Genomic DNA, 61,779 nt, shown 5'->3' on the forward strand with positions numbered 1-61,779 from the left:
CCTGGAGATCTGTGAACAAGCTTTACCGAAAAAGAAGAAGAAGAAGAAGAAGAAATCACATTAAGTACACCCTTCTGCTCAGTTTCTTAAAGTTGTACAGATTTTGTTCAGACTGTTTGCGTTCAGTGACCGCTCCTTGGGGAGGGGGTACTGTCAGGAACCACTTTTTTGCTGCCTGAACCATGGCTTTTTCATACCTGTGCCATTCTCATTTGCTACCACTAGTGGCCACCCTCCGCCCTCTGGAGCACTCAGAACTCAGGTGTGCCTTGTTACCTGGGTTGAGCCCTAGTGAATACATCCAGCTGGGCCTTGTTACCTTGATTACCCTGCCTTTATGAACCTGCCCTGCCCTTTACTCAGGGCCTTGACATTGAAGTCAAAGGACTACCTGTTTGATTCCTGCCTTGCTCCAGTACCTGCCTTGCTCCAGTACCTGCCTTGCTCCAGTACCTGCCTTGCTCCAGTACCTGCCTTGCTCCAGTACCTGCCTTGCTCCAGTACCTGCCGTGTTCCTGAGTTGCGTCCAGCGCCCCACTAAGTGGACTCCAAAGCTGAGTATCCCGCAAGGGAGCTTATCTGCCGTGTGCCCCGCAAGAGGGCTTATCTGCCGTGTGCCCCGCAAGAGGGCTTATCTGCCGTGTGCCCCGCAAGAGGGCTTATCTGCCGTGTGCCCCGCAAGAGGGCTTATCTGCCGTGTGCCCCGCAAGAGGGCTTATCTGCCGTGTGCCCCGCAAGAGGGCTTATCTGCCGTGTGCCCCGCAAGGGAGCTTATCTGCCGTGTGCCCCGCAAGGGAGCTTATCTGCCGTGTGCCCCGCAAGGGAGCTTATCTGCCGTGTGCCCCGCAAGGGAGCTTATCTGCCGTGTGCCCCGCAAGGGAGCTTATCTGCCGTGTGCTCCGCAAGGGAGCTTATCTGCCGTGTGCCCCGCAAGGGAGCTTATCTGCCGTGTGCCCCGCAAGAGGGCTTATCTGCCGTGTGCCCCGCAAGAGGGCTTATCTGCCGTGTGCCCCGCAAGAGGGCTTATCTGCCGTGTGCCCCGCAAGAGGGCTTATCTGCCGTGTGCCCCGCAAGAGGGCTTATCTGCCGTGTGCCCCGCAAGTGGGCTTCCTGCCAAGTGACATTCTTTGTTCAATTATTGTTGTACCATCACATGCAATACAGCTTTTAAACCTGATCTTCTGTCTGTGGTTCATTCCTGTGCCTGTCTGTAACAACCCCAGGCCGTCATGCATCGTGGGGTACGGACGGAGCCCCTCGTATCCCCTGCACCTGGGCTCCTACTAGACCTGATCACCCGAGTCCTGACACACAGACAAAAAGTATATTTTATTAAATAAATTATAACATCAATTATAAATCATAACATTTTGAGTATTTTACCTGAAAGTCTATGGAAAATACCATGTTCCTAAGTAAAGCTGGCTTCTAAATGTCTTCTCACTTGCTCCAATTTTGAGCACAAATATGGCCGCCATTACACCAAATGGGGTAACGGTACATTTGGTCATCCACCTGGAATTTCACGCTTCTTCACGTGATCACAGTGTCTGAACACACAGAAACATGGAATGATATGGCAGATATGAACCATGTCTGCATCTCCTCTAATAAAAGGAAACATATTATCTGACTTTGATGCAGCTGTACCTATTTGGGAACACTGTGTAAATTTCCATTTACTTTGTAAATACTTTTGTATAGTGTTGTTAATTTCCATAAAGATTGCTTAATTTCAGCTGCAGTATTACAAAAGCAATGATTGTCTTACTTTGGCATTGGCTTTATCTGGATTTCAATGTGGGCTCATGGAGTTCATGGAGCGGTGCAATGACATGTGGATCATTTCCCAATCCACGTCAAATGTGTTAAAATAGGACATTTTTGGACACCAAGCTTAGTTTTTAAATTTTGTTTTCATTTTTTGAGAGTATCAGCCACCTTCTATCAAGCCATAGGTATATATTATAAATGTCATTTTTTTCCCCAAGTGTTATTTATGTGTATGGTAAATGATCTTAAGAAAAAAGGAGAAAGTACACAGCTGCCCATATTTTCCTATTAGTGAAACTGAGCAAACAGGAAATATCATTTAAAGAATTCGCTCAGCATTCTATAATCCGAGGCTGCACAACTGCCACTTATTGTCTTCTTCAAATCTAATTCCTTTGTTTGGAAACAGATTATGTGTTTCAGAGATGATTCAGCACAATCTGAACAAAAAATACAAGTAGCAGAATTAGTACAAGGTGACTCATCCGAAAAACTAGTTTTGGTATTGCTGTTGAGGCTCCAGATTAAACAGGACAACACCCCGACCATTAAATGTTCTGTCCTGGAATGAACAGTGCATTAAACTCTTACACTAGGCAAAAGAGACCCTATATCCTAAAAATGGTAGAAGATGTTGTAGAAACTTTGACAAGAAACAACTTTCCGCATTGCGTTACATCAGGCATGTCCAAACTTTTTTCGAAGAGTGTCAGATTTGATGAAGTGAACATGTGCGAGGGCCGACCATTTTGCCTGACATTTTCTGAACCATTAAAATTAAATGCAAATTAACTATTTTATGCAAAGTTTATTGAAAACGACATACCACATCTATCCCTTCCTCACTATCTCCCCTCCCTACCCCCCCTTCTCACAATCTCCCCTCTCCCTCGCTACCTCCCTTCTCACAATCTCCCCTCTCCCTCCCTACCCCTTCTCACAATCTCCCCTCTCCCTCCCTACCCCCCTTCTCACAATCTCCCCTCTCCCTCCCTACCCCCCCTTCTCACAATCTCCCCTCTCCCTCCCTACCCCCCCTTCTCACAATCTCCCCTCTTCCTCCCTACCCCTCCTTCTCACAATCTCCCCTCTCCCTCCCTACCCTTCTCACGATCTACCCTCTCCCTCCCTACCCCCCTTCTAACGATCTACCCTCTCCCTCCCTACCCCTCTTCTAACGATCTACCCCCCCCTTCTCACGATCTACCCACTCCCTCCCTACTCCCCTTTGTAGGTCACTTACCGTCAACTCCTGTGTTGGGAGCGTGAGGCGTTTGTCTCGGGTGCCGGCGCTTCACTGCTGAGTGCCGGCATATGACGTCATATGCCGGCGCCCAGCGTGAAGCGCCGGCACCCGAGACAAACGCCTCACGCTTCCAACACTGCACTCTGGGCAGCGCAGAGGCAGGCGGCGGCGGCAGCAGCGAGCAGAGGAGTCCTGGATTTCTGTCAGTCAGGGGGGCCCAAGAGGTGCCGAGCGGTCGTTTACAGCAACCGCTCAGCACCCCTTGGGCCCCCCTGACTGGCAGAACTCCAGGGCCCGGTCGCAGTCGCGACCCCGGTAGTTCCGCCACTGCCTACAATTTCTTCATCAGATGCCCTTGTGGCTGTGTGTGCCGGCGCAGGGAGAAGGAAAGCCCAAATCTAGCGACGTCCGAGATCGCAAGATTTGGGCTTTCCTTCTCCCTGCGCCGGCACACACAGCCACAAGGGCATCTGATGAAGAAATTGTGTAGGGGAGGGTTAGATTTCAACCCTCGTCTACAGTCAAACATGAACCCTGTTTAAAGTTACCGTATATTCCGGCGTATAAGACGACTGGGCGTATAAGACGACCCCCAACTTTTACAGTTCAAATATAGAGTTTGGACTATACTCGCCGTATAAGACTACCCCTCTACCCAGCATACAACAACTAGCCAATCACGGCAAGCAATGTACCTTACCGGTGATTTGCTGACATATACATACATGCACTGCCCTTACACACACACACACACACATATATATAATATATATATATATATATATATATATATGTGTATATATATATATATATATATGTATGTGTGTGTGTGTGTGTATATATATATATATATATATATATATACACACACACACACATATATATATATACATACATACATACACACACCAGCTTACAAATACACTGACCATATCACACCAACATACATACACTGCACTCACACCCCTTTCTCCCCATCTCTTACCTTATCTTCTTTCTTCCATCCAGTTGTGGGAGCGCGAGGTCTGGCACTTCAGACCTCAGCTTCCCTGCTCCCTCATCACTACGCGCCGGCAATTGATGCCGAGCGCCGGGACATGACGTCATCCCTGCGCTCGGCATCAATAGCCGGCGCGTAGTGATTAGAGAGCAGGGAAGCCGAGGTCTGAAGTGCCAGATCCCGAGTTCCATAATGTCGGGCTAGTTAGAGGGAGGTCGTGATCTCCCCAACCAGCCCTGCTGATCAGGGCTAGTTGGGGGAGATCACGATCTTGCACCTACCTCGGCGCGGCCTTGAAGACCGGCCCAGGGGAGGCGGCTTCTTCACTCGCCCCTCCCCTAGAGATTGGTGGCTTCGTGGGAACCTCCGGCTTGTTAAGTACCCGGTGGATGCCCAAATCTCGCGCTTTCCTTCTCCCTGCGCCGGGCTGATGACGCCAAGTCCCGGTGCTCACTTGGGGGGCCGTATCAGTCTGGAACGCGGGCCGCAATTGGCCCGCGGGCCGGACTTTAGACATGCCTGCGTTACATAGACTATATAGAACTGTTGTGTACTGAAGATTTCATAGAAAGTAGGAAATTTACAAGGAATTCATGAAAATGAAAAGTAGCCTAGACTGACACACCTACCTGTCCGGCCGGGGTCCCACGGTGTTCCTCGCGTACTGACGTGCGCTCTACACGCACACGAGGGGGCGTGCGTATAGAGCAGGCACGCCTCCCAGCCACTGACAGCTCTGCTCGGGCTGCCGCAGCATATCAGCAGCGATCGGAGAAACGATCCACGCTACATGCTCGCGGCACCCCGACCAGTACCTCTTCTGCCTGTGTGGCGCTGCATCGTGGCTCGCGGCGGCAACACAGGCAGAGAGGACCTTGTAGTTAAGCCGCCGCAGGCATGCCGGCGGCGATCAAACACATGTCCACGGAGGTTGTTCGCATTACCTCCCCTGTCTGTGTGGCTCTTCCGCGTCTTTCGCGGAGGTAACACAGGCAGGAAGTTATGTTTTGTTGCCATGACGTCATCTTATCTGCTCTCCCGCCATTGGCTCTATTTAAACCTTCCTGGTTCCTTGTTTCCTTGCCCGTTCAACGAGTCCATGTTAATGTTCTCTGGGTGTTCTTGCTTATTGATTGATCTCCACGTGTACCAGACCTCGGCTTTTGTTCTTCTGACCTTGATCCTGCGCTGCCCGTCCCGACCTCGGCTTTTGTTGTTTGACCTTGATCCTGTGCTGCCTGTCCCGACCCCGGCTATTGTATTGACTGCGTTCCTGTGCTGCCTGCCTCGATCCCAGATTGTTTATCGGATATTCTCGCCATTCCTGCATCGTGGGTCCATCACCTGTGGTGCCTGATCCGGCGTAACATAGACTGCCACATTTTAGACATGTATGAGAGAACAGCATGTTTAATGGAACTGTAACTTTACTTGCTGTATATAACATTAAAAAGGACTGGGTGTCGGAACACTATTCAAACTCTTTTTTTTTTTTTTTTTTTTAATCCACTGATAATAACGGATATATACCTAAAATAAAAAAAAAATCTTCCACCATTAGTTAAACGAGATTCCCAAAGGTCAGTTTATATGATTGAGATGTAATTGTAGTTCTAAGACATTATACAAAGAACAAACTGGTAAATTAAAGAAAAAAAATATTCTACAAAAATAGACAAATTGAGGAAGTCCCAAGAGAAACTATTTAGGGATCAAAATCATATAAGTAGAGAAGATATTGAAAATATGCATTTTCTTTTCTTTCCCAATATGACACACACTCCTTTCAAATTGGAAATATTATTAAAAACAATTGGTCTATACTTTTAAAGCACACAGTCATGTACAAGGATCCTTCCAAGAACAGCAAAGAAGTATCACTCTACAAACTTTGCTGAGCGCCTCTTTTGCGTACACTCTGTGCAAGGAGGAGGCCTAATCCACACATAGTCTTAAACGTGGGATTATTTTGAATAGTATTCTAGCTACAGATCGAGAGCTTTAGGGTTTGTACACCAGCCCTATAATTTCTGCTGCCTCTAGGCTCTACTCATGATAGATGGGTGTGACAGATGGAAAGGGTGTTTCCTACAGCCTATGTAATGTGTATTTCTGACAATTCCACAAAAAGAGCTGTTTCCTGAACAATTAGTACTAGGAGGTATTTTCAATTCTTAAGTAGAAAATTAGAATCCATTAGAGACAATTTTAAACTAAATCAGGGTAGATATGTTCCACCATCAACATCAGATGCTTAAATGAGCATCTCAATAATTGTATGTCCACCAGATTTATGGTCAAACTATTAACCACCGTAGGAGTTTCACAGATAAACATTCTGCAGATGATGTGGCAGCTCTAGGGTTAATCAACCACTTTGTGCAACAGAAACCTATGGGTTTGGTCCTTCATGACAGATAGTAATACCAGGGAGTTGAAACAGCAACTCTACTTCCAACTCATGTTTCAGCAAAGAAAAACCTCTCTGATCATTCACAATCACGCATGATAAATGAATGTACAACCACGGCACAAACTGGCATACGGCCATGGACCTGGTCTACAAAAAGGAAGGTGTGGCAATATAGATTTAAAATTTTCCAAAGACTTTAATGTATTTTCATTACCAAAGTAGGACGTTCGTTCTGAACATATAATTGACAGCAATCAGGAAATCCAATATCTGTTTGTGGCCCGCACTACTCTCTGTTCCATGATGCTTATAAATCATTCATTCCTCACCGATTTGCTTGTACTTGTCTTCCTATTTTTTACCGTTCATGTCAATGAAATCCTTGCTTGTGTGTTGGCTTTTCCACAATATTTAGACCTTTCGGCGCCAACCACTTATATGATATGTGGTTGGCAGGTGGAGCCCAGGACAGAACCACGTATCTCATTCGAGGCAGCACTAAAGTGTTGTGAGACTTCTGTAGTGTAGTGGAGGCTACAGTTCATGAGCCCATTGGTAGCCATCTCGCAGTCAACAGAAATCAAAGAGAAAAGCCACACTAAAGGCAGTGCATGGAAGAAAACTTTTATTAGATTAGCCCATTGAGGAGAAAACCCAATATGGCTGCTTGATACCATGGTAACAGGCACTCAGGGGGGTAAAGATACAGTACGCTACCCGCCGATCTATTGTGAGATCAGCTGGCTAGCATGTTGGTAAAAAGACCCTTTCGTCTTCTACACCCCCTTGAGGACTTTCGTTGTCCTCCCTCTCAACTTATGGTGGGGTACACGTGGAAATGCCCCCGACACGGGCACTCCTGGCCGAGTCCCACAAGTGTAGTTCCCGGGTATGACCGCACCGCTGGATGCGGTATTTCTCTAATTTTGTGGTAAATTCATAGTCCTGTACTGCGGGGCTGGATGTGTGTGTCTACCTGCGTCTATCCAATCCCCTACTAATACTGCTGCTGCCTTCTGACCTTCCTTGCTGATGCATCAATTCATCCTTTATGACCCCAGAGGACCACGCAGCTATCATGTGTATTAATAGGCATGTGATGGCAGGAGTGCCCTTTTAACTTCATTGTTTCAGGTGTTGCATTATTATTCCTCCCCTTTATATATCTGGCCCTAGTTGTTTATTTGCTTTATTGTTGTTGATCGGCTCAGACAACCTCTCCTGGGGCGGGATATTGGATCGGATCGCATACTACGTGTAGTTGTATTGTTTGCTTGCTATACAGTGCACAGGGTTGTAGTTCCGTTCTACCAACAAACAATTGAATTTACAGCGTCATCATTTCCTTCTTCTACCGACCGACGTGAGTATTACGTCACGGCGCTATACAGGTTTTGAGCGCACTGTCCGGTCTGCGCAGGAAGCAGTGACAACGTGTATACCGCGCCTTGATAGTAACCCTTGCATAACCACAACGCAACAAGTACCCACTCCGCCCCGGTCTCACAGCAGATGACGCATGCGGCGCGGTGGCGTCATGCGCCGATGCCCACACTTAGGCCACGCCCACCTCTCCTGACAGGCTGGGCTTGATTGATGTCTCGAGCTGTTACCTGAGCGCGTTAACCTCTTCCTGTCTGGCAGACATAGTCCGATGGCAGGCGGGGTTTGCGCGCGCTCCCTCTGGTCGTCCTGTTTGAGGGACAGAGTCGAGTCCTGACGCTGACATACAGGCAGACCGGCGGCCAGCACCGGATAACGGACGTCAGGCTTCGCTCTCCTGACAGACTCTTCCAGCTCCGGCTTCCTGCAGGGGGCTGTCACCCCGCAATGTGAGCTGCGTGTAGTAGTGTACAGAGCGAATGGCCTGTGGCTCTCCGTGACAGTTCGGGACATACCCTGACCGCCTTTCGTTGTTATTCGTTCACAGGCTGGTTCCCTCGGGAAATGGCTCCGTCTAAGTCCGTGCTGAGTTTGGCCACCTTTATTTTCGGGTTGGCCATTGGCTTCATTTGCTGCTACGTGATCTTCAGCATCGTCCTGGAGCAGAGGGGCCAGAGCCAGCCCGAGATCCTTCACAATGACCCCCACTTCAGGCACGCAGAGCACGAAGCCGAGGCTGATGGGCTGGCCGGACAGATGGACTTCAATGCGGACACCAAACAGCATCACGGTAACCCAATGGCCTGTTCCTGGGTCAGGGCCAACATGGGGGGTCTCCCCTTCATAACTATGGGCTATGGAATTGGGCTTGAGGACACTCCTGTAATTCAAGCTATTGGGGACTGTAATTCCCATCATTTTTTTTTTTTTTTTTTATGGAAGCCCGAGGTGCGTGCTCCTTGGTGCCGCATTCTGTGCACAAGGCAGCAGAAGCCAGACTACAATACCGAGTTCCCTCACGGAGAACTCGGACAAATTCCAACCCCCCCCATGGGAGGGTCGGATCTTGAGTCTCACCCCGAAGAGTGAGACTCCTTGCTGGCCTTCTTGAAGAGAGGAAAGGGCCAGAAGGCTCCAATCCTCCTCCAGCAAAGTCCAGGCTTCACTGCCTCTTAAAAAGAAAACAGTGTCCAAAAACGAAGTGACAAAATCGTGTGCCATAGAATTGTGGGGGCCAAGCCGTGAATTTCGAAAACCGTGAATCAAAAGGGAAGTAAATTAATTGGCACTCGTGCAAAACGAAGTGAATTATATAAATAAAGAAAATAATTTAGGGACAAGCCATTTCTGGCCTGCCGGATTCAAAAATAATTCTCAACCCCAAGACCTGATGGTACATGGGGCCGAGTAGTGCTGGAAGGCCGCCAGTGGAAACGTGCGCTCACCGTGTGCAGTGGCGTGCAATACCACACACGGTGACTCCGGCATTTCTGCCAGGGCAATTTCACCTCGGGTTCCATTGCTTTCCCGAACCCTAAGGCCAGAGGATCAGTGTCATCTCCCCCCACCACAAGAGAGACTACACTTGATCTTAGCCAAAAGGCCGAGAAGCGGCCGAGCTGCTATTTCATCCTTAATAGGAGTCATCAGCATGAGATCACTGTAACCAGCCAAATGCCCCTGGGCCACAGTCACTGCAGTTCATCCGGAATCCTGCCCCGGGTTGGTCATTTGTTCACCCCAGGGCATAGCTGTGGGGACTGCCATCCACTAACTCCCTGACCATGAAACCGATACTCTCCCACACCTGGCTCAATACTGAGTGCCAGGGAAATGTAGAAACAGAATATCTGCCATCTAGTCTGGCTATTTTTCTTGATGTAGATACTCAGACCTTAAATAAGTCCCTGGTCTTGTCTTAGAATCAGGATAGCTGTATGCCTTTCCCATGCATATTTCAATTCCCTCGCTGTATTAGCCTCTACCATGTCTTCTGGGAGACTGTTTCATTTACATACCACCCTCCCTGTAAAGTAAAACCTTTATATCTAATCCTGTGATGCTCTGTTTACGACATCTTGTTCTAACCTTTCCCTTCCTTTGGAATAAACGTTCCGGTTTGTTAAATCCCTTTAAGAATTTACATACAAACTGCTGTACGTTGGTGCTGTGGAGCAACGCGAATGAATGAGATTAATTGAGGTCCCTTATGTATGATCATTGACACCAGATTTGGGTAGTGGATGAGTTTATTAGATTTCTCCCTGATGGCTTAAGTTTTGCTTAGAATGTGCGTGACACGGGATGCTGCTTTATCTGTAACTGATAATACAACAGAAGTGACCTTTGGTGCTGGGGAGATGAGACCGTCTAAGACGTGTTACACTCACTTTTTGTACTCAATTAACTTGTAATGAGAGAATTTCTGTTTTAGCTTGATAAGTTATCCGTGTCTAAATCGACGTGGTCATTCAAACGCCTCTACTGACGTAATGTTTTAGAAAGCAAAGTTACTTGGATTGTTGATGCTTTATATGATGTGTTGGATACAGATAGACACGCTTTAGTTTTTGGGTTAACATAAGTCAGATTTCCACTAATAACTTTAACACCTGAAGGTTGTATATTTGACTTGCTCACCAACATTTGGAATCATTTGTTGCCTCTTTATGTTACTAATGATTTGAACAAAAATGTGCGGTGAGTATCGGGGCGATATCAGAAGAGTTGGTGTTTCCAAAGACCGTTTGCGTGTCTCTAGGGGACATCTTGCTCTAAACTTTTGAACTTTTTTTGTACTTTAAAGGGACTTTCCTGCCATCACAGACCATGTGTGGTCTGTTTTTCATTTGCGTGTGTGTGTGGGGGGGGATTTTAAGAATCCTTCTATATGCATTTACCCTGGCCCCCCACCCCACGACCCATTTTTTGAGAGGGGGTATATATTTTAAACACTGGATAAAATGTTTTAATGGAATACGGGAAGTACTACATTTTATTTTTGATGATATTTGACAAACACCCTCTTTAGATTTATTAAAACTATAAAATAATTTTAACCCAGTGTTCTGTTCTTTCTGTTTTGATGAGATTGAAGCATTAGTTTAAGTTACACACACAGAGTACTCTAAAAGAAATGTAAGCTCCTTATAAGTTATAGCAAAGACTAACAAATGCATTTAATATACAACCTTATTAAATACCTATTATTATAAACCATTATTTTCAGATGAGGACACGCATGTAGCTGACGAGCTGTTCAACAAAGTGAGAATACTTTGTTGGGTCATGACTGGGCCTCAGAACCTGGAGAAGAAAACCAAACATGTTAAAGCCACTTGGGCCCAAAGGTGCAATAAGGTGTTATACATGAGTTCAGAAGAGAACAAAGAATTCCCCACGGTGGGGCTGGATACTAAGGAGGGCCGGGACCAGCTCTATTGGAAGACTATTAAAGCCTTTCAGTATGTGCACGAACATCACCTGGACGAAGCCGACTGGTTTATGAAAGCGGATGACGATACTTATGTTGTTCTCGACAATCTTCGATGGCTTTTGTCAAAGTACAGTCCAGAGGATCCGATTTATTTCGGGAGGCGCTTTAAGCCTTATGTGAAACAAGGCTACATGAGTGGAGGTGCTGGTTATGTGCTGAGTAAAGAAGCTTTAAAGAGGTTCGTTACCGCGTTTAAAGAAGAGAAATGTACACACAGTTCTTCGGTGGAAGATCTTGCCTTGGGGAAATGTATGGAGAACATTAATGTTAAGGCTGGGGATTCTAGAGATACCACTGGAAAGGAGACATTCCACCCTTTTGTCCCAGAGCATCATCTTATACAGGGGTACTTGCCAAGGACATTTTGGTACTGGAATTACAACTATTATCCCGCTATTGAGGTAAGTTAAACAATTTAAGATGCTTTCTTCTGACTGCTCTGTGTCTACAAGATGCTTACCTGAGCCTTCCGGCAGCAAAAGGTTCTAGTTGAAGAAATGTAATTGACTGGAACTAATCTGTTTTGGAATATACTCACTGGAAATGCTCAGAAAGTACATCTGTTGGCACTAGTCCTGCGTGTGATTTAGTAGATCACAACTCTAGCTGTTCTGCCAAATTGATTCCAAATGACAGAATGTAATCTATTCCCTGCACCTTCATGTTTATTTGTAAGTAGATAAGAGCCAGTGAAATTGATCATTATAGCCAGGGCCAGACTATCCCACGAGTCAGATAATGTAGTGCTAGTGCTCATGGCTATATCTAGCGCTATGTATATAAACTGAGGATGTGCCTAGGTATTTTATTAGCTTGCAAATTAAGCGTAACAGTAAAAAAAAAAATGGCTAGAGGGAACAAAGATTTGTGTCTTTTAAAAATTGTGACCTAAACTTTGCTCGTAGGACGTGAACTGCAAGTTAATGTTTCCCTTTGGTGGGAAGAAAGTGCCGTATTTAATAGCTTCTTTTAAAAATCTAATTAGAGCTTCAAACGTGAAACTAAAATAACAGGTCTCCTAAGTCTTCGTGGCTTCACATACTAGAAAACGCAACAATTACGTTTCAGACTGGTCAGTCTTGTTCATTCAGCATTAGAATTCTACTTATTGGGAGGATCTGTGAATTACTAGAAATTCCTTCTACTCCTAAGGAAAATCTTATATATTTTAAACTTTTTTTCTTTAGCTCTTGTTACATCGGTCATAAAAGCTGATTTTACACACTGAGCGCAGTATATTCTAACAGCCTCTATGAAAATAATCTCATTAATACATGTCATAGACAACGTTGGCCTCTTATACTAATGATTAGAAGATAAAATGTTTTTAGTTCTTACTTTGTAATTGCTGATTATACATATTAAACTACTACTGAGCCATCCAGGTAACTGCTGCCATAGCTGCTCTGTGGCTTTACGGACCCCCCCCCCAAGGCTGTGATCTGCGTGTATATAAATATTACCATATACTCCATAATAGTAAATACATAACTTTATACCTTGCTGTTCTTTTGTATACACACGACAGCGTCGCCATTTAAACATTTTTACAGCTGTATATCTGGGGATCATTATTTTTAGGTTAGGGTGACCGGACAGGGGAGGGTGTATGAATGAGTATGCGTGATTGAGGGAATGAATATTGTGAATGATTAATATCTGAATGAGTTTGTGTGTGATAGCATGGATGTGTAAGTGTGGGGGGCGTGGCACAGGGAGGCTGTATTGGCTGCTTGTGCATAATAAGGATTGTGATTGCTGTGTTAAATATATGAATGTTACAGCAATCACACTCCTATCATGCCCAGGCATACCAAGATTCCAGCATGTACTGGTTGCCTGGGCATGATACAAGTGTGATTGCTGTTAGCAAATATAATATTATTTTTATATATAGATATATATATCTATATATATATCTATATATATTTAATTTTTTAAAGGTGGGTGCATCTTTTTTGGTTTCTGCCAAGTGAATCCTGAATTTTCTTTTCAGTGCATCCCTAGTGTCAGTGTGGCAGCGCCTTGCCTGGTGTGTGTTTGAGGGTCGCTGTGGCAGAGCCTGTCCTGGAGTGTGTTTGGTTATCGGTTTCCTGGTACTTTATTTACTGTAAGAATAAACAGAACTATTTAATTTTTACTTATCCAGATATAAAATGCACTCCTGAATTTGTAGTCACTTCAGAAGACAAAACTTTCTAGGCCCAAAAATCAGTGAGAGGAAAAGTAAAGGTTTTGTGTTATTTACTCTATTCCAATCTGTATATCTTATTAAAAAGGATTAGTGGCAGTAAATTGTGGCTTCAGGCTTCCCGTGTATGATGACTTTTTCAGTGTACTGATTACTCCCAATCCCATCACATAAGATTCTATCCTATATTATCTGCCGAGCACTGATGTTCTCTTTATCCAGTACACATGAATGCAGAGTTTAGATTTGGTCTATTTGATTTATTTGCATGAAAAGGCCCAAAATCCTCTCCATCTGGCCAAAATTATTTTTTTTTATCTCATGAACAAAATGTGAGAAAAAAACGTATATATCATACAATCACTTCATAAACGCATACCGAATACACTGTGTGTATATATGTGTGTGTGTGTGTATATAAATGTATGAGAGTGTGTGTGTGTGTGTATATATGTATATTTATATATATATACATACATACATACATACATACTTAAAAATGTTCCCATTTGCCAATTAAAAAAAAACAAAAAGTCCCCGGATTTCATCTTAAAATCCGGTCACCTTATTTTAGGTGTTAGGCAAAATATAGAAGCACATATGTACACGTTGCATATGTACATCAATACTCTCTCCGTGGAGTTGTGGAAGCAGAATAGGTGGGTATGTGGGGTACGTGGCTTAAGTTTCCAACAGAAATTGTCACATTATTTTCTAACAACCTTCCTGGAAGAGAAGCTTATGTTGTGAAAGCATCTGTGCTCTTGTTTTCCTTCTCTTGTGCTTAGAACATACTCACTAGCAACGCCTCTAGGCTTCTCATTTTGAATATATTTATTTTTGTCTAATGACTACTTTTATAAAGAGAGATGTGCTGAATATCCACAGCTGTGTGTTGCGTGGTTTGTGTGATAAAATGTTAAATAGAATCTATGTGGCTTTGGGTATAAAGCGTTGCTTCACTGACATGAAAATTGTTGTGTTGAAAAACCTTAGTGTAATGTGGTGTTTTTTTCTTTCTGTTTTTATTTGTTGTTGATTTACTTATTGACTCTGTCTTTTCCAGGGCCCTGGCTGTTGCTCTGATCTGGCAATTTCCTTTCACTATGTGGACTCTTCGACCATGTACCAGTTGGAGTATCTGGTTCATCACCTCCGTCCTTATGGGTATAATTACAGGTATAACCCCGACTCTCCAAGCCGCCTTGCAGAGCAAAATGTGAAGGAAGCAGCTGACTCTAAGGATATAAAAAACAGTGTGTGAAACTCCTTGCACTTTATCAGAAAAGATCCCATGCACTGATTCTTCATATAAATGCCAGAGAAACACGGGGACCATTTACACTTATCGATTTCTGACTGATGGGGCTTTGTATCCACTGAATTTCCGTACGTGAATCCTTAAGCTGGTCTGTAACTAGACCTGTAATTACGTATTAAATATGCCAAAAAAGATTAAAAAACACATTATTCAGAACAATCGGATCTCATACACACCACTGACCTGTTGTGCACTGCTAAGGGCCAAACCTGCAAGCTGTTAGTGTTATTTTATATAAAACATCCCGTAGCTCTGCACTTAATGCTTCAAATGGATGTTCGTGTTGGTGATCTCTTTGGGGAGGAAAGACTGGATACGCACCTATTTATTCCGGGTTGTATTTATTAGCGCATGGAGACGTTGATATGAGCCGAATGCGGGCATTACAGATATTTTTCTATGAAGGTTTTAGTGGAAGTTGAAAGTTGAGTTCTTTGCAAACTGCGGGGGTTTATTTTTGTTGGCAAAACCCTTTTTTTCTTCTTCTTAGCTTCTCTGCTGCTGACATAGTCAGAACTTCTATTTGTGTGTAACGGTATAAGAGTGCCGATTCAGCTGTGCAGAATTATACTACGGCCGTGAAACCACCGCTACGATTTGGAGGCTTTCCGAAGCCACGACGCCCTAACAAAATACATTTTATTCCTTTAAATGGCTATTTTGGTCTAGAACCCTTCATGTTATTTCTTAAGGGGTCTTGTTATAAAATAAACATCTACTTGTAGATAACATTACATTTTCAGCTCCTGCTGCATGGGACATAAGTTCTCCCCGTGAACACCTGATCTTAGAACAGATTGTAAGAACTCTCCTAAAACTAGCAGCAAAGTGTTCCCGCAACCCAGTTAATCGCAAATTCCTCACAATAGATTAGATATATCCTACAATTTTTCAGTTCTCTTGCTTGGAGGAGAATCTTTAATATTTAATAAACCCCCGGTACATTCACAGTTCTTGGTTTATAATTAAACAATAGCAGTGACCTCATGTTAAACGTGGTGCTCTTGTGTCATATGAATTGAGCTGTAAAATTAACTCTTCGAAGTTGATAAAAGTTAATCATTTTTTAAAAAGGTTATAATTTGGCAGCGAGTCCTTATCAGTAGTAAAATGCTACAGATGCGCCTGCTCGGGATCAAGCTGTAAGTTCCATCTCTAGCTAAACCTTTTTTTTCTCTCTAATCCTTGGCATCATATCTAATTACCCAACTACTGACCATTTAAAAGTGCCATATATTTTTATAGCATTTATTGAACAGATAAATTGAAGGCTAAAAATGGCAGTAATATAATAAAAGAACATTTGTTTTAATTGAGTGTCATAGACGGTAAGCAAGAGGCTGCAAAAAAAAAACAACTTGAAGATGAATGTGTTTTTTGACTTGTGTGATATATATATATATATATATATATATATATATATATATATATATATATATATATATATATATATATAATATACACACTATCCTGTCTATATATACAGCACGGTATTTAATGAATATGTATTGTGCAGAAGAATCTCACCAAGGCTATTCAGAAAACATTGGGAAGTCATGGAGTTAAAACAAACTTTTTTTTGCAAACTTCTTGTTTAGTGAACGCAGGGCCGGCCCAAGACAAAATGCCGCCTGGGGCGAAGTTTAAAATGCCCCCCCCCATTATCTACCCTGGCGCCCCCTATTATCTACCCAGTCCTGCGGCGAGTCTCCCTGCTCGGTCTCGGAGCCGGCTCGCAGCTAGAGGGCTCGCAGAGGAGAGAGAGGGGCCCCGAGCAGGTACTGACAACTTGGTAAGCGAAAACCACTCGGCGCCCCTCTCTCTCTTCCGCTTTAAAAAAAAAAAAAAAAACAGGGCTTGGGGCGCCAAAGTTGCCCCACTCTGCTCCATTGTCGGGCTGGCCCTGAGTGAACAAAGACAGAGATGGTCCAAGTTGTGGCCTAGTAATACCGGATACTTAACGCCTAATGGAGTGTTGTCTCTTTTCTTCTGTGAATTAATACTTGACCTTTGAATTTCAAAGTAGCGGTTCTCGGTACAAAAATAAATAAGCTGTCTTGTTCTGACAACATGTACAATGCGTGTTCATGTTTACTCACCACTTTATTTACAAACCACCATTTTTAATAACTGTTTACAGATCCTAGTGGGTTTTGCCTGGAATTGTAGTGTGCTGCTTATTCATTGTTTAAAAGGGATTAATTTCAATATAGGTGTGGATAGTAAGCTTCTCTTTCAACCACTCTGTATCAATACTTCATCTGCAATGAAATTTATCTTGTGTAGTTTGATTTTTGCCTGATTTTCTGTTTTTTTTCTATTGGCCTTCCTGAATTTTGATTATTTTTGTTGTTGTTGCACATTTTATCCTTTGTCAGATCAAGTTCTGTACCTTTTTAAAATATATTTTTATTACAACAAAAATTGTATGGTGTTTGTACAAATCATCTTGTGTATAGCATTGATATTATGAATTAAACTCTCCATATAAAAAAAAAAAAAGCCATAGGCCTTAATTTATGGTTCGGCAAGGTTTACCCCAACGGATTGTTGAACTATTAGACATGCCATGATGCTCAGCCAGCCAACTAGCAAAGCCGCAACCAGGAAAACAACCGGGTGGCCAAAGACTGCCTTGTCCTATTAGCAGCTAAACAAATCATTACCTGACTTTGATCTTGTGCCTTTTTCAGTTTAACCAGATGCTACACTTTTCCCCCCAAAAACAACTGTTGTGGCTGTGGATATGTATGTGATCACATTGAAATTGAATTGTGTACAGAAACAAATTCTTGTATACACCTTATGTATTTACATACGTATTGCTGAATTCAAGTGCCTTTAATGCTTTGTTAGCAATGACTGTACAAGAATATCTGCAATTTACAATAAAATGTCAGTGTTGAGCTTCTGTCATTGTATTGGTTTGTCTTTTGTTATTCCTAATGCTTTGTGCTAAGGATCCATCGCATGTCTCTGAAGGAGAAGCTATGGTTTTGAATCCTAATAGGAAGAGAGGCTCACTGAGGCTCTTTGGGTATCTGTTACTTCCTACTGCGAAAAAGACCACCAGCACCTATATGAATGTCATAGTTTAGTTCCAAACACATTACTTCTGCAGTAGGAAGTAGCCTGACTTTCCATGTGGACGTATCAATATATAAATGTAACTCTGTAAACATGTAAGAATCTTAGAATGCCCTGTAGGCAGAATTCAAAGTCCACGGCTTAGCTTCTGGTTAACAAAAGGGTGGAACTGCTCGGCGGATTCACATTGATTCAGTAAATCTTGCTCTGGCCGGTTATTAAAAGTTTGGCCCCAGAACTTGCAGGAATCTATCAGTTCCTGGAAGGTCACAAGTTTCTCTAGTTAAAGTAACATAGTAACATAGTTCATAAGGTTGAAAAAAGACCAAAGTCCATCAAGTTCAACCTATATACATATTGTGTCCCTACCGTGTTGATCCAGAGGAAGACAAAAAACCCTTATGAAGCAGATGCCAATTGCCCCATACCAGGGGGAAAATTCCTTCCCGACTCCAAATATGGCAATCAGAATAAATCCCTGGATCAACGTTCTGTCCCTATTAATCTACTATCCATAACTTGTAATATTATTGCTTTCAAGAAACACGTCCAGGCTCCTTTTAAACTCTTTTATTGAGTTTACCATTACCACTTCCTCTGGCAGAGAGTTCCATAGTCTCACCGCTCTTACTGTAAAGAACCCCCGTCTGTGCTGGTGTAGAAACCTTCTTTCCTCCAGCCGTAGAGGATGTCCCCTTGTTTTAGATACAGTCCTGGGTATAAATAGGTCCTGGGAGTGATCTCTGTACTGCCCCCTTATATATTTATACATAGTTATTAAGTCCCCCCTAAGCCGTCTTTTTTCCAAACTAAATAACCCTAATTCTGATAATCTTTCTGAGTACTGTAGTCCTTCCATTCCCTTTATTACTCTGGTTGCCCGTCTTTGAACCCTCTCCAGCTCCACTATATCTTTCTTGTACACTGGTGCCCAGTACTGTACACAGTATTCCATGTGTGGTCTGACTAGTGACTTGTACAATGGTAGAATTATTTCCTTGTCCTGGGCATCCATGCCCCTTTTGATGCACCCCATGATTTTATTTGCCTTAGCAGCAGCTGCCCGACTCTGGTCGCTACAGGTAAATTTACTGTTAACCAAGTCCTTTTCCATGTCAGTCGTCCCCAGTGTTTTCCCATTTAATACATATTCCCAGCCAGGATTTTTCTTCCCCATGTGCATAACCTTACATTTATCTGTGTTGAACCTCATCTGCCACATCCCAGCCCAAGCCTCCAACCTATGCAGATCCATTTGTAATCGTGCACTGTCCTCTATTGTGTTAACCACGTTACAGAGCTTAGTATCGTCTGCAAAGATTGATACTTTACTATACAATCCCTCTACAAGGTCATTAATAAATATATTAAAAAGAATAGGACCCAAAACTGACCCCTGTGGTACCCCACTAGTAACAGTCACCCACTCAGAGTATGTACCATTAATAACCACCCTCTGTTTCCTATCACTGAGCCAATTACTTACCCACATACACACATTCTCCCCCAGCCCAAGCATTCTCATTTTATGTACCAGCCTTTTATGTGGCACCGTATCAAATGCTTTGGAAAAATCAAGATATATGACATCCAGCGATTCACCCCGATCCAGTCTTGAGCTCACCTCCTCATAAAAGCTGATCAGGTTAGTTTGACAGGACCGATCCCTTGTAAACCCATGCTGATATGGAGTCATACATTTATTTTCATTGAGATTCTCCAAAATAGCATCTCTTAGGAAACCCTCGAACAGTTTACATACAACAGAAGTTAAACTAACAGGCCTATAATTCCCCGGGTCACTTTTTGTCCCCTTTTTGAATATTGGCACAACATTTGCTATGCGCCAGTCCTGGGGAACAGACCCGGTCACTATAGAGTCCTTGAATATTAGAAATAGGGGTCTGTCTATTACATTACTTAATTCCTTTAGAATGCGGGGGTGAATGCCATCTGGACCTGGTGATTTGTCTATTTTGATTTTTTTTAGGCGGCACTGCACTTCTTCCTGGGTTAGACAGGCGACATGTACTGGGGCATTTATCTCATCCTGCTGTATATTACCTGGCATTTCATTTTCCTCTGTGAATACAGCAGAGAAGAATATATTTAATAGATTCACTTTTTCCTGATCCCCGTCTATAACGTCTCCCTCATTACTTTTTAAGGGGCCGACGCTTTCATTTTTAACCTTTTTACTATTTATATAGTTAAAGAACATTTTGGGGTTTGTTTTACTCTCTTTGGCAATGAGTCTTTCTGTCGCCACTTTTGCTGCTTTTATCTGAATTTTACATATTTTATTTTTTTCCCGATAGCTTCTTAGTGCTTCCTCACTGCCTTCCTGTTTTAGTAGCTTAAATGCCTTTTTTTGCCATTTATTGCCACCTTTACATTTTTATTTATCCACATTGGTTTTCTCTTGTTCCTGACTCTTTTATTCCCATACGGTATGTACTTTTCACAGTGAGAATTTAAGATATTTTTAAAAATCTCCCATTTAGTATCTGTGCTTTTGTTTTTGAGGACATTTTCCCAATTTACAGTGTTAAGGGCTTCTCTTAGTTGATCAAACTTTGCCTTCCTAAAGTTCATAGTTCTTGTGGCTCCTCTAAGAGTTCCCTTATTGAACGACAAGTTATAATGTATTATATTGTGATCACTATTTCCTAGGTGCCCTCTGACCTGCACATTAGTTACTCTGTCAGGTCTGTTGGTTAATATTAAGTCCAGTAGAGCGCCCCCTCTGGTTGGGTCCTGTACCATTTGGGACAGATAATTATCTTTACTTATAGTCAGAAAGCGGTTTCCTTTATGAGATTCACAGGTCTCGGTTTCCCAGTTTATGTCGGGATAGTTAAAGTCCCCCATAATAACCACCTCATTGTGATTTGCTGCCTTGTTTATTTGCTTTAATAATCGATCTTCTGCTGCTTCAATTATATTTGGTGGCTTATAGCAAACCCCGATCAGTATTTTATTATTTTTCTTTCCATATATTTCTACCCATAATGACTCCACATCATCATTTCCCTCACATATATTCTCCCGCAGTGTGGCCTTTAGGCTGGACTTTACATAAAGGCAAACTCCTCCCCCTTTTCGTTTTTTTCGATCCTTCCTGAATAGACTATAACCCTGTATGTTAACCGCCCAGTCATAGCTATCATCCAACCATGTCTCTGTTATACCCACTATGTCATAATTTTCTGCAGACATTATTAACTCCAGTTCGCCAGTTTTATTGGTCAGACTTCTGGCATTAGTAAGCATACAATTTAGAGGTGTATGGTTTTTTCTCCTACGAAGCCTATCCCTATTAACTATTCTAACCCCTCCTTCCGCTCCACCCCCAGGTACATTTGTAAGCCCCAGCTCTTTAGCTATACTATCTTCCCCTTCTATATTGTAGTTTCCCTCCCCCCCTTTACCTAGTTTAAACACTCATCCACCCTTCTGGCCATCTTCTCCCCGAGCACAGCTGCACCCTCCCCATTGAGGTGCAGCCCGTCCCTACCGTAGAGCCTGTATCCGACAGAGAAGTCGGCCCAGTTCTCCATGAACCCAAACCCCTCCTTCCTACACCAGCTTCTGAGCCACTTGTTTAGCTCCCTAATCTCCCGCTGCCTCTCTGGTGTGGCACGTGGTACAGGTAATATTTCAGAAAATACTACCTTGGAGGTCCTCGCCTTGAGCTTGCTACCTAAGTCCCTGAAATCATTTTTAAGGACACTCCGCCTACCTCTTACTTTGTCATTGGTGCCAATGTGCACCATGACAGCTGGGTCTTCTCCAGCCCCTCCCAGTAATCTGTCAACCCGATCCGCGATGTGCCGAACTCGAGCGCCAGGCAGACAACACACTGTTCGGCGATCCCGGTCTTTGTGACAGATCGCCCTGTCTGTCCCCCTAATAATAGAGTCCCCCACTACCAGCACCTGTCTGGCCTGCCCTGTGCTCGTCCTTCCCTCCTTACTGGAGCAGACACCGCTCTGGAGGTCAGAGGCAGTGACTTGCTGCAGTACTGCTAACTCTGAACTAACATCCCCCTCATCTGCCAACTGGGCAAACTTGTTGGGGTGTGTCAAGGATTGCATACATTGAGCAAGATGTACACCTGACCGCATTGTCAAACATGGAGGACATCTTGGCAATGGGGATAGCTCTAATAACTGGCAAAAACAGACAGTAATTATGCAAAATATATATAAATATATATGGAATAACAAGGATGTATACTTTACCCTCCTTTTTGCTTTTTAACTCCTTCTTTGCTTGTAACTCCTCACTTAGAGATGTCACTTAGGAGATTCGCCCCAGCTCAGGATTCGCTTGTGTGTCCAAGCTAAATGCAACTGCAAAAAGCCAAGCAGAACTCACAGAGAAGGTTACTTAATTAGCAACACACCTGAAATAGCCCTTAACCCCTTTTTTTTTTGGTTTTTCTTTTTATAACAAAACTTTACACTGAACACCCCACAAACAAACACAGTGCTCCCCTTGCAATAGTAATGAATATACTCTCCTTCTTTGCTTGTAACTCCTCACTTAGAGTTGTCACTTAGGAGATTCGCCCCAGCTCAGGATTCGCTTGTGTGTCCAAGCTAAATGCAACTGCAAAAAGCCAAGCAGAACTCACAGAGCTCGTATCTGAATTTCACGTATCAGATAAAACAGCAAACATTCGGAACACATCAGTTACTTGAAACAGCAGCAAGCACAGAAAGAAAGAAACGTATAATGTTTTTATATGGGAAACGCAAAGCTGTTTTTTTTTTTTGTGAATAACAAGAAAATATGTTGTTTTTTTTTTACCAGGGCTGTTCTCGGACCAAATGAAATAAGTATTTGACCCCTTTGCAAAACATGACTTAGTACTTGGTGGCAAAACCCTTGGCAATCAGGTCAGATGTTTCTTGTAGTTGGCCACCCTTAAAGAGAGTGCTCCCGATCTCAGCTCGTTACGTGTATTAAAGACACCTGGGAGCCAGACATCTCGCTGATTGATAGCGGATCAAATACTAATTTCACTGAGTAAAATGCAAATCAATGTATAACTTATCTGAAATGCGTTATTCTGGATTTTTTTGTTATTCTCTCTCACTGTTCAAATAAACCTACCATTAAAATTATAGACTGATCATGTCTTTGTCAGTGGGCAAACGTATAAAATCAGCAGGGGATCAAATAATTTTTTCCTTCACTGTGTTATATATATAATTGTATATAACGAGACACCATGATTTTAATCAGGAAATCATCTGATATGATGATCATGTTATACAGCACCTCAATATTTCAGTGACTCTTGGGGACTTTTATCAAAATAAAACATTACTCCTGTCCCTGCGCTTAACACTCTGTGTTAAGATGCGTCCGTGTGTTTTAACCAAGTACAAATATAGTAGGTATGGCAACGCTTTAGTCTCAAAGAGTTTTATAGACTGCCCAGATTGCTTTTATAGCTACTTATTCTAGCTCAAAATAAGATCAACGTAGCACGTTTGTAGCTTTAAGCTGTTCCATGAGATGACATTTCCACTTTTTATTACTTTTGTTGTAGGTGTCATACTAGTCATTTTCCACTTGGATGATCATTTACTTTAAGTCTTGGCTCAGTTGTTTTTTTTAAATGTCACAATAAAAATAAATTTCCACTTAACTTATTTCTAAGTAAATATTAATATTTTATCGGAGCTGAGGTTGGCACCAATATTGCTCATGGTGGACATTTACTTGGGTCTGTGGTGGATAATTTAATGATTATTCTGTGGACCTTCACGACCCTTGTGACACACACTGGTGTCCTTGGACAGACGCTTTTCCTATCCTGTACCAGAACTCAAACAGAAGTATAAACGTTAAGTAAACATGTACATTTAGTACTGTTTTTAGCCACGGGCTCGTCTACCATGTCAAGTCACCACATGAGAAGGGAGGGGGAAAAAAAACAGCGTGGCTTATGTAATATAAAATGGCTAGACTTCCAAACAATGCCCAGGTTAATAACCCAGCCTACCATGAAATATAGCTGCAATAGTTCTAAACTATTAATGTGTCCAGGAGAGACACCAAGGGCTACATTCACTATACATTATAAAGGCCCACCAGCAAAAAGGTTACGGCTCTATGAAGAGATGGCCTCGCTCTGTATAATGTATAGATAAAACAGTGGGATTTCCTCACCCATTGTAGGGGCCAGCTCCGCTCTACTAGTTCAAGGAACTTGCCAGTGTTGGGCCATCATCATGAAAAGTGAAGTTAGTGAGTCGAAAGACCCCAGAGACGTTATCTAATCTCTTTGTATGTTACACTGATATGGCAATGCTGGCAATGCTCCAATACCCTGCATTTCTTAAGTTCTTGTCTGAATACAAGTGGGCGACTTGGCTTGTCTTCACATTTCAGCACTTTATAGTCTTAATTAGGATTTTCTACGTGGCAAAGTGTAAAAGGTCCCAGGGTGAGCTCTGTTGTAAAGCTCTCTTTATAGTCTTTTTCAAGCTCTGTGGTTTATGTTGTTGTAGATATACTGATTACATGTTTACCCTGCCTATGTTTAAACTGGCGTTCTTCCAAATCACCTACTACCTGTTCCTGTGCTTGCAATATGTTATTTTTAACACTTACGGTCCCGCCAGATAACTAAATTGCATTTCTCTATTCTTTAACTAGATTATACCCACTCTCGCAATATACGATGCTGACGACAACTGCAGAAAAATTAAAGTGCAAATTCCATGAAAAACCCATTGATTTGATTCACTTTCTTAAATCCTATGTTTTCCAGAGTCTATGGAGTTAAGTGCCTTTTAATAAACTCATGTGATTGTGTAATGCGGATATGTTGGCATTGAACATGGTAAAGCAATTAAGGGCAGGGTGTTAATTGCTTTACTAGTTTTGATGCCAGATTATTATAATAAATGGTGTTTTAAGTTTCATGCAAATAACTAATGCAAGACATGAGTTTGATGCACACATTTAGCGCTACGGAATTTGATGGCGCTATATAAAACAATAAATAATAATAATAATAATTTAGCATGCTAAAAGCTATATACCTTATCTCATCGTTCTATAAGTTCAGCTCCCCGTGGATAGTCTGCGGTTCCGCGTATTTTACATTAATAGCCCAAAACTTACATAACCGGTTTGGGTTCCAATGTCGTCAACAGGAGCGAAACCAAAGAAACACCACATAGTATGTAAACAGTGACAGTAGTTTACATGTAATTATAATCTAATATTTAGTCCCTTCACTACTGGGGTTTTCCAGGACCCCACGTACCGTACTAATCATGGTTCCCCATGCGTTTTATGTACCCACACAAATAATACATCCTTTTTTTTCAGAAAAAATGGGGCTTTCATTTGAAACCATAGAAACATGCCAAAAAATAATACTAGTGAGTGGTAGTATGTATGTCTTGTGCTCAGACTTTCTTCTGCATAGTAAGTGCCACTGATGAACATACCTGGGAACTCTCCGGGTTTGTGTGCAGTCCTGGCCGTGTCCCGCAAGGGAAGGCTCCGGAGCCCAAAAGTTCCCAGGTATGCTGATGAACAATAAACCAATTAATGTTCAGCAGCATCCCTGGATCGCAGACATACCCCAAGTGCATATTTAGTACCCTGTAGGGAAGTATATAACACTTCTGGCTTAAGGGGTTTGGGGTAGAGAAATGGGGCAGGATATACTTTTTACACACAGTTGTAGGGCATTGGGATGCCAGGACTTTTTTATACTTATTTTTATTTTATTTTTTTGCTCTGTGTGAATTTAGCCTAGAGTTAGCAGGTGTTTGCTCGTAATATATCAGCCATGCTTTACCAGTCTAAGACCTGTCTAACATGTCAGCTGATTAGTTCAGTGGTTTATAATGCCCTATTTATTCAGTGTATTTTATACACATATGACATTAAATCAGGTTAATGATCAATGGACCAGGAACTCCACGCCTCATGGAACCTTTATGTCCTTGTGCTCCCTCGTATCCTGGTTCTCCCTGTGTCCAGTAAATAACCCAACGAGTACACATGCCAACACAATGCACTGATAATTATTACCAGTATTCAAACATAGTCACTTGACAAATATTAGATATTTGAAGCAATGAAGTTTGGTATGTTTTTCCCCAATAAACTTAAAGGAACTCCTAGGTTGTTGCCAATAGGATGGATGCCATGTAGCAGATTTCAATAAAGTGCGGGACAATCCCAATTTTGCCACTCTGTCCGGCCAAGCTCTACCTCTGTCCTGCTTTTCGGGGGTCAGGGGTGGAAGATGGGAGATGAACTCCAATGTTCATCTGGTATAAATGCAATTGGCTGCCACGACTACTGTTCTTTTTGAATGAAAGCTCAGCTCCCATCAACTTTAATGGGGGTGCCAGCAATAGCGTATTTATCTTCAGCGCTGTTTATCTTCAGAATGTTTATTGGGTCAGGTTAACATAAAACACACCGTTCTTCAGTGCTATACCACTTTCCATGGAAGTGGAGTTAACCCCTTCATAACATGTGGTATTTTACACCAAAGCTTGCATGCTAAACCATTATTCTTACATTTACACTAATACCATACAGCCTTATGCTCACAAATACTAATTCTTTACATTAACATTCTACACTCATGTACACATGCTAACACCATATACTAATACACACACTATATGCCGACATACATACTCATGCTAATGCCATACCTTAAAGGAAAGGTTAGGGTGCCGGATTCACTATGGTAGCCCTGGCAGAAATAACCCTTCTCAGAAATAATTCTTTAATAAGCTTAGATTTTGCCTCATTTTTGCCGGATGCTTCAGACCTTCAGATGTAACAATAAAATGATGTATCTAAGAAGATGTATTTACTAAACACACTAGATTCCATAAGTGGAACAGTACCTGATAACATATAATTCCTTTAACTTCTGTATAAAGTAGAACATTTTCTAACTACAAATATGACTTTTTTATTCCCAGGTTCTGCCCATAGATAATATTGTAAGCTTGTGAGCAGGGTCCTATTTACCTAATGTAATGGTTCATCTAAGTCCCTTAATTCTACTTTTTGTGAGACCCTTTGAACATATGTATGAAGTGTTGCATTAATTGTTGGCCTCCTATAAATAAAAGATAATAATAATAATATAATGTAAAGACTCCTTTTTTGAAATGACAGTCCTCCTTTCCTCCTTCTGTTGCTGGATATTACAAATAGCTATGCTTTGAAGGTTCCCCCTGAAAAGAAAAAAGTGTTTTTTTTCTTCTAAAAAGTTCAACCTTTGTGACATTCATGACATACTGCATAGTTCAGGAAATGTAATTTGATTTACTATGCATTATTCAGGGCCCACCAAGCTTTTGCAGTAGAAGCCCACTGGGACTGTCCCTTAATAATGCATAGAGATGGGGACTTGAAACTGAATAAAGATGCTGTGAATGAATTATTTTCAGCTACCACTAGGAAGCTACCATCTGCTGACTCCAGTATGAAAGAGGTTTTGCTATTTGCAATTCAAAGTATAATTTCATGGTCTGTTGCCCATTTCCATAAAATAATCCGAAGAGCTAACAAGGTAGGGTGTGTGCCCTTCCAGTTTAACCCATTCATGGTTCATCGCACCATGAATTACTAAAACATCTGCACAAATGATTGTCCTTACCAACCACCCTGACTGGGAGGACGCATTATTATATTAAGTTATCTAAAAAATCAACATAGGGAGAGAGAGCATTCTCGGTGCAAGCTCAGTGTGTTTAATATGGTCCTAACAACCATGGCCTGTTGGGTTTAATTTTCTGCTAAGCAATGTAGCAATGCAATTAATAGTTTATTAGACCTTAAAGTGACTATGGTGGTAAAGCCTGGTGTTAGGATAAATAAGGAGGTGGTGAGTGAAATGTAATTTAATAGTAGTAAATGTTTGGAATGTAGACTGGCCGGTTGATAGCATTGACATTGGTAATAGTCTTTTGTGCATCTGTAAAAGGAGATGTAGCTGTAGGGGAGAACATGAGTATTATTCAGTCGTCATATGAAGGAAAGTAGGGATATATTTAAGCAATTATAAGATGGGGTACAGACACAGTAGAGATTCCCGAACCGAATAAAACCAGATCGGTGGGCAGGATGGGAAAACATAATGCAACATGCTTCCGAACCTAACAGCCATTATCTATGACGCTGGTTTTACTACTGGATCAAATATGTAGGTGCTTTGTGAAAAAGAAAAGGAAACCTTACACTTGAAAAGGTAAATTATAAAAAGCGCTATACAATAACATCAGCTTCCCCGTCGTTGATACAACGCTGAGATATAAAGACATGCTTGCCATCTAGTGGACAGCGTGTGCTACTACATGATTGCAGTTTTTGGAGTTTCATTATTATTATTATTATTATTATTTATTGTTTTATATAGCTCCATCATATTCCGTAGTGCTGTACAATGGGTTGCATCTTTATGAAAGAATTGGTTTCTGCACTAAATGCATACTTTTGACTGATATGGATAAGATTTCTAGGTTTTTCATTGTAAACAGAAAAAAACTGCAAGCTGTAATCAGACGAATTGTTGTTGGTAGTCTCGTAGGCCATTGATTCTTTAGCTATTACATAGTCTTTCTAACAAGTAAACAGCCATAGTTCAAGTTGGTCAATTGAATCTACTCATTCATACATTTGAAAGATTGTCAGCAACTATAGTTCATATCTAAACAAGTTACTCAATCAACAGCATATCTCTTCCTCGCAGATAGACAAGTCTAACAATACCCAATGTGTATTTGCATATTTTCATAATAGTGTGTACTACTACAGTTGACTATTTAGCAAAATGGTAAAAGGTAATTTATCACATACTGCCTATTCTAAAACCTCTTTATTCATTTTTTATGAGGGGGTCTCCATCGGGAGTTCTCCAATGTAACTACTACTCAAAAACCACAAAACTCACTTCTGGTGTTCTCTCCTGCAGAGGAAAATTGCCATGCAATTTGTATCTTTATTTCTCTTATGGAGAGGGATTGATAGCGATGCTTCCTTTGTAACAACAACAGTGAACAGAAAATTGAGATGCTCCCCATTTGTGTTCATTCACCAGAGTTAACCCTTTCCTTATGAATAATTGGGGCAATGAGGTTTATTCACTAAAGCAAGAGTTCTCAAGTGAGTTTGCAGGGAGAGTTGTAGTTTCTGCTCCCTTGCTTCAGCATTCCTAATGAAGGGCCAACACTGGTGAGAAAGGTTAAGCCCTGCATACTGTATAATGAACTTCTATCATGCCTCCTTTAGTGAATAGATCCTAAAATGTTTCATCTCACCTCCGCTATAGCCTTGTCATTTAATGAACAAACCCTACAATAAAACTTCTCTTGACCCTTGTGAGTAAACTATCCCAAAGCGACAAGAAAGGACAGAATACAGATTATGCCATGATGGTTTTAATTCATTTTTCTTTTTTTTTTTACGAGTCCTCAACACAAGTTCAGTCCCTGATTGTGATTCCAAAAATGATTCACTTAGGACCATTCCGGGGTTGGTTTCCAAGAATATGCTTTAAAAGTCTCGGTAAAAACTCTGGCAGTTATACTACATGTCAACAAACAAGCCGTTGTGTAGCTTCACAGATAAACTGACTTCATTCGTAAGGTTTACAAATTAGTTCCATATGATTAGGAAGCCCTTTTTTTATTTTAGATACTAAATAAATAAGCAAAAACAGAATCAAATACAAAATGTTTCCAAGTTTGGTAGAAAACCATTTCTGTTTTGTTTTAGACATGTATACATTCATTTATCGGTAAGATTCATGCTAACCTTAGGTAGTCTCATGTTATATGTTGCTGTTTAATATGAATGTCAATCTGCGTGTATTTTGTTTTACTTTTTATGTCTGTAATAGATCTGTAACTCTTCTAGATTGTGAGCTTGTTTCAGCAGAGCCCTCTTTAGCTTTTGTTTCTTTAAATCCAAATTGTTAATGGGATGCACTATTGTTATGCCCTGCGTACCCACTGTACAGCACTGAGCAATGTGATGGCGCTATATAAATTAATAAACAATAATAACACTTTACTGAACAGAAAAACATAACCAAACACACAAGAACGTGATTGATCCAGGTATATAAAACTGATTTGCCAAAGATTTGACTCCACTCAGATATATATTTCAATACATATATTATGTGAATATTTATGGCTCCATAGTGGAAATATTTGATTTTGTTGCTTGAATTTACTGCAGTGCTGAATTACTACATTTACTGCTCCAGATTATTTACCCCACTGGTCAGATAGGTGTTTCTGGAAGGTATTTGCTGGATATCCACTGAATTCTTGCTTTAAGTAAAATAACAATCTGGCCTACATTACACTACTGCAGATATTATTATTCGTTTCTTTATTTACCCTTTGTCCAAGTTCACCTATCCCTTTCTCTCCAGACAATCCAGGCATACCAGGAGGACCTTGAGAGCAATTAAAATAAACTATAATTATCAATAGACATTTTATTTCACCATTTGATGCAACACAGAACTCAATGAAATCAAGTAAACAAATATGGGGTATACGTTATATGTAAACTCATCAATACAATAACTAAGCTGTCAACCCTGTTACATTAAGTGATTTGCTCCATGTTCATATTGAAAAATAGCCACTTAATCTGCCTCCCTCCCTTAGACAGTGAAAATATGTTCTACTGGTCTGGCAGATCATCAAAAGACCAATATACTTACTGGGCTTCCCGGCAAGCCTTCTTCTCTGGCCCAGGTAGCCCAGGTGGTCTTCCATAGCCTCAATCTCCCTGCATGAGACGTATATTTACTAAACAGTTACAGCACTATTCATATAGACATGTAAATGATATTCTGTATAATGGGGTGAAGAAACAATATAACAAGATTACTTAGATGAGCTCCAGTAGAAATAACAATATTACATAGTCTTCCACATTTGCAACAATTGCCTTGCTGATTAAGTGTACATCATTGTTACTTCTACAGATTACATATAGTACCGTGCACAAATGTTGGGCAGATGTGAAATGCTGTAAAGTAAGAATGCTTTCAAAAATAGACATGTTAGTTGTTAATGCTGGAGATAGATATATTAATGAATTTGTCTGTATGTTTGAGGTCATTGTAATGCTGCAGAATAAATTTGGGACCAATCAGCTGCCTCCCTGATGGTATTGCATGATGGATATATATCTGCCTGTACTTCTCAGCATTGAGGAGACCATTCATTCTGACCAAATCACAAACTCTATTTGCAGAAATACAGCCCCAAACTTGCATGCTTCACTGTTGTCTGCAAAAACTCATTCTTGCAACATTCTCCATCCCTTCTGCGAACAAACTGCCTTCTGTGACAGCCAAATATTACAACAGTGCAGAGCACCTACTACCATTTTTCTGGACCCCAGTTTTCGTGAATAGTTGAGTCGCTTCGCCTTGTTTCCACGTCGGAGGAATGGCTTTTTTGCCGCAAGTCTTCCATGAAGACTACTTCTGACCAGACCTCTTTGGATCATCTGCTGCTTTACTTGGCCAACTACTGCATCTAAGGTACTCAGAGATACCTGGAAGCCGAGCGTGTGTGGAAGGGGTGGCATGACCGGGCTTGGGGTACCTTGGGTGGGGAGAGGAAGCTACCCTACTTTAATTAAGTAGTCTATAAATAAATACGTAGTACTAGTCTAATGTCTTGATTACCTCTACAGAGATTATTGTTGCTGAACCCATAAAATAGTGCATCTCATTTTCATTCAGGTTTCTGTTTTACGACACCTGGCTTTAACACCATAACACATCGTATCCTGGTCAACCATTAACCTGACTCTATCTATCCCATAGCTAAAGTAAACATAGCGCTGATAGGCTTCAAAGATTGGCAATATCTCCTTCTCCCTATAAAACCAGCTATTTGATTTTTGCTTCTGTCTGTACTTTATTAATTAATGTTATTAGAATTAATTTTCCAAAATGCATAAAATTACATCTTGGTTATTAATGAACCTTCCGCTCCGAGCTGAATTTACAACTTAAAGCACCTGTATGTGCCAGAGCGTTCCTCTGCCGGTGCCACCACCGAGGAGACACTTTGACTATAACACGGGAATAGTGTCTCGTATATGTTAAAGTGACTCTCAACTAGTTGCTATGGCGATAAGGCCACTTTTAACACCAGATGTGATCTTTATAAATAAATGCCAAACTTGCAGAGAGGTGTCTTGAAGTTTGTATAGTTAGACTAAGCTATGGGTTTGTTTTTTGGGGGAAGCTAGAAAGGCCACAAGTCAAATTTGTAGTAGAATCTTCAGGATGCAATAGTTCCCCTTATCAGGAACAGAAAAAAGGTAAAGTAAAAATAAAATTCAAAGGGTTAGGTTTTAAACACCCTTTAGATTCTATACTTTTGTGTAACCCACCTACCCTGTCTGTTCCATACATACAATGCAGAGGTTTGTCAATTATTGCATTTACGGGTTAATACATAATCCATATGTCATCATGTCATAAACACAATGTAACCACAATGTCTTGGTATATTGTCTCTTAATGACACAACTGCGACCAACTAATAGTAGAATTTGTCAAAAGATGTGTGTGTGTGTAAACATATATATGCGCTTGTATGTACCTTGCTTGCATGTACTTGCTATGATTAGAAGACCCCTCAAAAATTTGAATATTAATTTAGGAAAAAAAAGAAAAAGCCTGAATATAAGACAACAGAAAAACATTTTTACTGGTACATATTAATTCACATGTAAACTATTTTTTCACATTTAATAAAAACTATGATTGAGAAAAATGTATTTCTTGTTTTTTTTCCCTTTATTTGCCAGCCTGCCCCCACAGTTCTGCACATCTGCCCCCCCAGGCATGCCACTCTGCCTCCTGCTCTGAAAAAACCTTGGCTTATATTCATGCAAATACGATATATATATATATATATATATATATATATATATATATATACACACGTGTATGTATATATACGTGTATGTATATATATATATGTGTGTGTATATATATACATATATATATATATATATATATATATATATATATAAATATATATATATAAGATATTTATATATAAACACCAGGTACTTCATGTCTGTCTGCTCTAACAAAACGGAGCTAAATATAAGATGATGTGTAAAACAACTATCCAGGTCCCAGTTATATCAGAGTTAACTCTTAAGATGCTACAGGAGACCAAAATACGCGTTTTAATTGATAAACGCCTTCTCGTAGACTCTTGCAAAAAAGAATTGTCATTTCTTTTGATTTATTCTATAAAATCATTGAGATATTGTGAAGTGCGCAGACTCTCTCCCGCTCTGTAAGAGAAGGCAGGCCGCTCACCCCGTGCTACTGTGACACCGGATAGTGTATAGAAGAAGGAAAACAAGTGGGCGGGGCCACAAGTCTCAACCACGCCCGCTGTACTGAAGAATATTCTTCCGGCGGCATTCGGTACGAGGTGCCGGAAGGACCATCCGGATGACGGATAAGTCACCTGATGACCGAAGAGCGACGTCAGGAGATGAAGGGTGTCATATTAATGGTAGGGGGCTATGTTATCCGCAGCCCTTGGGCGCCAAGAGCTCAGCGGCCCCAAGACACCTGTCTAGTGTACATTCGGCTCTTATGTGTAACCGGAACGTAAACGTGTGAGCCTTAACGACGTGAAATCCGCTGAACTACTTCTGTTCACGCGTTATTGTCGCGTAACCATGGAATGTTCAGGATCTCTGTCCAAAAAACTAAACCCTTTTTACACATTATGTAAAGTTATTTTCTAATTTCTCCCCCCGGCAATACTGTTACCCACAGCAATGTTTTCACTACTCCTGGAGCGAGTGGTTTCTTTTAGGTTTTTTTGTACAAACACTTATAAGAATCAGGTTGAGATCCCCTAACTTTAAAACAAATATATTAATGCAGGCTGGGCAGCTGTTTTACTCCAGTAGACACCATGTCAAAAACAACAAAAAAGAGTATTGCATATATATAGGCACATACTATACACACACACTATATATACATACTATATATATATATATAGCGTGTGTGTATGTATATAGTGTGTGTATATAGTATGTGTGTGTGATATATATATATATATATATATATATATATGTGTGTGTTTATGTATAGATATATATATATATAGCTGTATATAATGAAAATATGTGTATTTTAAGCTATATATAAATATGTTAGAAGTGATTATTCTTCTGGGGAATGTCTTATAAATGTTACTATAGCCTATAGCGTCCAATACGTGTTTCCATTACAGAATATGTATAATGAAACGTATCCATTTAACACAAGCATTATGTATGTATTTGCATAGATCCGATTGTATTGTTTATGCATCTGAGGTGTGTGGCCGCCTCTCACGTTATTTTAAGGTAGGTTGACGGGTAAAGCGGCAGATGGATGAGTACGAGTGATCAGTCACGTGTTTGTTTAAATTGCCGGACCGGAAATGTATTTTGGAAACAACCGTGTGAGTGGAAGAAGGAAGTGGATTTTATTGTGACTTTGGGGACCTATGGTGGATACCATGAGTGTTCAACTACAATCCTCAAAGCCTACAGAACTGCCAAGGACAGCAATGCTATCTGGAGATAATACTGTAGTATAAAGGGTGTTTGCCCCGTGGAAAGTATACTTTTAAACAATTTGTCATACGGATTTCTGTTCTTTTAGGATACTTATTCTGGGTGGGCCCATTAATGAGAACTTGTTTGTTCTGTTTCAGAATTATTGCTGGAAATAGTTCTCAAAGGCATTGGTTTGTAACGCTGGAAGAATGAGTGGGTCCAAGCCTGACATCCTGTGGGCTCCCCACCACGTGGACAGGTTTGTTGTATGCGATTCGGAGCTTAGCCTTTACCACATTGAGTCAACAGCCAGCACAAGCTCTGAATTGAAAGCTGGCTCCCTGCGTCTGTCTGAGGAAACCACGGCCACGTTGCTAGCTATAAATTCGGATACCCCTTACATGAAATGCGTTGCCTGGTATCCCAAGTATGACCCTGAATGTCTCCTGGCGGTTGGACAGGCCAACGGCCGAATTGTTCTTACTAGTCTTGGTCAGGATCACAACTCCAAATGTAAAGACTTGATTGGAAAGGAATTTGTCCCGAAGCACGCACGGCAGTGTAACACCTTAGCATGGAATCCCCTTGATAGTAATTGGCTTGCGGCCGGGTTAGATAAACACAGGGCAGATTTCTCAGTGTTAATATGGGATATAAGCAGCAAATACACTCCTGATGTGGCAGTTCCGGTGGAGAAAGTTAGACTTTCAGCTGGTGACAGTGAAAGTTGTGGAGTGGTGACCAAGCCGCTTTATGAATTGGGACAGAATGACGCATGTCTCTCCCTTTGCTGGCTTCCGAGGGATCAAAAACTGCTTTTAGCTGGAATGCACCGCAACCTGGCTATATTTGACTTAAGAAACACAAATCAGAAAATGTTTGTAAATACAAAAGCTGTCCAAGGGGTGACCGTGGATCCACATTTCCATGACAGAGTTGCTTCGTTCTTTGAAGGGCAAGTAGCCATCTGGGACCTCCGGAAGTTTGAAAAGCCAGTTTTGACTCTAACAGAACAACCAAAGCCACTGAGTAAAGTAGCTTGGTGTCCAACAAGAACAGGATTGCTTGCTACCTTAACCAGAGACAGTAATATAATTCGACTATACGATATGCAGCACACTCCGACACCAATTGGAGACGAAACAGAACCGACTATCATTGAAAGAAGTGTCCAGCCTTGTGAAAACTACATTGCGTCCTTTGCTTGGCACCCAACCAGTCAGAATCGAATGGTCGTTGTCTCTCCCAACAGGTCCATGTCGGACTTCACTGTGTTTGAGAGGATTTCTTTAGCCTGGAGCCCCACAACATCATTAATGTGGGCCTGCAGCAGACAGTTATACGAATGCACGGAGGAAGGCAAAGGCAGCTCTTTAGACAGAGATATAGCTACTAAAATGAGACTGCGAGCCTTATCCCGGTATGGTCTGGATACTGAGCAGGTCTGGCGGAATCACCTCTTGGCAGGGAATGAAGACCCCCAGCTGAAGTCCCTCTGGTACACGCTGCATTATATCCTTTATTTTATTACATATATATACATGAGTGGTTACACTAAGTAAGACAGTTGGAAATTACAGTTGCCGAAAGATATAACCCTAGCCCTTAAGGGGTTAATCTGATACTTTTTTATTTATATAAAAAAAAAAAAAAGGTAGATGTTCCCCTTTAAGCAAAAAAAACAACTTGGCAACAGATCTGTTACTGTATAATTTCATCTAAATGTTTAACTTTATGAAATGGTTGTTTTATGGATGACATCTTATTAATACATATCATGTGTCGCATGACAAGGTTGCCTAAATATAAGAAGGAAAAATGTAACCTAATAAAAATATTTCTGGGAAAGTGCTGGCCATTCAGCAGTAGTAGGAATAATGTTTCTAAGATAGAACAGCACCTTTAAATTACAGCGTTAAGCCAGAGAGCTACTTGACAGATACTCCTTTTTGATTCTTTGAAACTAAATATTTTGTGGGTCATGTACAAAACATATATCTGTAGTATCTGTGAATCCGGCACCTCTATTAATATTTATGTGGAATTTAAAAAATATACCATACTGTTCAAAAGTTTGCGGCCAATTAGCTGCATTCATGGGAAACAAGGATATTTCTAGCTGTAACATAATTGCAAAAGGGCTTTCTAACGATCAATTTGCCTTTTAAACTTAAACTTGGATCAGAGAACCCATCTCTCTGCGCTGTATTTCGCATCCATTTCATGTTATTTTAATGGACAATATTTGCTTTTTCTTTCAAAAACAAGAACTTTTTTAATCTGCTCTTTTTCCTATACGCGACCATACTTATGAAACAGTACGCTGAAGATCTCGAGCAGAAACAAATCAACAAGGGGTCATTGGTGTATGCTGGCATCAAGGCAATAGTGAAGGCATCCTTGGGTAAGAGTATTGAAACCACGTCTTCTCCAAAATGTAAAAAAAAACAAAAAAAAAACCCATACGACACTCCAGTTTTATTTTATATTATCTGTATATTTTAAATAAAAGCTAATCCGTGTGTATAAAATCATTTGAGGCGTGTTTTTGTTTAAATCTGCTAGTGCCAGTTTATTGTTTGGGTTTTTTTTGGTTACTTCTACAATGATTTCAAGGAGCAGAGTTGTTACATAGACATAGAAATTTACTTGGAGTTTTGCTTTCTAAAGTAGATCTTCTTGTTTAAAGGCACATCGGAAAGTTTCAGGCACAGCTGGACTGGCTCCGATAGACCCGCTGATGTGGTGCACTATGCCAGCGAGGAGAGGTGTTTGGCTCTGCAGCTGTGCGGCTGGAGGAAGAAGGGAACGGACTCCAACATGGAACCTTTTTTGAACTCACTGGAGCAGGAAGGAGAGTGGGAGAGAGCTGCTGCCGTTGCTCTGTTCAATTTAGATATTCGGCGTGCGATACAGATCTTAAATAAGGGAGCGTCTACAGGAAAAGGTTAGCAACTTCTTGTGCCGTTTTTTGGAGATGAGTCCGACCAGCTCTGCCAACCTCTCTGCAATATACCCAGGGAATCTGAGCCCCCCATGTAATATCAGTAGGAGGTCTTTCTGCACAGTGATTGGCTACACTGAGGAACCAAAACTGGCAGGAGAGCGAAGCCGGTGTTCATTCTCCTTTTCCCCTTTCCTCTTTTTTTTTTCTTCTTCATTTCTACCTATGCTCATTAACATTGTGGTATTCACAGCGGATTTGAACCTCAACGTCGTAGCGATGGCACTGTCCGGGTATACTGAAGAGAAGAACTCTCTGTGGAGAGAAATGTGCAGCTCCCTTAGACTGCAGCTCAACAACCCTTACCTTTGTGTGATGTTTGCCTTTCTAACCAGTGAGCCTGGTATTTACGATGGAGTTCTGGTAAGTTTCAATTATTTTATTTCTATAATTGTCATTTCTTTACAATTCCTGTTAGCATAACTATGAGAGGTATAGCGCTGAAACAGCCTGCTTTTATTGTATTGCTTAACATGCCGGAAAGACAAAAAAAAGTTTGACTACTAAGCATATGCAATGTTTGCATGCCTTTTATTTTCAGTATGAGAACACCATGGCAGTGAGGGATCGAGTGGCCTTTGCTTGCTTGTTCCTTAATGACACGCAGGTAAGTCTGTGTGTTAAAGTAGTGCAAACAATTGCCGATTTTAACGTTTTAGAATACCTGCCTCGTAGGCAAGTCTTTTAATCTTGTGTCCCTTGATATGTTCTACAACATACTTACTGCTCTTTATTTTACTAGTGTATAAGTAAAATTTGTGTTTCAAACATTTCAAGTTAAATAGGTACGTCGAAAAGCTCACCAATGAAATGAAGGCATCTGGAAACCTTGAAGGGATTTTGCTGACTGGCTTGACGAAAGATGGCGTTGATCTGATGGAAAGTTATGTGGATAGAACTGGTGATGTTCAGACGGCAAGCTACTGCATGCTGCAGGTTAGTTTCAGCCAGTTCATTATTTTGGCCATTTTGTATAGCTTTGTGATTATGCGCAAAGCGATGCAGGGTTCAATCCTTCCTTATATTGTGTGCTCCCCCCCTCACCGTAATAATTCTTGCTAAGTCAAGTATAAGCTTACATTTTCAATAAAGCCTTTCTTCAATTGTTGAACTGCTCCAAATTATGTGAATATAAATGTACGTGCACGGAGAGAGAAATAAGACACACGACACACTCTGGGTCAGGTCCAAAATCACTCTGCTTTATTTTGTTTATATTATAGATTATATAGTGTCCGGAAAGAGGGATGTCAGGTTACGTAAAGCTTATTAATTGGTTAATCCTGAAACTATGCGGAAATAGGCAGAAAGGCAGAAAACAGTTAGAAGCAAATATTAGATACTTTCCTGCAACTAGATATAGCCAGATGGCGCTTGCGGTTAGTAAAATATAGATAACTGAATACACTGCTACTTGCGTCTCTCACGTATCTGCGTGAGGTGTAACCCTTTATTGGTCGAGGCCAGCTTATATTCATTAAAGCAATAAGCGTTTCTTGCTGATATATTCTAGTTCCATAACACTTTCAATATTTCTTATGACTTGGCTGGACGTTTTCTGATCGTAATTACGTGAGTAAGTTGTTGCTCAGGTTTTATACGCTTGAGTATTTTTAATGAAACAATGTACTCTGACTTTTTGTTTTTTTTAGGGTTTTCCTGATGTCCTTAAGGATGAGAGAGTTCAGTACTGGATAGAGAATTACAGGAATCTCCTTGATGCATGGAGGTTTTGGCACAAGCGAGCAGAGTTTGATATACATCGTAGTAAGCTTGATCCCAGCTCCAAGCCACTGGCACAGGTTAGTAAGAAGTGTGTCCCTAGACCCGGGGTTATACAACGGCAATCCAAGATGGAGAGAGGGCCTCACCCTGTGCACCTCCCTTAGATTCTTTTGGCCGGTTTTTGAAATAGCAAGATGTATACGGAAGTATATCCCCGAATCCTTAGGTGATTGGGAACAAATACTTTAAATTACAATTCAAGCAGTTTAGCATCTCAGCTCTGTGCTTAAGACCTTAAAAAGAAACTATTCACAAACCCAAAGGGGACAATGCTGGACATGTAAAACGTGTCTTCCAACAAAGGCGTGACATGTTGGTGACCTACTTTTTAGATTGCTTAGGGTGTTATTTATTAACGTTTTACCGCAGCCACTAAGCCTAAAAACCCAATACTTCTGTTTAGGTGTTTGTGAGCTGTAACTTCTGCGGGAAATCCATCTCATACAGTTGTTCATCAGTTCCTCATCAAGGCCGGGGATTCAGTCAGTATGGAGTCAGTGGATCGCCTACCAAGTCAAAGTTTACCAGCTGCCCTGGATGTCGCAAGCCCCTCCCCCGCTGCGCTCTTTGCCTCATCAATATGGGGAATCCTGTCTCCAGTAGCCCAGGTGACTACTGCTAAAACATTTCCCCTTATGTTTTTGTCTTTAAATTATCCAACCATATCTTCCCAGAATGGACCGTAGACAAATCTTCCACAAAAAATGAAATGGTAGGCCATCAAATCCATACTGTGTGTATGTGACTTAAGGAATACAATCCCCATATTTTTCTTATTTTAGTGCTTCTCCCCGATATAGAAAGTGGGGAGCAGGGGCTGGGTAGCTGGTGAGGTAGTTTGAGAGTGAAGTATATTTGTCATGGGTGCACGGACTGATCTGTTTTCTGATACAGGGTTGGATTTGATTAAAATCTTTGCCCCTATTTCATTCACGGTTCTGTTTGTCCGAAGTTTGAGGATTGCAGAGCCCTAATTAAAACTTTTCACTCTCCCAGTGCCAGGAACTAGAAGTTCATTTACAATTTGCCAGCTTTATATTAATTGAAATGTTGTTGCAAATGGGGCACGTGATGTAAAACCTGTTTATTAACCCTTTCATTCCAAGGAGCATCAAAGTCTGATGAGAAGGTGGACCTGAGCAAAGAGAAGAAAGTTGCCCAGTTTAACAACTGGTTCACTTGGTGCCACAATTGCCGACACGGTGGCCATGCTGGACATATGCTAAGTTGGTTCAGGTGAGGACTTAGTGTACTGTGCGTAAAGACTAGTAAATCCTCATTCTCTACGTGGACTCATGGATTTGCCTGTATGTTATGATATGGTGCCACGTGCAGTTGTCCAGGCTAACTCGGGTTATATTATAATATATTATTATATTATATACAAAAGATACACCATTATGTTGCCAGCACTTCAATTGGAATAAATCAGATATTGTGTGTAGCCTTACTGCCTCTACGGGTGCAAAACCTTTGTCACGGGATATTGGCACATTTATAAACAGACTGTAAAGTATTTGCCGTTGTTTCTGTTTTAGGGACCATACGGAATGCCCAGTGTCCGCCTGCTCCTGCAAATGTATGCAGCTAGATACAACCGGAAACTTAGTCCCTGCAGAGACAGTCCAGCCGTGAACGGGAACAGCTGCTCTAAAACCTTTTTTTATACACCCCTCTGATCATGATTCACCACTCTCATCGCCTGCCTTTAACATTTTCTTCTGGATTGTCCAATATTTTGTCCCTCCCACTTTTAAAATATCTTTTCATACATGTAAAGAGCGGGGTATTTTTTGAGCCAGTAACATGCATTCATTAAGAATTATTCATGTGTTGAATTACAGTTGTCATTTAGTATACATATTGAAGGTGGATACCTTGACTAAACTGATAAGTTAAACGTTGCCCAACCTCTGGAAAGCATATGATCATCTAAACTGTAGTGTTGGCATAACTTAAATAGTCACATTCAAGCTCCTTGTAGTGCATTTGTTTAACTGGTGCAATAAAGGTTTATTGTGTAATCTCCATTTAGTAATGTAAACATAAAGCTTCATAACATCTATTTACACAGATGCTCTCGGAAAGTCCTCCAGAGGCATGTTGATGGAATGTGCAGTCTCCAGTGACTGTTATATACCATTATGACCACTGGCAGGTGAATAACAATGATAATCTTATCATGGCACCTGTCAGTGGGAGGGGTATATTGGGCAGCAAGTGAACATCTTATCCTCAAAGTTGACGTGGTAGAAACAGGAAAAACTGTCAAGTGTGAGGATCTAGGCCACATTGACAAGAGCCGAATTGCGATGGCTAGCTGACTGGGTCAGAACTTCTCAACAACTGCAGCTTGTGCGGGGTGTTCCTGGGCTGCAGGTCGAGGATCATTGATACACGGGCTGAAGGCTCATCCTGTGTGCAAATCCAACAGAGCAGCTACTGTAGCTCAAATTGCTGACAGCTAATGCTTGTTCTGATGGAAAAGTGTCACAAACTGTGTGTTCTAACGTAGCCGCAGACCAGTCTGGGTATAGATACTGACCCTTGTCAAAAGCACCTATGATGGGCACGTACGTGAGCATAAGAACTGGACAACAGAGCAATGGACGTTGGCCTGGTCTGATGAATCACATTCTTTTAAATCATTTGGATGGCCGGGTGCGTGGGCACCGCTTACCTGGAGAACACATGGCACCAGGATGCATCCATGGAGGCCCCACCTCGCTTAGGATCTGCTGCTAACGGCTTGGTGCCAGATGCCACAGCACACCTTCAGAGGTCCGGTGGAACCCATGCCTCGATGGGTCAGGGCTGTTTTGGGTCAACACAATATTAGGCTGGTTGCCATGTTATGGCTGATCGGTTTATGTTCTCCTTGTTCTTTAAGCATTCACAGGCCCTGTCGTGTCTGTCTAAGGATTCTCAGAGCTAATAAGTTGAGGGTCTTGGTTTTTAACAGAAAAGACCTATGCCCAGTTTTCAATGTCACTGACAGCAGCTATAGTCGGAGGGGGGGGGATGGGTGCTGCTCCACCATATATGCAAGGGGACTATTCCTTTCTTATTCAGCAGCACGTTCAACGTTTAAGGACAGACTTGAACGGGGTATTATTGTTTTCTTTCTTTGTCTCCAGGTATACAAAATGTGGTGTTGCTAAAACTGTTAACATGTTACTGTAACACATTTACAAAATTATTTTATTGAGAAAACTCAAAATCAGAACTAAGCAGAAGTACTTGAGATAGTGAAAATATACAGTGCATCTTACGCTGCACATGAAGAAAAATGCTTTTTCATCATATAGGTAAGGGCTGAACAAATTCACACATTTGTACAGCATCTCTACTTTTAACTATTCATAACAGTTCTCAATACATAGTTATAGCTGACACGCTAGATTAAGTTATTTGGAACAATTAAGTGCATCTCTGAAACAGCTTCCAGAAACTAATAGCAGGAAATAAAATAGGGACAGGGATCTTACAAAACCTGCAGCGCGATATGCATTTCATTAACGACACAGATGAACCAGAGTACAGACCTGTTATGTAACCAGCCCTTTGTTATGATCGAGCTGAAAGCCTGGCCAACAACTTTGAATGTCACATTATTCCATGTGATGCTATAAGGTGTTTTTTTTGTTCGTTTTTAGACTAGACACTGCTCAAATCCTTCAAAACGGGTAGAATTGGGAAAATTCATGAATTATTTTCAGAGCTTCATCATAGAGTGCCAGATCTAAAACAGAGGATAAGAAAAGTCCAAGGTAAATGTTCTATTTACAGGAATATGCTACATTAATACAGAAAAACCTATGCTTACAACTTGGTCTCCAATCTGTGACATTCATAAAGACACCCGAGAGAAGGTTGGCAAACGAGTAATGAAGGCAACAGTAGGCTTAAAGTGTACTCACCAAAAGAGTTTCCGTCTTCTCGGAATGGGACATAGGAGACACCCATTATTGTTGCTTTTGGAGTAACCTTGCCGACAACTTCAACAACTCCTGAAAGTTCTTCATCCAACTAGATGGTACCAAAAAATGCAAAGTTATCAGTACACACTACCTGGGCAGAAAAAGTAAAGAACATTTGAGGGCAGATAACCGCTCACCCCATCTAGTGTGCCAGTTTTCCCTGCTGTAAAGACCCAGACCGTAAACATTTCTTGGTGAAGTCCCTCACTGTATAAGTCCATTTCTGCTAGGAGGCTCTCCCATTATCCACCTGCCTCACTAATATTTTAAGAAACTCCTAAGTAACAGCAGCAAAAACAGTTAGGAGAGGCAGGTGCGGATACACAGGCCGGACGGGAAAAAGCAGTCCCTGATCTGTCAGTATATAGAGGTAAATGCTTCTTATACTTACTGGTTCAGAAAGCTCAACGGTCACATTTTTACCAGCTCCATCTGACAATACAAAGGATGCTCCGGAGGGGTGAACCTGAGGGAAGATAAACGCCGAGAAGAGTCAAACTGATATACTATGTGAAAAAAAAAACATTAGAGGACCATGCTACATTGTACAGCGCTACGGAATATGATGGTGCTTTATATAGGGACGTTCTAAACAGCATATTGGGGATGATGGGATGATGGGATGATTGGCTGCAATGTTCAGCACTATCAATAGGTGTCAGTATACTTTTGACACTCATGGTAAATCAAAGTATGTTCTTTTTGGTAGTTCTTGATACTAAGTTGCAACGAATACATTGCAAAAAGAAGCTGCAAATGTTTAACTGTTTACTTGCTGAAATATATACAGTTTTATAACGAAATCATGGTAAATTATATAGAAATAATAGAAACATTTTAAGTAATCAACATATTGATATAATATGGTACATGTATGTGCAAACACCATATTTTACCTGTTTTGATTGGCACAATATGGGAATATATATTATTATTATTTTTACATGGGGATTATGGGTGGAATATTATAGTTACACATGCCAAGGAACACATTTGACCCATTTCTGATAAGAATATGGGAATATTATTATTTTTACATGGGGATTATGGATGGAATATTATAGTTACACATGCTAAGGAACACATTTGACCCATTTCTGATAAGAATATGGCTATAAATACTTTTTTATATGGGGAATACGGGTGGAATATTATAGTTACACATGCTAAGGAACACATTTGACCCATTTTTGATAAGAATATGGGTATAATTATTTTTTTACATGGGGAATATGGATGAAATATTATAGTTACACATGCTAAGGAACATATTTGACCCATTTCTGATAAGAATATGGGAATATTATTATTTTTACATGGGGATTATGGGTGGAATATCATGGTTACAGATGCCAAGGAACAAATTTGACCTTTTTCTGAAAGGAATATGGGAGTATTATTATTTTTATATGGGGATTATGGGTGGAATATTATAGTTACACATGCTAAGGAACATATTTGACCTGTTTTTGATAAGAATATGGCTATAAATATTTTTTTACATGGGGATTATGGGTGGAATATTATAGTTACACATGCTAAGGAACACATTTGACCCGTTTCTGATAAGAATATGGGTATAATTATTTTTTTACATGGGGATTATGGGTGGAATATTATAGTTACACATGCTAAGGAACATATTTGACCCATTCTTATAAGAATATGGGAGTATTAATATTTTTATATGGGGATTATGGGTGGAATATTATAGTTACACATGCTAAGGAACATATTTGACCTGTTTTGATAAGAATATGGCTATAAATATTTTTTTACATGGGGGAATATGGGTGGAATATTATAGTTACACATGCTAAGGAACACATTTGACCTGTTTTTGATAAGAATATGGCTATAAATACTTTTTTATATGGGGAATATGGGTGGAATATTATAGTTACACATGCTAAAGAACATATTTGACCCATTTTTGATAAGAATATGGGAGTATTATTATTTTAATATGGGGATTATGGGTGGAATATTATAGTTACACATGCTAAGGAACACATTTGACCCATTTCTGATAAAAATATGGGAATATTATTATTTTTACATGGGGATTATGGGTGGAATATTATAGTTACACATGCTAAGGAACACATTTGACCTGTTTTTGATAAGAATATGGGAGTATTATTATTTTTATATGGGGATTATGGGTGGAATATTATAGTTACACATGCTAAGGAACATATTTGACCCATTTCTGATAAGAATATGGGTATACTCATTTTTTACATGGGGAATATGGGTGGAATATTATAGTTACACATGCTAAGGAACACATTTGACCTGTTTTTGATAAGAATATTGGTATAATTATTTTTTTACATGGGGATTATGGGTGGAATATTATAGTTACACATGCTAAGGAACATATTTGACCCATTTCTGATAAGAATATGGGAATATTATTATTTTTACATGGGGATTATGGGTGGAATATCATGGTTACAGATGCCAAGGAACAAATTTGACCTTTTTCTGAAAGGAATATGGGAGTATTATTATTTTTATATGGGGATTATGGGTGGAATATTATAGTTACACATGCTAAGGAACATATTTGACCTGTTTTTGATAAGAATATGGCTATAAATATTTTTTTACATGGGGATTATGGGTGGAATATTATAGTTACACATGCTAAGGAACACATTTGACCCGTTTCTGATAAGAATATGGGTATAATTATTTTTTTACATGGGGATTATGGGTGGAATATTATAGTTACACATGCTAAGGAACATATTTGACCCATTCTTATAAGAATATGGGAGTATTAATATTTTTATATGGGGATTATGGGTGGAATATTATAGTTACACATGCTAAGGAACATATTTGACCTGTTTTGATAAGAATATGGCTATAAATATTTTTTTACATGGGGAATATGGGTGGAATATTATAGTTACACATGCTAAGGAACACATTTGACCTGTTTTTGATAAGAATATGGCTATAAATACTTTTTTATATGGGGAATATGTGTGGAATATTATAGTTACACATGCTAAAGAACATATTTGACCCATTTTTGATAAGAATATGGGAGTATTATTATTTTAATATGGGGATTATGGGTGGAATATTATAGTTACACATGCTAAGGAACACATTTGACCCATTTCTGATAAAAATATGGGAATATTATTATTTTTACATGGGGATTATGGGTGGAATATTATAGTTACACATGCTAAGGAACACATTTGACCTGTTTTTGATAAGAATATGGGAGTATTATTATTTTTATATGGGGATTATGGGTGGAATATTATAGTTACACATGCTAAGGAACATATTTGACCCATTTCTGATAAGAATATGGGTATACTCATTTTTTACATGGGGAATATGGGTGGAATATTATAGTTACACATGCTAAGGAACACATTTGACCTGTTTTTGATAAGAATATTGGTATAATTATTTTTTTACATGGGGATTATGGGTGGAATATTATAGTTACACATGCTAAGGAACATATTTGACCCATTTCTGATAAGAATATGGGTATAATTATTTTTTTACATGGGGATTATGGGTGGAATATTATAGTTACACATGCTAAGGAACACATTTGACCTGTTTTTGATAAGAATATGGGAGTATTATTATTTTTATATGGGGATTATGGGTGGAATATTATAGTTACACATGCTAAGGAACATATTTGACCCATTTCTGATAAGAATATGGGTATACTCATTTTTTTACATGGGGAATATGGGTGGAATATTATAGTTACACATGCTAAGGAACACATTTGACCTGTTTTTGATAAGAATATTGGTATAATTATTTTTTTACATGGGGATTATGGGTGGAATATTATAGTTACACATGCTAAGGAACATATTTGACCCGTTTCTGATAAGAATATGGGTATAATTATTTTTTTACATGGGGAATATGGGTGGAATATTATAGTTACACATGCTAAGGAACATATTTGACCCATTTCTGATAAGAATATGGGTATAATTATTTTTTTATTTGGGGATTATGGGTGGAATATTATAGTTACACATGCTAAGGAACATATTTGACCCATTTCTGATAAGAATATGGGTATACTCATTTTTTTACATGGGGAATATGGGTGGAATATTATAGTTACACATGCTAAGGAACACATTTGACCTGTTTTTGATAAGAATATTGGTATAATTATTTTTTTACATGGGGATTATGGGTGGAATATTATAGTTACACATGCTAAGGAACACATTTGACCTGTTTTTGATAAAAATATGGGAATATTATTATTTTTATATGGGGATTATGGGTGGAATATTATAGTTACACATGCTAAGGAACATATTTGACCCATTTCTGATAAGAATATGGGTATACTCATTTTTTTACATAGGGATTATGGGTGGAATATTATAGTTACACATGCTAAGGAACACATTTGACCTGTTTTTGATAAGAATATGGGTATAATTATTTTTTTACATGGGGAATATGGGTGGAATATTATAGTTACACATGCTAAGGAACATATTTGACACATTTCTGATAAGAATATGGGAGTATTATTATTTTTATATGGGGATTATGGGTGGAATATTATAGTTACACATGCTAAGGAACATATTTGACCCATTTCTGATAAGAATATGGGTATAATTATTTTTTTACATGGGGATTATGGGTGGGATATTATAGTTACACATGCTAAGGAACACATTTGACCTGTTTTTGATAAGAATATGGCTATAAATATTTTTTTACATGGGGAATATGGGTGGAATATTATAGTTACACATGCTAAGGAACACATTTCACTCATTTCTGATAAGAATATGGGTATAATATTTTTTTACATGGGTGGAATATTATAGTTACACATGCTAAGGAACACATTTCACTCATTTCTGATAAGAATATGGGTATAATATTTTTTTACATGGGGATTATGGGTGGAATATTATAGCTACACATGCTAAGGAACACATTTGACCCATTTCTGATAAGAATATGGGTATAATAATGTTTTTACATGGGGATTATGGGTGGAATATTATAGTTACACATGCTAAGGAACACATTTGACCCATTTCTGATAAGAATATGGCTATAAATACTTTTTTATATGGGGAATATGGGTGGAATATTATACTTACACATGCTAAGTAACATATTTGACCCATTTCTGATAAGAATATGGGTGTACTCATTTTTTTTACATAGGGATTATGGGTGGAGTATCATGGTTACACATGCTAAATAACACATTTGACCCATTTCTGATAAGAATATGGGTATCATTTTTTTTACATGGGGATTATGGGTGGAATATCATGGTTACGCATCCTAAGGAATACATTTGACCCATTTCTGATAACAATATGGCTGAAAATATTTTTTTACATGGGGATTATCGGTGGAATACCATGGTAACACATGCTAAATAACACATTGACCCATTTCTGATAAGAACATGGGCATAATAATGTTTTTAAATGGGGATTATGGGTGGAATATTACACATGCTAAGTAACATATTTGACCTATTTCTGATAAGAATATGGGTATAATATTTTTTTTTTACATGGGGATCGTGGGTGGAATATTATAGTTACACATGCTAAGGAACATATTTGACCTGTTTCTGATAAGAATATGGGTATACTATTTTTTTTCATGGGGATTATGGGTGGAATATCATAGTTACACATGCTAAGTAACATATTTGACCCATTTCTGATAAGAATATGGGTATAATATTTTTTTACATGGGGATAATGGGTGGAATATTATAGTTACACATGCTAAGGAACACATTTGACCTGTTTCTGATAAGAATGCGGCTATAAATATTTTTTTACATGGGGATTATGGGTGGAATATCATGGTTATAGATGCCAAGGAACAAATTTGACCTTTTTCCGATAAGAATATGGGAGTATTATTATTTTTACAGGGGGATTATGGGTGGAATATTATAGTTACACATGCTAAGTAACATATTTGACCCATTTCTGATAAGAATATGGGTATACTCATTTTTTTTACATGGGGATAATAGGTGGAATATTATAGTTACACATGCTAAGGAACATATTTGACCTGTTTCTGATAAGAATATGGCTATAAATATTTTTTTACATGGGGATTATGGGTGGAATTTTATGGTTACAAATGCCAAAGAACACATTTGACCTGCTTCTGAAAAGAATATGGGAATTTTATTATTTGTACATGGGGATTATGGGTGGAGTATTATAGTTACACATCCTAAGGAACACATTTGACCTGTTTCTGATAAGAATATGGCTATAAATAATTTTTATATATGGGGATTATGGGTGGAATATTATGGTTACACATGTTTAGTACCTTATTTAACAAGTTTCTGTTAAGAATATGGCTATAATTATTTTCTACATGGGGATTTTGGGCGCAATATCAAGGTTACACATGCCATGGAACATAATTGAAATGGGTCGAATATGTTACTAAGGGTGTGTAACCATGACAATTCACCCATAATCCCCATGTAGAAAAACATTTATAATCATTTTCTTAACAGAAATAGATCAAATATGTTACATGGCACATGCAATCATATCATAGTATCCATAATATCTATGAAAAAAATTAATCATTCCCATTTTCTTACGAGAAACAAGTGAAATACATCACTAGCCATGTGTAACCATAATATTCCACCCATAATCCCCATGTAGAAAAATGATTTTACCCATATTCTTATCAGAAACAGGTCAATTATGTTCCATGGCATGTGTAACCTTGATATTGCGCCCAAAATCCCCATGTAGAAAATAATTATAGCCATATTCTTAACAGAAACTTGTTAAATAAGGTACTAAACATGTGTAACCATAATATTCCACCCATAATCCCCATATATAAAAATTATTTATAGCCATATTCTTATCAGAAACAGGTCAAATGTGTTCCTTAGGATGTGTAACTATAATATTCCACCCATAATCCCCATGTACAAATAATAAAATTCCCATATTCTTATCAGAAGCAGGTCAAATGTGTTCTTTGGCATTTGTAACCATAAAATTCCACCCATAATCCCCATGTAAAAAAATAATTATACCCATATTCTTATTAGAAATGGGTCAAATATGTTCCTTAGCATCTGTAACTATAATATTCCACCCATAATCCCCATATAAAAATAATAATACTCCCATATTCTTATCAAAAATGGGTCAAATATGTTCCTTAGCATGTGTAACTATAATATTCCACCCATAATCCCCAAATAAAAAAATAATTATACCCATATTCTTATCAGAAATGGGTCAAATATGTTCCTTAGCATGTGTAACTATAATATTCCACCCATATTCCCCATGTAAAAAAATAATTATACCCATATTCTTATCAGAAACGGGTCAAATATGTTCCTTAGCATGTGTAACTATAATATTCCACCCATAATCCCCATGTAAAAATAATAATATTCCCATATTTTTATCAGAAATGGGTCAAATGTGTTCCTTAGCATGTGTAACTATAATATTCCACCCATAATCCCCATGTAAAAATAATAATATTCCAATATTTTTATCAGAAATGGGTCAAATGTGTTCCTTAGCATGTGTAACTATAATATCCCACCCATAATCCCCATGTAAAAATAATAATATTCCCATATTCATATCAGAAATGGGTCAAATGTGTTCCTTAGCATGTGTAACTATAATATTCCACCCATATTCCCCATATAAAAAAGTATTTATAGCCATATTCTTATCAAAAACAGGTCAAATGTGTTCCTTAGCATGTGTAACTATAATATTCCACCCATATTCCCCATGTAAAAAAATATTTATAGCCATATTCTTATCAAAAACAGGTCAAATATGTTCCTTAGCATGTGTAACTATAATATTCCACCCATAATCCCCATGTAAAAATAATAATATTCCAGTATTTTTATCAGAAATGGGTCAAATATGTTCCTTAGCATGTGTAACTATAATATTCCACCCATAATCCCCATGTAAAAAAAATGAGTATACCCATATTCTTATCAGAAATGGGTCAAATATGTTCCTTAGCATGTGTAACTATAATATTCCACCCATAATCCCCATGTAAAAAAATAATTATACCCATATTCTTATCAGAAACGGGTCAAATATGTTCCTTAGCATGTGTAACTATAATATTCCACCCATAATCCCCATGTAAAAATAATAATATTCCCATATTCTTATCAGAAATGGGTCAAATGTGTTCCTTAGTATGTGTAACTATAATATTCCACCCATATTCCCAATGTAAAAAATTATTTATAGCCATATTCTTATCAAAAACAGGTCAAATATGTTCCTTAGCATGTGTAACTATAATATTCCACCCATAATCCCCATGTAAAAATAATAATATTCCAATATTTTTATCAGAAATGGGTCAAATATGTTCCTTAGCATGTGTAACTATAATATTCCACCCATAATCCCCATGTAAAAAAATGAGTATACCCATATTCTTATGAGAAATGGGTCAAATATGTTCCTTAGCATGTGTAACTATAATATTCCACCCATATTCCCCATATAAAAAAGTATTTATAGCCATATTCTTATCAAAAACAGGTCAAATGTTTTCCTTAGCATGTGTAACTATAATATTCCACCCATAATCCCCATGTAAAAATAATAATATTCCCATATTCTTATCAGAAATGGGTCAAATGTGTTCCTTAGCATGTGTAACTATAATATTCCACCCATAATCCCCATATAAAAATAATAATATTCCCATATTCTTATAAAAATGGGTCAAATGTGTTCCTTAGCATGTGTAACTATAATATTCCACCCATAATCCCCATATAAAAATAATAATACTCCCATATTCTTATAAAAATGGGTCAAATGTGTTCCTTAGCATGTGTAACTATAATATTCCATCCATAATCCCCATGTAAAAAAATAATTATACCCATATTCTTATCAAAAACAGGTCAAATGTGTTCCTTAGCATGTGTAACTATAATATTCCACCCATAATCCCCATGTAAAAATAATAATACTCCCATATTCCTTTCAGAAAAAGGTCAAATTTGTTCCTTGGCATCTGTAACCATGATATTCAACCCATAATCCCCATGTAAAAATAATAATATTCCCATATTCTTATCAGAAATGGGTCAAATATGTTCCTTGGCATGTGAAACTATAATATTCCACCCATAATCCCCATGTAAAAATAATAATAATATATATTCCCATATTGTGCCAATCAAAACAGGTAAAATATGGTGTTTGCACATACATGTACCATATTATATCAATATGTTGATTACTTAAAATGTTTCTATTATTTCTATATAATTTACCATGATTCCGTTATAAAATTGTATATATTTCAGCAAGTAAACGGTTAAACATTTGCAGCTTCTTTTTGCAATGTATTCGTTGCAACTTAGTATCAAGAACTACCAAAAAGAACATACTTTGATTTACCATGAGTGTCAAAAGTATACTGACACCTATTGATAGTGCTGAACATTGCAGCCAATCATCCCATCATCCCATCATCCCCAATATGCTGTTTAGTACGTCCCTTTATATATAAAATAATAATAACACAGGGGAAAACATGTTTCATGCGCACAATCTTAATATTTTATACAATACATTAACAAGTAGTTTAATGAGAAAAATGCATGCCACCATATTAGGCCAAAAGTCTTGGGGGACCTCGGAGGTCTCTTCTTCACTGAGGCCCAGAATGTAACTTTACATCCTTTTCTGTGGTGGCCCAGTAAAGTCTACCAGATATGACTAAACCTATTCGCTCTGAGGATTTCATTACCTTCTCTACTCGCCCCACGAAGCACACGGGCCTGCCCATATACTGGGCTAGCATGCTGGTATTAATCCGGACCCGGGGCGCTTCGTATATATCGGCCATGGCGACTTCACCCACTTGATAGACGGCGCAGCTCTCTCACGCTCTGGATATCTGGCGGGAACTCCGTATTTCCCTCGACGCGCCACAAAAAAACACCAGCCAATCACACACGACGGCAATGACCTTACACCTCTTCAGAGGGCGGGGCTAGACGCGGAAAGCTTTTTTTTCGACTCCGGTAGAACGTGCCTTCGAGTACTTCCGGGTATAGGAACCATTGTCGCCTGGTTTTCAAAATGAAAGTGTGGTAGAGGTGTAATTAAAAGAGAGCACACACACATATCGCCAATGTCGCATGATTCATTTAGTCGCTACGCTGCACGTACTTCTTGGTCTTCGTGAAAATGGCAGCGGAGCTGGAGACACTTGACACTGCAAGGGTTGTCCGTGTTTAGAACGTGACACTGTTGACTATCCACGTGATTGACCCGACGGGGGCGTGGTCTTATGGTGCATAGCCTGTCGCGGAGTAATTCGTTGGTGGATATTCGTATGATTGGCGTCTTATTATTATAATCATAAGTGAGTAATACGTGTTTTGAAATAGTACTCGGGTGTGAGGGAACTTTTCCTTGCTAATTTGTTAAACGTCTGGCGTGTGTACACGCTATATTTTCTTAACGTAGGTATTTTTTATGTCTCTATTCGCTTGACGTCATTTTCTAAGTTACCTCTTGTATTGTGTTTTAAAGGTGTGGCTAAGATTGCGTCACGTGGTTTTGGAACGTGTTCCGTCTTTAACCAGTTAGTGTTCAAAGCAATTTGAGTTTGAAAGGCTTGAAATTCTAGGGGAAAAACACAATTCGAAGTCTACAAAAGCTGAATAATGTCAGTTTTTTTTCTTTTTTTAAAGAGAATAACAAAAAAATCCAGAATAACGCATTTCAGATAAGTTATAAATTGATTTGCATTTTACTCAGTGAAATTAGTATTTGACCTCTTTGCAAAACATGACTTAGTACTTGGTGGCAAAACCCTTGCTGGGAATCACAGAGGTCAGACTTTTCTTGTAGTTGGCTGCCAGGTTTGCACACATCTCAGGAGGGATTTTGTACCGCTCCTCTTTGCAGATCCTCTCCAAGTCATTAAGGTTTCGAGGCTGACGTTTGGCAACTCGAACCTTCAGCTCCCTCCACAGACTTTCTATGGGATTCAGGTCTGGAGACTGGCTAGGCCACTCCATGACCTTTATGTGCTTTTTCAGCCACTCCTTTGTTAGTTATATAAACTATGCCCAGTCCCAGTAACGTGTTCTCTTGCATCCTGACTTGTGCTCTGTGTCGTGATGCCTACCCTTCTAGCCGGCTTTCACTAAGAGGAAGGTGGCAACAGCTGCGAGGGATGTCCCACTAGACCCCCCCCCCCCTTGTTCCCGTTACAAGTTCTATACTACCTATAGACGCAACATCAGCACAAGTGCTGCCTGTCGGGAGCTTCATGAAATGGGTTTCCATGGTCGAGCAGCTGCATGCATGCCGAAGATCACTTTGCACAATGCCAAGTGTCTGCTGAAGTGTTGTAAAGCAAACGTCTCTGAAAGCCTTCCCAGAAGAGTGGAGGCTGTTATAGCTTCAAAAGGTGGGGGTAACTCCATATTAAAGACCACGGCTTCAAAAAGAGTGTCCAACAAGTTAATATTGTGTGATTGTCAGGTGTCCACATACATTTATATAGTGTATTACCGCCAGTCAGCTCCAGCAATATTTGGACATCCCCCCTCATGTAAAGAGCTCCCATTGATTCTTGTATAGGTGGCTATTTTAGTGCAATAGATTTTCATTTTGGTTTTCCCCTTTTTGTCTTAGACACCAGGGAAAAAATCTGAGAAATGTTCAGCTTTTTCAGAAAAAGTCAAGATACGAAGAAAACTACGTCTCAGGATAAAGAAACTGATGATTTCGTTCTTCTGGGTAAGTCTGTAGGACATGTTAATTGAGGTTGTCTAAGTGGGACAGCACCTATGAGTTTGCTCAGAACTTTATTAGAATTATCACATTTTCCATTTATTATCAAGTAAAGCAGAAAACAGGCTGTTCTAGTTTTGACCACAAGGTGGCGGTAACACACACATTACTATACAGTAGAATGTTTGTGCAAATTAGAAATGTATTAGTTTGTATATAGGGACATTAGACATCTGTTCATGGGTGATGTGCTTTTAAAGAATATATCGTTATTTTGGTGTTTACCCTCCAAAGCATGAGGTGCACCTTCCTTATTCTGTTAACCTCTTAAGGACCAGGCTGGTTTTTGTACCCTTCATGACCAAGGCTAATTTAACGCTTTTGCGGTGCTTGTGTTTAGCTGTAATTTTCTGCTCTCCCATTTAGTGTACCCACATAAATTTGTTTTTTTTTATATTGTTTTTTTTGTCAGGAAAAGAAGGGCTTTCTTCAGATACTATTTTGATCATATCATCTAATTTCCCATAAAAAATATGATGAAACATCTTTTACTCGTCTACTAAAGCTAATGAAAAAAAAAATGCTAAATATATTCTACTATTTGTCCTGAGTTTAGAAATACCCAATGTTTTTATTTCTTTTTTTGCAAGTTATAGGGCAATAATTACAAGTAGAGTTTTGTTTTTTTCTGGTCATTCTGCCCCATGTGCTATCTGGGACATCTTTCAAGCCGGCCACTGCAATTTACCCCATCAAACTATATATTTTTGAAAACGAGACACTCCAAGGTATTTCAAACAATTCCACGCACTAATTCTACTACCACTCTTTATTAAACTTTGTGGTAATTTAATTTATTTTGTGTTTTTTATCACACAAATTGTACTTCAAGTGTGAATTTACAGCTCACTGTCAAACAACACCCCAATATGTGTTCAGCAACCCCCATGATTACAGTGATAACCCCCAATGCATAGATTTTGGGAGGTAACAAGATCTGTCAAATCCCCAAGTTTAAAAATTGAAATTTGAAAAGAAATGTTCTGAAATATTGTGTTCTTGTATAACGTGTTTGTTAAAAATGAAGATAAATAGATTAAGTAAAACGTGTTTAAAAAGCCCATAGTAAAATACCGAATTGTCAACTTTTATTCCTTAATAATGTATTATAATATTTTGTTCAGTAGCTTTGTTTTTTCTAGCCACTATTGGAGTGCAACTCCCAGTATATAACATTTTTTTAAAAAAAATCTAATTTGGAAACGGTGGTGCATATTTTAACCCTGTAACTACCAAAATGAATAAAAATAACAGGCATATGAGGTGCTTCCAAAATCTGGACAAACATTTTGTTTGTGGTTTTCTTTCATTTGCACTGGTTATGCATAGTTTTATAGGTGAAACTGTAAAAAAACAATATTAATTTATTTGTATTTACTTTCATACTAAATTATATATATATATATATATATATATATATATATATATATATATATATAATTATTTTTTTGGTTGGGCACTAAATTAGTACTTCACAACTGAATATAGACATACCAAAACACAAAAATTGGTCTGGTATTTATTGGAAAATATTGTGAGGCAACCTTGGTCCTTAAGGGGTTAAATTGTTGTTTGTTTTTTTCCTTTTATTGAATAATGTTACATTCACTTGTGTCAAAGAAATGGATCCACAGAGCTATGGGATAGTAAAATGGAAAGGTCCCTCACCCGCTGCCCAAGCAGCCCTTATCTCTTCAGACTGTGAGCTCTTCCGGTTGTGATTTGCACTATTCTAGTAATTGTGCCCTCGTTCTTCTCCGTGTCCCTGATGTCTACTGGATCCCTGTACTGCGCTGCAAATTATTTTGGTGCTTTGTCAGTAGAGATTACAATAATTCACACAATCTAATGCTAAGCCTGTAACTTTTAATGGTTAAAATTATTCATGTGAAAGGCAATTCCCATCGTTTACTGTTGAAATTCCTTATTTAATCAGCACAGATGACAGAACCGTACTGCTTAATCTTAAACAGTTTCTAAGGAGGCGTCTGATCCTAAGATTAGCAATTCTGGATGGAGATGTTAATTTGGCTCTTTTGTGCAGCTTGTACTGTACTAGCTAAACTAGGTCAGATTTAATTAATAGCTACTCCGTATTTAACCCTTTCACACCAACCACGTTTCAGGCATCCCTTTTTTTTTTTAAATATAAGGCAACTGTAGTAGTAGTCTAAAAAAAAAAACATTTTTGGATCCGGTTACATAAATTATATATTATATATAGAAAACCAATACTATTAGGTTTAAATCCACATTTTAAGTATACATACACGTCATATGCGTTTATATCCTAAAGAAACCTTTTGTTAATTCATAAAATTAAATCAGTTAAAAACTTAATTGCAATTACTGGAGCAAAAAAATGTGAAAAATCCATTAATATTTCTGTATGTGTCTTTAATCCAACATGATGTTTCAATTGCATATGTTGACGGGACATATGGGCACGCAAGACGATTATGTGCTGAATAGTGTACGGTATGAACTTTGGTCTGTCACTAACGGTTATGTTTATTATGTACACGTATCACTGTTACTGGAAGAAATAGAGCTGAAAATGATAAGGTGACATCATTGTGAAAATACATCAAAAAAATTATCAATATAATTATATATAAATTTAAGATAACTGTATAGCCTTAAAAGGTAATTAAACGTGTCATACCTTTTAAAATTGGCTAGATTGACTTGAGTACAAGAACCCTTGCTGATCAGCAGTGACCACTGGTTAAAAAAAGAATGTCTATTCTGGTCTTGTCATACCCCTTGAATTGATGTATTGTATTAAGCACTGCATAACTTGTTGGCGCTATATAATTAAAATATATATATATATATATATATATATATATATATATATATATATATATATATATATATATATATATATATATATAATGGTATGCACGAATATCAATTGACTCATGAGACTGTATGAAATATTTTCTCTTGGAACAGAGAGCTGAGCAGATCTGCTGCTTTCTCGTTGTTGAGTCAGACCACAATAATCATAGGCATTACTAATGAATAACTTAATTTCTGTTGCACAAGACCTGCCATGTGTTCTGTGTAGATCAGGACCCTTTTTGCTAATTTGCAATTATAATAATTAATAATTAGATAAATAACCTATAAAATGTCTATTGGGGGGATAAGAATTGCCACTGGCAGTAGACTATATATAGCACTGATGTTATTTTGTTTCCTTATTGTTACGTAGGGCAAACAGCTGCTGAACAAAGACCCGATAGGCCTGCCTTACCAGGGACAGAATTTACTTACAATGAACCTTTCCAGGTAATGTACTGTGAATGGAACTTTACTAAATGTCCACCATCAGTAGTTATGCTAAGGATCCAAGAAAGGGCTTTCTCGGCTTTGGTAAAGAGCCAAGTTTCAGAAGCCTTTCAGCATTAAAAGCATGGAATTTAAGAAAGGTCAGGGGATAATGGAGAGTATGTGTTACAGCTGAGTTTCTTGAAGCATGAAATATTCAAGCAATCCCTAAGTCTATCTGCAAGCCTCTTCTAATACCTTTTGGGTAGTGAACGTTCTGCCCATCTCATTACCTCTGTTTTGCAATTTGTAATGTGGGCTGCAGAAACGAGGAAGGTGGTTTCTATGTACTTTAACACACACGAGTGATTTATTAACACTCGCATTCAGCACTTAATATTATTTTCACTCTGTGAGATTTCTGTTCTAGAAATGCATGTTCTTGTACTGCCAAATGATCCTCTGTCTGATAATAGCAGTGTGATTCATGCTTCGTTGTATCACAGTGTAATTTTGGTTGTCAAGAATTCATTGAGTTTCGTACAAAGGCTCTTGCATGCTAAGAAGTTCTCGAATGGTAGAGTTCTGTTTTTACCATCGCATCATTTAAAGGGACAGTCATGCCATTCTGTATAAAGTGAAGCCCCCTGTGCTTTCAGCAGGCCCCCTTAGACAGGCTTGATTGCCAGAACAGTGAAATGGGTAGAAATAAGCGACTGCAGAGTGTCTCGCATACACTCCCATCAGCGGCATTTGTATCTTCACCATGAAATTAAATATTCTAAAGAAAGTACATATTGGGAGAGAATAGCGCCAGGTGAGGACAGGCAGGAAGTGTATCGCTGCTTACATGTTTACATGTTAATTATAGTTGTGTTTTTAGCATTGATCGGACATTATGGACATTTGTGGTGGGATATTAAGGGTCACAATCACAAATGGTAATTAGCTATTGGTGCAAGCTGGGGGTACCTGCCAGACATGTGCATTGTGTGGGGAGCTGCAGATTGTCATATGCAGGGCCCTCAAAATATCTATAGTAATTATAGTATTTGGAGCTTCTCACAAAATAGCAAATGATCTGAGTCCCAACTGAAGTCTACAGAAACTAGTAAAATGTTAACCAGGCTTTCAGCAACTCATTGGTGACCATGCCTTAGACATAGGTCATTGATGGGCCCTCCTCATCAGTCGGCTACTGTCTTGTCTTTGTACCTGAAGGCCACACTCATTCTTATTAAATATGGTAATGCATTGTAGCAGGTCATTGTGAACCATTTGTGTTATTTATAGGTACCCCAAGAAAGAATACCAAACATCAATGGAAATGATACTGGAGCTGGCAAAATGACCACCCAGGCGTCTGAGGGAAACGCTGCCATGCTCGAGCTGCTCAGTGACATTCCCTTTGCTCTAGCGCCTCATGTCCAGGAAATGCAGAACATTTGTAGCGAGCTTCCCGAGAGAGTTCCCATGTATAATCTGGAAGAGAACTTTGCAAGATATCACTACGACTTCACCCTGGAGAATTCTGTGCTTTGTGGGATCTAAATGTGTGTCCGATCAATGCTTCTTCAGTGTCTACCCATACACAACCAACCAAGCAAGCTTACCAGTAATTAAAATATCTTATTATATAATGGTATTCCTGCTGATGCCAATAACACACACGTACTTAGTTGTTTAAGAGTTGTTGTTTCACTTCCCAGTCTTTGTGCCTCGGATGTACCTTTTGTGATTTTCTGCAGTAGTCACTGATATATTCACAATTAGATTAGGAACGGCACACTTGATGGTGGTAATCACTTACGCATAAGACTCATTTTGTTCTGAAGAACAGATGGGTACACTGCATCTTTTAAAGCCCACCTCCGCTTTGCTCTACTGAGTCATTTCACTGCTATTTAGTAATTTGTAAGACTGTCAAAATACAATGAAAGGCTTGCTATGGTACTGTATTTATTTCTTTCAACACCACAGGTGGAACTGCAGCTGGTGACGACACCAGTCCCAAAACCTTTGATTGCCTTTCTCTGGGGGTCAAGTGGGGAAGCAAGAGATTGATTCCTTGCATATCCTTTGTGGTGTTAAGGACTCAGGAACCCCCAGGTTCTGATGTTGGGTCATGGGCCAGGAGAAGCAATATCTAATACAGCCAAGATACAGATGTGTCTGCTCCCCACTAGGATAATCCCTTTGAAAGCTCTCCTCGTGTGATGACTGAACAGACCAGGGGCAGTCGTGGGTAGCCCCAGTTTTTTTTAATTTTCTTCTTGGACACCAACATCCACCGTGCTTAACACTCAGTAAAAGTGAATTTGTCATCATCATTTTCTGTGATATGTTTACAGTGTGTAGTGCAATTTTCTGTTTCACAAAGATAACATATTGTGCAAAATTCCAGGTTTTGAACTGTTATATTCTTTGAATGAAAATGGCGATGCATGTCTTTTGTGCCCTTCTGCCACACGGCAGTTGATTATGCTAAAAATGTTGCTGGTTTGTGGGGTATCTGCACCACTAAAAGTAGGTCTGTTGCTATTCTAAATCATACATTTTCCAGTTCTGTACACCAAATAAATGATGTTTACAGATAAAATAAGCAATATTTATGTGTTAAAACCTACCTTATGTGTATACCATGGGGAAAGATATGTTTGATTTTCTGTTTTTAGGATCTTTATGATTATTATTTTCCATTAAAGTACCGGTATTTGAAGGTGGGGGTGTAGAAGGGAGACAACTCCAGGACTGGAAATTGATTAGATAATGCTGTTTGTGCCACATTTTGACACATGCATCCACTTGCCCAATGTCAACTTCTAAACAAAATATCCCCTAAAACAATTACATTGATTGACAACAAAGCAAGCTACAGGGAGATTTAATTAATTTAACAGTCCTAAAAGTTATGATGGTGACATTTTTAATTCCAATCCACGATATAAACATAAATGGACTGTGCCTATGGTCAGCAGAATATCATGGGAGTTGCAGTCCCGTACTGGCTGGAGTGCTGCGTGCTGGCTACTCCTGTTCTGGAAAAACATTGAATATTAAAGTAGTTATGTCCTGCTTTTTTGGCATTACTTTTTTTTCTCCGAAAATAAGTCCCCTCCAGCCTCCCTGTGCCTTTATAGAGTGCATCTAAATATATCACTCCCAAGGGCACCTAAGCCATTTACCTTTGCTCAGTCCAGAATCCAAAGCTCTCTAACCTATTGGTGTTATGGCTCTACTGGACTAATTGCTGAACCCAGCCACCATCCCCCACAACCCCACCAAAGAACAACTC

At 39.4% G+C, this 61,779-nt stretch overlaps 4 protein-coding genes and 1 pseudogene across 6 annotated transcripts; 3 read left to right on the top strand and 2 right to left on the bottom strand.

The window, feature by feature from the left end:
- The first annotated feature begins 8,003 nt into the window (after positions 1 to 8,003).
- C1GALT1 (core 1 synthase, glycoprotein-N-acetylgalactosamine 3-beta-galactosyltransferase 1) lies at positions 8,004 to 16,180 on the top strand. 2 transcript variants are annotated; one of them, XM_053467446.1, is made up of 4 exons: positions 8,004 to 8,264; positions 8,363 to 8,605; positions 11,045 to 11,712; positions 14,569 to 16,180. In XM_053467446.1, the coding sequence occupies exons 2-4, from the start codon at positions 8,380 to 8,382 to the stop codon at positions 14,764 to 14,766; spliced, it is 1,092 nt and encodes a 363-aa protein (XP_053323421.1). In that variant the 5' UTR covers positions 8,004 to 8,264; positions 8,363 to 8,379; the 3' UTR covers positions 14,767 to 16,180. The 2 variants fall into 2 exon arrangements, with proteins under 2 accessions (XP_053323421.1, XP_053323422.1); XM_053467447.1 differs by having other exon boundaries at positions 8,004 to 8,605.
- LOC128498575 (uncharacterized) lies at positions 9,251 to 9,430 on the bottom strand (annotated as a pseudogene).
- A 17,195-nt stretch (positions 16,181 to 33,375) lies between the features above and the next one.
- MIOS (meiosis regulator for oocyte development) lies at positions 33,376 to 41,358 on the top strand. Its single transcript, XM_053467676.1, has 11 exons — positions 33,376 to 33,500; positions 34,704 to 36,057; positions 36,854 to 36,949; positions 37,235 to 37,492; positions 37,743 to 37,912; positions 38,091 to 38,156; positions 38,327 to 38,485; positions 39,202 to 39,351; positions 39,738 to 39,942; positions 40,441 to 40,570; positions 40,873 to 41,358. Exons 2-11 carry the CDS (start codon positions 34,755 to 34,757, stop codon positions 40,967 to 40,969), a joined length of 2,634 nt encoding a protein of 877 aa, XP_053323651.1. The 5' UTR covers positions 33,376 to 33,500; positions 34,704 to 34,754; the 3' UTR covers positions 40,970 to 41,358.
- A 1,142-nt stretch (positions 41,359 to 42,500) lies between these two features.
- RPA3 (replication protein A3) lies at positions 42,501 to 53,356 on the bottom strand. Its single transcript, XM_053467707.1, has 4 exons — positions 53,146 to 53,356; positions 43,706 to 43,780; positions 43,255 to 43,363; positions 42,501 to 43,076 (listed from the first exon to the last, which is right to left on the bottom strand). The coding sequence occupies exons 1-4, from the start codon at positions 53,242 to 53,244 to the stop codon at positions 43,012 to 43,014; spliced, it is 348 nt and encodes a 115-aa protein (XP_053323682.1). The 5' UTR covers positions 53,245 to 53,356; the 3' UTR covers positions 42,501 to 43,011.
- A 105-nt stretch (positions 53,357 to 53,461) lies between these two features.
- UMAD1 (UBAP1-MVB12-associated (UMA) domain containing 1) lies at positions 53,462 to 60,054 on the top strand. 2 transcript variants are annotated; one of them, XM_053467704.1, is made up of 4 exons: positions 53,462 to 53,766; positions 55,050 to 55,154; positions 58,429 to 58,505; positions 59,778 to 60,054. In XM_053467704.1, exons 2-4 carry the CDS (start codon positions 55,073 to 55,075, stop codon positions 60,033 to 60,035), a joined length of 417 nt encoding a protein of 138 aa, XP_053323679.1. In that variant the 5' UTR covers positions 53,462 to 53,766; positions 55,050 to 55,072; the 3' UTR covers positions 60,036 to 60,054. The 2 variants fall into 2 exon arrangements, with proteins under 2 accessions (XP_053323679.1, XP_053323680.1); XM_053467705.1 differs by lacking the exon at positions 53,462 to 53,766 and adding an exon at positions 54,702 to 54,822.
- Positions 60,055 to 61,779: the final 1,725 nt, after the last annotated feature.

Source organism: Spea bombifrons, chromosome 5, assembly GCF_027358695.1.
Source record: "Spea bombifrons isolate aSpeBom1 chromosome 5, aSpeBom1.2.pri, whole genome shotgun sequence".
Lineage (NCBI taxonomy): Eukaryota > Metazoa > Chordata > Amphibia > Anura > Pelobatidae > Spea > Spea bombifrons.

Excerpts from the sequence above, each read along its gene's own strand:
- MIOS (XM_053467676.1), top strand. The coding sequence starts at position 34,755 with ATGAGTGGGTCCAAGCCTGACATCCTGTGGGCTCCCCACCACGTGGAC. Across the intron at positions 38,486-39,201 it reads CAAGCTACTGCATGCTGCAG|GGTTTTCCTGATGTCCTTAA; the intron begins GTTAGTTTCAGC and ends TGTTTTTTTTAG. Across the intron at positions 40,571-40,872 it reads CATATGCTAAGTTGGTTCAG|GGACCATACGGAATGCCCAG; the intron begins GTGAGGACTTAG and ends TTTCTGTTTTAG.
- C1GALT1 (XM_053467447.1), top strand. The coding sequence starts at position 8,380 with ATGGCTCCGTCTAAGTCCGTGCTGAGTTTGGCCACCTTTATTTTCGGG. Across the intron at positions 8,606-11,044 it reads GGACACCAAACAGCATCACG|ATGAGGACACGCATGTAGCT; the intron begins GTAACCCAATGG and ends CATTATTTTCAG. Across the intron at positions 11,713-14,568 it reads ACTATTATCCCGCTATTGAG|GGCCCTGGCTGTTGCTCTGA; the intron begins GTAAGTTAAACA and ends TGTCTTTTCCAG.
- UMAD1 (XM_053467704.1), top strand. The coding sequence starts at position 55,073 with ATGTTCAGCTTTTTCAGAAAAAGTCAAGATACGAAGAAAACTACGTCT. Across the intron at positions 55,155-58,428 it reads TGATGATTTCGTTCTTCTGG|GGCAAACAGCTGCTGAACAA; the intron begins GTAAGTCTGTAG and ends ATTGTTACGTAG. Across the intron at positions 58,506-59,777 it reads CTTACAATGAACCTTTCCAG|GTACCCCAAGAAAGAATACC; the intron begins GTAATGTACTGT and ends TGTTATTTATAG.
- RPA3 (XM_053467707.1), bottom strand. The coding sequence starts at position 53,244 with ATGGCCGATATATACGAAGCGCCCCGGGTCCGGATTAATACCAGCATG. Across the intron at positions 43,364-43,705 it reads CCGTTGAGCTTTCTGAACCA|TTGGATGAAGAACTTTCAGG; the intron begins GTAAGTATAAGA and ends GGTACCATCTAG. Across the intron at positions 43,077-43,254 it reads AGAAGACGGAAACTCTTTTG|ATCTGGCACTCTATGATGAA; the intron begins GTGAGTACACTT and ends CCTCTGTTTTAG.